Source organism: Arachis hypogaea, chromosome 13 (assembly GCF_003086295.3).
Source record: "Arachis hypogaea cultivar Tifrunner chromosome 13, arahy.Tifrunner.gnm2.J5K5, whole genome shotgun sequence".
NCBI lineage: Eukaryota > Viridiplantae > Streptophyta > Magnoliopsida > Fabales > Fabaceae > Arachis > Arachis hypogaea.
In genome coordinates this window covers 17664953-17737041 of record NC_092048.1, presented here as the reverse complement: position 1 = coordinate 17737041, position 72089 = coordinate 17664953, and the positions used below count along the sequence as shown (strand labels likewise).

Sequence of the window (72089 nt, the reverse complement as noted above, 5' to 3'; positions counted from 1 at the left end):
ATGGAAGGAATGCCTTATAATTACAATAATCCAATCAAAAGTAGATATCTTCAAGAATTATTAGCAAAAAAATTCAAATCTCTATTCATTTTGCTTTAATGAATACAATTATCCCCCATTCTTTTTCAATGGACAGGGTTATGGCACAAAAATTAGGACGTTGAACTCAATACAGAAACCGTTTACAGGCCGAGTAACTAACTAATAAACACTTGAGAAAGGAGTCAAAAATTACATCCCTTAAGAGGGATTTTGTTCCAATTTATTGGAAACTTATTATCACACGTTTTACAACATGAAAAGCGTGCAACAGCAACCGGCTCTGGAATTTTACATTAACAATGACTTCACTGCTTGATGAGATTCCTTATCACGTATGGAAGAATGCCTCCATTGTCGAAGTAAGCTAGTTCCACCTGAAAATAAGACAAATGAAATGCACTAAGCAAAGGAAGAAGGTACTGAAGCAAGTATGAAGCATATTAGTGGCTCATCCTCACCAAGACCTTTCAAATTATCTCTAATATTTTCGCCTATGAAAATTTTGCTTAAGATCTCCCTTTATCCCCAACTATGACATCCCCGACACGTCTTTACTATTTATCTTTAGCATAGGCACTACCACAATTTTCTCTCAAGCATTTTTTCCTCCTAATCTTATCTTTATCTATCATGCCCACTCTTTCATAGCAACATCCTGAACGTTTGCAATATTTAGCTTTATTTTTTTCCTTTTTAAACTATCCAGGCGCTATCTGAGAACATATACTCTCATACATCTTCCGTCTTATAGCTTATAAAGTAAAATTTGCAACTACTAAAAATATCCATAAATCAAAGAAAGGCATCAATTACCTCGGTGTCAAAGCGTACTGTGCAGGTGAATGATTTTCCATTATCGGTTGTAACAGTGACATCTTGGCCAGGCCTAATCTCGCTAATTTTACTTGGAAGGTCAATTGTATACCGTTCATGACCAGTCAATCCCAAAGTTTCCGCATCCTGACCGGATTTGAAGCAAAGAGGAATAATACCCATCCCTACCAAATTGCTGCGATGAATTCTCTCAAAACTTTTAGCTATCACAGCTTTGACACCCTATCAAAATGCAAGTGTCATCAGGAAATACTGAATTCTAAATGTTAAGAATCCATGTACAAAATACAGTTCAGTAAGAAGCCAGAAGATGTAAACTTATTACAAGGAGCTCACCAATAGCATTGGACCCTTGGCTGCCCAATCCCTAGAACTTCCACTACCATATTCAGCTCCAGCCAGCACAATGGTGTCTTGCCCGGCATTTCTGTATCTCTGACATAAAAGAATAAATCCAGAGATTAGAAACCTAACAGGCCTAATCAATATTTGCTTATTTATTGCTGAAAGACACAAGTCATACTGGACTAGACCATAACTCACCATTGCCGCATCAAACACATATAGCTTTTCCCCGGTAGGAATGTGAACTGTCTTGGGGCCAACTTCCCCATTCAAGAGCTTGTTAACAAGACGAATGTTGGCAAAAGTTCCCCTTGCCATTATCTCATCATTCCCTCGGCGACTTCCATAAGAGTTGAAGTCCTTGCGGTCCACCCCACGCTCCATAAGGTATTTAGCAGCAGGACTTTCCTTGTGAATGCTTCCAGCTGGAGAAATGTGATCAGTGGTTATACTGTCCCCAAAATTCAGCAAGCAATAGGCCTCTTTGACACCATGAGCTCCCGGAGATTCCATGGTCATGTTCTTGAAGTATGGAGGTTCATGAATATATGTTGAGCTGGGGTCCCATGAGTAAAGTTTGTCGGTAGAAACTTGTAGTTGATTCCACATAGGATTGCCCTTGGTAATGGACTCATATGTACTTCGGAACATGTCAGGCAACACACTAGATTGCACGGCCTAGGAATAAAGTCCTCCAAAGTTAATTTTGCCACACACAAGGACTATGGTTCAGACAACATGCAAATTAGACATAATTTACCTGAGCAATTTCTTCAGTAGATGGCCAGATATCCCTCAAGTACACATCCTTGCCGTCCTTGCCTTTTCCAATTGGCTCTTTCTCAAAGTCAATGTCTACCTGGAAATTTGATTGAAAGGTATTTGATTAAGGTCTAGAAACATGCCAGATCATCATGATGTTTAAAATAAAACCTCAATGATCGTTTACCAAAAACAAATAAAATGAAAATCCTACCAATGAAGGAATAATCTAAATGAAACTTATATTAAATAGGAAGTAGCATCCACAATAATTTAGTTTGTTACATGGCATTCTCTGCAGAACAATCAAAACTTGTCCCACTAAATTAGGTTAGCTACATAGATCAGGTGACCCAATAGTATCTGCCTATGACATCTTATACAAAAGTAAGTTCCAAAGCCTGAAGCCAGCCCATAATCAAATACTTTTTTAATTACACCAAAACATGGCAAAAAAGTGTATGTTTCATATGCACAATCACATAGTTAATGTTGCATATACGAATCTATAACCACACTGTTGATTATAAGTATCCAGAACATTGGGATTAAAGCAATCTTCTGTAGGACAGAATCAAGAAGAAAAGAAACGAATTTCGCAATGCATTTGTACTCAAATTCAAATACATTAAACATAGTATAACACTGCTGAATTATATTTCTTGCAACCATTTAGACTATGAACCTATAAGCAAATAGATATTGCTTGTGATTAGCCTCTGAGTTTTAACATTTGTAAGTTATATTTCCTTCGGAAGATTTAGTAGGTGCTAATGATATAAATATCAAGATACAACTCAAATATGAAAATGAAAAAACAATATAAAAGAAGAATGAACAAATGTTTATACATATTCAAAATATGATATTAACATACATACCGTGCCAGCAAGAGCATAAGCAACAACCAAAGGAGGTGAGGCAAGGTAGTTAGCCCTAGTCAAGGGATGCACACGGCCCTCAAAATTACGGTTCCCAGACAACACAGCTGCTGCTACAATGTCTACATCAGACAACAAAAAGTATGTAACATAAATATAAAGCAGAATATGGATAGCGATGATATCTAAATTATAAACAAGGACAAGCAATGCAAGAAAAGTGAGAATTGCATAAAAATAAGCTTTGGCAAAGAAATAATATTTGATTAAGAAATATTAACCATTTTCTGAGATGGCAGATGCAACAGATTCATCCAGGTCCCCTGAATTGCCAATACATGTAGTACAGCCAAATCCAACTATATGAAAACCTTGTTCGTTTAGAGGTTTCTGCAGTCCACTGCCAGAGAAGTAGAAACAAATACAAATACAAATTCAAAATGCATATTTGTAAAGTGTGCAGAGTAGAAGTTATTACATTATAATATGCATCACTTAGTGTTCTAAATAGAAGCAAAAAATACCTCTGGAGAAGGTATTTTGTAACAACTCCTGAGCCTGGAGCAAGACTAGTTTTAACCCAAGGCTTGACCTGGCAAATGGAGAAAAACAGTTAGTAGTTAGTAACTATGAGGCAAATAAGAGAATGAAGAAAAGGATGCAAATGCTTCATGCTATGAAGAAAAGAAGTAGCATTTTTAACAGTTTTTAATATTCATATATTAGTGCCTAACTAACCTTCAGACCAAGCTCATGGGCCTTTTTCGCAACAAGACCAGCTCCTAGCATAACACTTGGGTTTGATGTATTAGTACAGCTTGTGATTGCAGCAATCACAACACTGCCATGCCTGAGCTCTGCTGGCTGCCCATGGAAATTAAACTTTGCAACTTTTCCTTGTGCTTCTTTCGGTATAGCAAATCCCTGTATTTAAATATAAAATTCAGAAAATGCAGCCAATTATATCAATATATTCTCGTCTGAGTTTCTCATAAAGCAGCATTCCGAAAATGCAGCAACTTATATTTTCTTCTGGGGTTCTCATAAAGCAACAGTCAATGAAACACAGATGACTTAGCTTCAACAAAACATGGATAACAAGCCAAGTGAGATCCCCTCCAGTTCACTTGCAAGTTGCAAGCACTCTGATGAATTAACTCTTAAGAAATCACACATATAAAACCAAAAAGATGTTTTCACATTGTTTCCACCATTGAGATCCAAAGGACAGTCTTTTACATAAATGGGAAAATGAGTGATAAAGTAAGAATGGCGAAGAATCTTGATTTTCTTAATGGCCAAAGAATGTAGTCGTCACTGATAGCTTAGTGATCATGCTGGTTAGAGTGGCGACCAACTGTTTGATAATTTTGATGAATAGGTGAAGGGAACAGAACACGGAAATTAGTCGATGAAGACTAATTATACCGCTATTGGAACATAGTAATTTTGGCTATGGAGAAAGCCGATGAAACGGGCAAAATACAGTAACTCAACTATAGGAATTGACCTTGAAATACTCCAAAGAGTTCTGTAAATTGAACTGAATCAGCAAATTGAAGTCTAAAATTTCAGACAACCAGAATTAAATATATTGTTAGGTTACCTCCAAACAATGATGAGGGCCAAGCCTATTGCCAATACAAAATGATTTGATTTGATAAACATTACAAATGGGAAGGGGGTGGGTGGGAGGAAATGGTTCAGGTTAAACCAATTTACTCAAAGTATACTTTTGTTAGTTTAGTATAGCAAACAACCAGTAAAACGGATGCTATACTGAACAAAAATAGCATTTTATCACAAAAACGTGTATGGAAAATAGAAGGTTTGCATAAAATTAACAAGTAAGAGATATTAACTATGAAACACAATTTCGGCATACAAGACCAATAAATGAGAAAATGTTTTAGAACACTGCAGTATTACCAACCTTAAACCCAACTTTGTTATCAAGACAAGACTTCCAGTCAGCTTTCATGTCTTTCAAAGGCACCCGATCATGAGGTCTGGGAAAAGTTGATTATTAAAAAAATTATAACAAAGTTAACAGGCAACATGCAAAAATGCAGACGATATTACCTCTTTGGTCCGGAGATACATGGTTCAACATCTGAAAGGTTTAATTCAAGATACGAGGAATAAACTCTGTCTTGTTGTGGCTGCATTTATGGAAAATACATTAGCATTTTGTACCTTAATGATGCACTTCATTCTGTTCAAAATGAGGATTGCATAGGACATTCTATGAACAGTACCTCATTATAGTCAACGAACATGTTGTTTGCCCTGAGATAAGACTCTATCATGGCCACCTATATTCAGATAAAATCCAGGTCAAATACTTCTGGGAGCATTTGACAGCAGCTAACTAGTTAAATTAAATCTCTCTTCTTTTTTTTTTTTTTTTGTTTTTGTGTGTGTGTGTTGGGGGGATAAAATTCTAGTTAATTAAACTACTCACAGTCTCATCACTTCGACCAGTTAACTTGAGATATTGTAGTGTAACATGATCCACAGGGAAGAAACCCATGGTAGCACCATATTCAGGAGACATATTAGCAATAGTGGCCCTATCTGCTAGTGATAATTCACCCATACCATCACCTAGAGAACAAAACCAGGAAAACTATTCATTAGAAGGGATAATTAAACATAAGTTCAACAAAAGCAGAAGAAATAACACTGTACAGAAGGCTGTAAGAAAACTTGATTACCATAAAATTCAACAAATTTTCCAACAACACCATGCTTTCTAAGCATTTGTGTCACAGTTAGAACCAAGTCAGTTGCTGTAACACCATTGCGCAGTTTTCCAGACAACTTGAAGCCAACAACACCAGGCAACACCATACTCATCGGCTGTTAGTATCACATAAGATGCATTAGAATAATCACACTGTAGCTAAACAACACTCCCCCTTATTTCAAGATAAAGCATATAAAGAAGTAATTCTAAAGAGCTCAATATGCGATAACATGCACTATGTCGTGATAAATTGATACTTCTGATGGAAACAGTCATTACTTTACACGTTAATAAATGAAGATCAGAAGACAATGTACCTGGCCAAGCATTGCTGCTTCAGCTTCAATACCTCCAACACCCCATCCAGCAACACCAAGCCCATCTATCATAGTTGTATGTGAATCAGTCCCAACCACACTGTCAGGATAGAGTATGCCTTCATTGTTGAAAACAACCCGTCCAAGATATTCAAGATTGACCTGGATTATAGCCACACATCACTAAGTTGACCCAGCCCAGCATTAAGAAGAAAAAGAAACATTTGATTTCTACAAAGTCATTTTACATGTTTGCTCCCAAACTTACCTGATGTACTATACCAGAACCAGGAGGAACAACGAGCATGTTACGGAATGCAGTTGACCCCCATTTTAGAAAAGCAAATCTCTCCTTGTTTCTCTGGAATTCAAGCTCCATATTGGCCTGCACTGCATTTTCTGACCTTGCAACATCAACTTGAACTGAATGATCAATGACTAGATCAACTGGAACCTGCCAACAATTATTCACAGATATCATTTTATAACAAACACAACATATAAGGAAATATGTCAAAGATGATGTCATTCAAACTCTTAAAAACCAATAACCATGTATGATGGAGTTAGCTCTCAGATTTTGTAATCGGTCGTTACCAAAAACTTCGAACAACAAATTTTACTACAATGGTTTTAAGTCAAAACTAGTTTAAAGGTAATCCCACATGACAATCAGATTTTACTTGAATTAATTATTCTTTCTCAACTTTGTTAAATAAATAAATAATAACCAAACAATTCTTATCATTAAAGCAATCTATCAGATAACTTCAATAACAAAGTAGTCAAACTGAGCAGTTCTGACCTATTCATAACTCCTCAAATCCTAAAATAGTAAGCCAGGCCTATATATTGTCAAAAGACCACTTATCTCAAAAGCTAAAACTGATAAAAAGAGGCATGTAAATAGTTATATATCTGACTCGCCCCCTCACACAAGACCCGCTTTCTTTTTGTTGGGGAGGGGAATAACAAGGATTGAATTCTTGACCTTTTGGTCATATAAGCTCTAATACTGTGTCATAAAACCATTTATCCCAAAAATTTAAGCTGATAGGTGGGGAATAAGAGGTCCCCTGTACAAAAGCAAAAACAAAAAACAAAAGATATATATATCAAGAGTAGCTTTCCAGGACTATATATTAATTGAATACCAATTTCAGAATTTTTTTAGCAAAGTACCTCATATAGAAGCCAAAAATGGTCTCACCAAGATATAAGACAAAATTATAGTAGTAAAGCTACATTTTAGTATAGTAATACATGAGATTCAATTCTTTTTTTTTTTTTTTTTGCTCTTTTGTTGTGCCACAAAAAAAAGGATGATATATCAGAGAAGTAATCCTGAGCTACAAAAAGACTTAAAATTCCATATGTATAGTTAAAGTTACGTAATCACTTTGGTGAATATAATGAATAACTTCATAGAAAGCCAAAGCACATGTACAAGACACCATACCAGAGGATTAATCTTATTAGAATCACTGCCAAGCTTGTTCATTGCATCACGCATGCAAGCTAGGTCAACAACAGCCGGGACTCCAGTAAAATCCTAGGCAAAAAGTATAAAACAAATCACTTATTAGTTACCACTTATATAACCCATCCCCTACTATAACCATTTCACACAATCCACATTCCAAAAGTTAACAAGGTACCTGCAAGAGGACCCGCGCAGGCTTGAAAGGAATTTCAACTTGCTTTGGGGAAGTGTTTTCCCAGTCAATAATCTTCTCAACATCCTCTTTCTTGACTTGGAAATTGTCACAATTACGAATGGCAGATTCAAGGAGAATTCTGATAGAATACGGCAACTTGTCTGTGATCACAAATAATAGTGAACATCTTAGCAAGTGACTAAACCAGAAGACAAATGCACAATTCTGAAGAAGGGGTAACAGTAAGGAAATCACCGATCACCAATATCAAAACAATCTTTAAACCAAAATTCAGCTACAAACATGGCTTAAAACAAGAAAGAAATCAAAACAAGCAAAATTTACCAACTCTTGGATCATTGAGAGAAGGAAGGCTATAGAATTTTCCAAACTCGCCACCTCCAGGCTTGGGGAGACTTGTCAGGTTTCCCTTGAATGGATTTTCACTGGCTGAAACGTCCAATTAGAACAGAAAGAACTCAGCACCAGTTATCAGAAACTTTGAGACTACAGTTGTAATACACATTAATTATAAGGCAAAAATTCCTCGATCCATTCAAGCACAAATGAAATATTCAAATCCTCACTAAAAAAAATAAAAATAAAAAGAACGAGAAACAGAATATAAGAAATGGAAATGAAAATGCACAGTTTAGGACAAGTTTGGATTCTGAAATAGTTTTCAGTTTTCATAAAGATATCGCCTTATTCTTTATTTTATAAGTTTTCTAACTTATTGTTTTTAAAAAGTTGAAAAAATGGAAGGAAATGCGAGTGACAGAGTCTAAAGCGGCTTAGTGATAACTGAAGTTAAATGAAAACAAGAGCGAAAAAGCGAATCTGAGCACAAATTAAATGAAAGATAATAATACTTCAAATAAAAAAGGCAAGAATTCGAGAAAGCAAACAAACACTCCGAAATTGTGGGAGTGAGTACCCATGGAAGCCAAGCTGCGTTGGAAACGTTGGAGAAGAGGAGCGAGGGCTCTGGCGTGAGCGCGGAGGCTGATCGGAGAACTGAAGTCGAGGCGGTGGCTCCAGCGGGTGAAAGCACGCGCGGCGGAGGAGGTAAAAGCGCGTGAAGAAGACGCAGCGTTGGCGGTTACCGAAGGAGAGGTGCGAGAATGAGAATAAGCGAACGTTTTAGAAGAAGAAGAGAGTTTGGACCTTGTAGCCCTGAGAAGGGAAGAGGTGGATTTATACATAGTGACGGATCACGCATTCATAAGAAAAAAACAAAACGGGATGAGACAGACAGAGAGTGGGTGTGCTTTGATTGGTTGGGATAAGAGGCGATGGCGCAGTGGCGTGTTATGCAATTGGAGAGAAATGGAGAGAAGAAGAGAACGAAATGGAGAGAAGAGAGAGTGATGAAATAATTGAATGAGTGATGGGGCGTGTGGAGAGCAGAAGAAAGAAAGTAGTAACTAAAAACTAGGGCTGCGTGCCTTGTTTTTTGTTCACTTGCTGGCTAGCTAAATGGGATGCCCTATTATTGATGCTGACCATTGCCATTATCGTTTCCTTTTTTCAGATGTGAGATGTCACACTCTTTTTTTTATTGAAAATGTTTAGGTGATTGGAATTAAAAATTAATATTTAATTTAAAAATATAAAAATTAAATAAATTTTAAATATTTAAAATTTATTATAAAAAATAAATGTTATAAAATTTAACAGCATTCTATGAATGTTCATTAAAGAATTAAAATAAAACGATTTTTAATTTTTAGATTTAGTCATGTGTCTTAGGATACATAATAAATTTATTATTAATAAAAAAATTTAAAAATATTTTTATTTAATAATAATAAAACAAATACATTAAAAAATAGAAAAAAATTTATATTTTCAATAAAAATTTTTTACTAATAACAAATTTATCATGTATACATATTAGTTAATCCCTTAATTTTTATGCTCAAATCTTTTTAAAAAAAATTTCTCACTATACTTTTGTTACATAGGTTGAAATAATTTTTGTTGTTGGTTACTAATTGATCTAAATTATTCTCTGCACTAATTAATCTAAATATTCTTTTTTTAGAAGACAATACTTCAATGTTGACTAAATCATTATTTCTAATAGAAAATTGAATATTAATAATTCTAGCCATAAAAGATAAGACTAAATTGATATTTATGAAAAAAATTGTATTACTTTGGCAAAAGTATCCAAAATATTCGAGAAAATAATCAAACGAGTTACTCATTTTAATAGTTTAATGAATAATTTTATTAAATTAACTCGATCTTTACTAAATATTAGACTAGTTTATATTTTTTGTTATTACATTTATCAGCATTTAAATTTTTTATAATTATAATTTTCTTTTAAATTTTCTTAAATAAAGTATCAAAGTAAATAAGTATAGTACCATAGACACATTTTTCAATAAATTTGTCATATTATTAATTTATTATTATTATTATTAGAAAAAATATAGGTAGATAATGAAAATATTAAATAATGTGAACAATAAATATATTCGAAGTTTATTTCACTAAATATGTTGATGGTTATTCTAATATTAAAATTTAGGTAAATAATTTACAGGTATAATATATTTTTATTTTATTGATAATTGTTTATGTTGTTCAAAAAAATTATTAGTTACTTAACATAACTCTTATTATTATTATTATTATTATTATTATTATTATTATTATTATTATTATTATTATTATTATTATTATTATTATCTAATAGCTTCATTGATGTAATAATAAGTTATTAAATATCATAAAAATAAACATGATATGAAAGTAAAAATAGTATATAAAATTATGAATTAAAACACTTTTCCGTGAAAATATAGAGTGAAGAAACTGACATCTTAATATATATCTTGATATGATAAAGAAGACAAATTCCAGAAATGGTCCATGGTGTCACAACATTGATGCGGTGGAAGATCAGCAATCTCCAAAGCATAAAATAGAAAGATGACAAATGTGTCCATAATGCAATGCAACGTATCGGAGGATACTAGATGATGATATTTTTATTTTCTAAGTCAGCAAAAACGGACATGGCTATCCTATCATATCATATTATATCATATTTATAGATTTCGATTTAAAAAAACATAGAAGCTAAAATTATTTAATTTTATATGTTTTAATTATTATTTACTTTATTTTGTATGTTTTAATTATTATTATTAGAGTAACTTAATAATACTAAATATAGTAAATATATAATTATATATATTATATTCATAACGTTTTAAATATTAAATTAAATAAGATACTTATCTCTCTAACGTTACAATACACTGTAATGTAAAATATACTTAAAAGAATCTCATTTTATGTAAATAGTTGATTAATAATTTATTATATTATTACTATTTTGAAGTCAGGTCAAGTTTTAGGCTCATTTTTTTGAATATTAGTTAGGATTTGGTGTAATGCTTTCTGGTGGTGTTTTGTTTGTTTCTGGGGCTAACAATTCGCAGAGAGCGAATTGCTTTATCGAAATATTTTTTTGAAAATAAAAAAGACAATACAAGGGGCGTATTGTTTTTCTAAAAATTTTTAAAAGCAATACAAGGTAAGGATTGTATTAGTTTAATATTAAACACACAATATAAGAGAGGCATATTGTATTAGTTTAATATTAAAAACATAATATAAGGGGGCACATTGACAATACAAAAACAGCGTATTGCCAGAACGCAGGGAGCGAAATGACATTACGCAGGGGGTGTACTGTATTTTTTAGATTAAAAAAAATACTTCGAGTATTATAAAAAGAAGAACGAATTTGTTGAATGTGAATGTGGTTTATTTCGTTGAGAGAGTAAGAGAGGGAAAATGGAGGAAAGTGTTAGTTTGAAAATATATTACAATGGTCAAATCTTTCCACAAACATCTAAAGGTGTGAGTTTTGTATGTGAAAATCCATATGATCTTGTTATTCCTTTTGGAATAACATATGAGGAATTTAATAGTATACTTTGTCAATGTGTTGATAATCAAATATTAAAGAGAGTCACAAATATTTTTTATAGACTGCCTGTATTAGTATTTGGTGGTTTTATTCAATTTCAAATAATGTATGTGGTTGACGATGCAAGTATGCAAGGGATGTTTTCGATCTACCAACAAACATGGGCACAAGTGTCAGTTATCGAGTTATATGTTGAGTTTGAAGAATTAGTTGAGGTTAATTTACCCGAACCTAACATCGACTGGACGGTTTATAACACTGAAAGTGAAGAGGAATTCGAGGGCACTTATCATATTGTTGGTCCAGCTGAAGATGTCGATGAAGATGATATCATAGTTGAGCCTGACGTTGCAGATGTGACAAATGCACTAACGAGCCAACATCTATTTAGAGAGCCTTCTTTTATGCATGCTTTGGATCTAGACGCTATGAATGCACCAGAATTTTCTGAATTTGTCAATGCAGGTAAGTAGGTGAGCCCCATATGCTTCTATATTCCATTGCATGTACCGATCAGATGCTTGATAGTGTAGTGCAGAATCACCAACCAGAACGAAACTCAAACGGTTTGTCCATCTCATAATGTATCCAGAATGTTCAACTGTCCAATCTTTGTTCTTTGGTCCAGTGAGAACCACATTGTGAGATTCTGCAAGACGAGTAGCTTCTCCAGAAACTTCCTGCACCAGACCGAATTACCTCATCACCTGATCGGATGCATGCCACTCAATGCATTCAAACGATATTAGTGGTACAACTGCACTCCACATCAATCGATGCTGCAAAATGTCATTTGGAACTACAATATTTTCTATATGATCAGGACTGTACGGATTCCACACAAACTGCAAAAATATTCCAGAACGACTGCATAAATACAAACACAAATATAATGCCAATATTAATAACAACATTGTTAAATACAACAAAACAACTAACCCCATCCGTAGCATCTAGTAAACGCATGATGTGAGAAATGGTCCACTTTTAGTATCCGTGAAACTGCGAGCGCCAAAACATCCAGCTGAAATAAAATAAATCTCTAATGCTCAAAACCAATATATGTTATATAATATAATTAAACAATACATAAGCGATAATATGTTAACATATGAAATAATTTTACCTGCACGCAAGCGGAAAACTAGGATGCGATCGTACAGGTGCTAGGAACGGTAACCGTTCCCAAGCCCATATACAAAGCAGTGCCAATAGGCCATCCACCTCCTTGCAATCGTAACGTGATTCCCGACATAATGCCCTATACAAATGTGCTAGGCAAGTGGATCCCCAGCTAAAGCCTCTAATGTCAGAAACATTTCGGAGCAAAGGCAAGAACTTCCAGTGGATTGTCATTCCTGACTTGTCGCAAAATAAATTTGTGCCAAACAACAATAACAAGTGTATCTTGACGTACATTTGTCTACCAAGTGCGGTGTCCAACTGCATGCGCCGCTTTAGGGTGCGGAGCCATGCAAGCTTGACACCACTTCCTTTATGATCAGCGGCAGTAGGTACAATACCAAATTGTGTCATGAATTCATTTTTGAGGCCATTAGTGTTGCTATCCGTAAATCCTGACACTGGTATACCATCTATCGAGAGTCCAAATATCATTGCAACATCCTCTAAGGTTATCGTGCATTCACCGTGTGGAAGATGAAACGTATGAGTCTCTCAACGTTGTCGCTCGATTAAGGCATTTATAAGTGCATTGTGCAAAACAAGTTTTCCAATTTGAGATATGTGATAGAATCCACTATCTCGTAACTCGATCTCAACTTGGGGATCATATGAATCTTGATGTCTTGATTCTAAACTTCTTGAACTCTGAAACAAATAAAAAATTATAATTAACAATAGCAACAGCAACGAAAAAAAACAAACATAAATAATAATAATAATAATAATAATAATAATAATAATAATAATAATAATAATAATAATAACAACAATATTAACAATAATACTAACTATGATAATAACAACAACAATAATAACAAATATACAAACATAAAAATAATTACATATGGTGGACGTTCAAGGTATTCAATAATGTGATCTTCAGGACGTGTAATGTCACGAACCATCTTCTATTTGTATTCTTTCTGAAACAAAAAAAACTATTATCTTATATAAATTATATCTAACATATATCCAATATTTCTCTAACATTAAATAAATAAATAAAAGTATATTTAAATAATATTATATATAATATTTTTGGTTCTGTTTGAAATAAACAACATACCCCACTTTAATATTTATTCAACAAAAATTTAATAATACAATAAATAAAATATATTCTAAACATACCATGTATGGCATCAAATCTTATATTTTATATTTTTGTAAATAATATATGTAAACAATATATACTAATATATTATATTAAATATGTTTAACTTATTGTTAAATACAAAAAAATGTATATTTAAATTTTAACATATGTTCGTATGTATTGTAGTATATATTTAAGTATTTAAATTCTTCTACAAAAATATATAATATATAAAGTATGTTTAAAGTTTAAAGTATCTTAATAATATATTAAGTACTATTTTTGTAGTTACAAATATATTTTAGTATTATCTTAGTCTAACTAAAATTGTGACCCTAACTGATACTTGTTTTAATACTATTCTTACTAACAATGAATTAATTAACCCAAATTAATTTATGAAAACTAATCTAATTTATTTTTTATTTACAATAATTAAAATAATTTAACTCACTAAAAATATTATTACTAAAAAATGTACTTACTTGGTTATGTTGATGGAGATATAATAAAATAATAAATTTGAATATGAAGCCCTAGTAAGAAGGAAGGGGTTGTTTGAGTTACAAAGGAAAGAAGAAAGAATTGTTAAGTGTGGGGGTGCTCAGGAGAGAGAGGACGAGAATTGAAAATGAGAGGAATAGAGAGAATGTGAGTATGAAAAGGGACCAAGGGGGATTATGAGATTCATAGGTTGAGGGGGCCATAAACACGTGTCATGCATGCAGTCAATACAAGGGGATGGATTGCAGGCACATTACGAACGGGGCGTATTGCAGATCCGTTAGGACGGCGCCCCAGTCTCCTGTATAACTCCGTTTTCTTACATTTTAATGAAAAACACCGTCTCCTCCCCAATTATAAAATAAAAAATCCCAAGTTTTATTGATTGTGGTGGTGGATACTAATTGCTTAATTTAAAACTTAGGGAGTATTTTATACATTATCAATAATATTTGAGAATAATAAACAAATTAATACAAAATCATTTAAATTTATTTTATTTTGTATTTTTAATTATTATTTATTTTATTTTATATCTATTAATTATTATTAAAATAATTAAGTAATATTAGATATAATAAATATATGATTATTGTTACGATAGATAACAGGAGATTAATGGACTGGACTCGTTGGGTTGGCCCAATCATCTGGAGGAGGGAGCCTTTTGACTAGGTTTGTGTCTAAGAGCCTCCATCCGACTTGTGTGTGTGAGAGAATGAGGGGTGGTACCTGCAAAGACACTCCGATGCCTAAGTCAGTAAGGGTCTAAGCAAGTTTAGAGAGTATTGGAACTTAGAGATACCTGAGGGGTGTCAGTGTATTTATAGTGGTGAATCAATAACCACCGTTGGAGTAACTCCACCTTTTAAGGAGGATAACCATCCCTTTATCTTAGGGAAGTTGAAATATGACTTATGGAAGTGGGCGAGAGATTTTGGGGGCAGTTACTTATTTGAATAGGTGTTATCTGCCAGCTAATCTTCATTTCCGACTTCCTTAAAGCAGGTCATGGTTGGAACCGACTTCTTGAGAGGAGGTCAGTGTCGAGTGAGAGTCAATCTTTGGATTGGACCTCTTATTTGGACTTGGGCCTTAGTGTTGAGTCAGAGTATGAACAATTATATATGCTACATACATAAAATTATAAATATTAAAATAAATAAAGTAGCTTTAAGTTATTATCTTCTTAGTATTATCGTTAGATTATTATTATGAAACTTTTTTTTAGTGAAAAATAAAATTGAATACAAGGTAAAAGGTAAAATTATTTACAAAATTTATAGAAAATATATATTATGAAGAATAAAATTTGTGAAAAATGGATATTTTTACTAAATTTATATAGAATATATCTCTTTTTTCTTTATAAATGGAGCAATGTTTATTCTTTAGTGAAAGGTATAACGTATCATAGCATTATCCTATTATCGAACCTAACTCTTATTGGAAATTAAGTCACCCGGTTACCTAGTTAGGTCGAGTCATTGGTCGGATTACACTTGCAATGAAACTTGTGGAACCTGGTGCAATTCGACCAATTTTCATAAAAATGAATGGTCAAGTGGAATTTAAAAAATGGACTGAGTCATGCTTTATTATTACAAAAGCCATTAAAATCCTAAACTAATTTCGACTACTCCCTCACTAAAGTCATTATTCACTTTTTTTAGATTTTTAGTTTCAACTCTCTCATCTCACACAAGCAATACCACATCAGCTTTGCTTGCTCATTCACTATTGTTTAGAGATGTCCCTTTTTTTTTTCTGACGAAACAGGTTTCTACAAAAATCTGCTTGCTCATTCATTATTGTTTAAAGATGTCCTTTTTTTGTTTTACAGAACGAGTATCCACAAAAATATACTTTTCAGGTCTGGAGGCGGATATAAGTACCCGTTTAATAAACAGAGCAGAAGAAATGGGAGTTGATTACCTTATAGATACCCGTATAATACCCATATATATATATATATATATATATATATATATATATATATATATATATTTTTAGTTGGAAAATGAAAACTCCTAGTTTTCACTTCTTAACCTCACTCACTCAGTATTCAACATTCAATCTCACATTCATGCTTCACGCCCTCACTTCCTCCTTCTTCTCACAAACCATCTGGTGCGCCACTGCCCCACCTATGCACTACAACACAACCGACATTTTGCAGCGGTTAAACCAAACGCTGGAAGATAGGTCGCGGGTAAACGGTTAGCGACGGTTTTAGCTAACCGCTGGAATAACCGCCGCTAAAGGTCTATCAATTTTGCGGCGGATACAACTCCGCCACTAAATAGCAAATAAACGAAAACAGCATTTGCTTTGCGGTGATTCTAAACCGCCGCCAAATTTTAGTATTTCTGTTCATAGTTATTAGAATCGGACCGGACCGTCCGGTAGTCCAATCGACTCAATCGTTAAAACCGCGCTTCCACCAATAGACCCACAACGTGTGGATCATAACGAAGAAGGTAGGGCTTGAACCTGGAACCTGGAAGAAGGAAAAGCTTTAACAATGTCATTTTACCACCAAGCCAAATGTCTCTTCGATGTATATAGCGTTAATAATTATATATATCATATAAACGCATTTGATTGCCACACAATTTTTTGTTGTATACTTTATATCTGATCATAGTTATTATAGGCACCTTATATATTGAGTAAAATGCACAATTAAATCAAATGGAGGACCAAATTACACAATTCTACCAAATTGAAAAAAAAAATATTAGGATCTCCTAAAAGCACATTCTTATGTAATTCGAATTAGTTTCATTTGAATTAGACAAACCAACACTAATTCGAATTAGTCCTATTCAAATTAGTAGTAATGGTTGTAATTCGAATTTGTCAAATTTGAATTATGCTTGCATGTAGTTTTAGGGTAGTTCGAATTAGGGTGATTCGAATTATGCACACTAGGATGTCCCTAATAATTTGAATGGGTCTGCTTCAAATTAATTTTGGACCATAGTAGATCGAATTAATTTACAGCTATTTATATATGATCAAAGCGTATATAAAAAGTACAATAAAGAATACATTTAATAATATCCATAATGAATTCAATAAAGAGTACATTCAATCATAAATAAAAAAACAATAATTATAAATATTTTTTATAAATTATTAAAAATAAAATATTTTCTAAAAATATTTATTAAGATTTAGAATTTAGTATTTAATATTTAAAATTAGTGAAATATTTGCCAAAAATATTATATTTTGTTGGTCAGTTAGCATTATTGAATCTATTAACCATAATAATATGCAGATGATAGATTGGTTTTCATATAAAAATATTTTTATTCTATTTAGTATTTAATTTTGATAAAACATTAATTAATTTTGAATTTAGTTATTATGAATTCTTATATATAAGAATACAAGTTAAGATCGTTATTAAAAAATTTTTTAAATTTTTTATTTTAATAAATGCTCAATAAATCATTAAAATAAAAAATTAAAATTTAAAATTACAATTTTGGTAAAATTATAAAGTTTTAAATTTTTAATGACTTGTAGAAATTATTTTTAATTATTATTTTTAATATTTTATAGAAAATATTTATAATTATTATTTTTGGAAAATGTTTGATTTTTAATTAGTTCAGACTACGATTTTATTTTCTTTTTTTACATCCATGTTTGAATGCAAATTTAAATGCTAATACAATAAACAAGAAAATCTTATTGGTAAATTTGTTCACATGAGTTAACATATATAGCTTATTTAACTTGTGAATTTTTTTTTTTACGTAAAACGAATGTAGAAAAAGTGTTACGAGTTTAAGTAACAATGATTTAAACATATGTAGTTTAAGATAGTAACTTACTAGATTATACTTAGATGGTTATTACTAAAGAAAACATTGCAATAACTCGCCCGACGGTATATATAGCGGCGGTTTTTCAAAAGACACCGCTAAATGCAAGCCTGATTGAAATATAGCGGCGGTTCAAGAAAAATTGCCGTTAAATGTAGTCCTGATTGCAGACCCAACTAATAAGTAATAACCACCGCTATATGTGCCGCAGGTTGCCGTTTTACGGCAGTTTTATAAAACTGCCGCAAATTTCCGCCGCTATCTACCAGAATTGTTATAGTGCCACTGCTCTGCCTCCAACGGTCCAACTGCATCTGTGCATCCAGCTGATGCTACTCGTCTCCTGCAACAGCATAGCCACTGCCTCCACCTGCATTGTCGTCCTCATAGTCATAAAACATGAGTTTGTAGGATTTGAATAAGAGTATGGTGTTAGAAATTATTTAATTTCTTAATTTGTTGTGAACAATACATATATTAATTATAATAATAAATTATGTTATTTCAAATTAAATATTTTATATAATAGTAATCTTATTTATTATTATAAATGTTAAATTAAATAAATCATAATTATTTTTAATTTAAATTAAATAAGAATAAAATTAGATATTATTTTTTAGACTTTAGATAATTATCTTTTGGATTTTAGATATATTATCATTTAGACTTTAGATATTATTTTTATTTGGGCTTTATATTTAATGAGTGTCATGCTCAAATATAAATAGTGCGGATTTTGGTCTCCAAGATACCGTCTTTGTCGCTCTTTTCTCATCAGAGGAGTCACAACTTAGTTCTATTAGAAATAAAGAAGACTTTGTTGAGGAAGATTAAAAAAACCACAAAACTGAGACAATATTTCCATCAATTCTTAAGTTCTAATTTCTTATTTTTATGAATAAAGGTACGTTTTTATATTATAATATATTTTTAGTAATTTAATATGAATAATGTGGATTAATAAAATAATTTATTCCAACATTCGAATTCGATAGATATCCTTGTTTCGGATTAGCGTCTTCCTAATGATATAAGTGTGTACGTACAAGGAATTCTAATGATCAAATCAGTAGTAGTTCAAAAGGTAAGAATTAGGAGTAAAAGATATACCTTAAGTATATGTTAAATTCCTTATGGTGTTTGGACAGAAAGTCTTGAGAGAATTCTCATAGATTTCATCAAGATTTAGGTGTGATCTAATTTGAACATGATTCATATTTTCTCTCAGGGGCCAACATGCATAAGCGAGACGTTTCTATGCCAATCACTGTTTTTAAACTCAATCTAAAAGTTAACTCGTAACAAATTATAACTATAATAGTTCATACCAAAAAATATGAGTGGAAGATATAAAGAGAATAAATTGAATAATCTTTAGATTTTTTTTCTAAAGTTAAACATACAAGAATTATGAGAGAAAGATAAATTTACATAAGAATTTAATGATTAATCATATTTGAAGTAAAAATTCATAGTGCATACCAATAATTGGGTCATTAATAAAATAATAGAACTTTACGTTACAGTGAATGGTATATTGAATACAAAGTTTTTAAACACACTATTAAATACAATTTTCATGTGTATTTTACATATTTTCTTTATGAATATTTGAATCTTTTATTCAAAGGTATAAAATATGACAGTAGTAAATTCAGTATTATTGTCTCTTTTTCCATTATTAGTTTGGTATAAAGAAACTATAGTGTCTCTTTTTTTTAAATAGCTATTAACTATTAAGGCCCAGTTTGGGTAAATAACTTAAATAAGTTCTTTTGGAAAAGGAACTTAAAGTATAAAGACTTTTATTAATAGTAGTTTATAAATAAGTTATTTTGTGTTTGGATTTTTAACTATAGAAGTACTTATTTTAAAGTTGTAGTGTTTGGATAAATAACTCAAAAAATACAATTTTTTTAACATAAGAGAATGGATATTAAAATAACGATAATAACAAATACTTTCCATTATTGAAGGTTAATTTTACATAATCAAATCACTAAAATTACAATCAATCAGGCAATTGATTCTTTATTTGTTCTCTAATTAGTTCCATTTTTCTAGTACTTTCAGCATTCGGTTCTTCCCACATAATATCATTAGAAACTGGTTCTTCTACTTCACCTTCACCTTCACCCATAAGATCAAAATTTTCATAGAATTCTTCAAATTGTTCATCACTTGTGCCATTCCGTCGAATAAAATTGTGTAAAGCCATACAAGCACCAATAATTCATTCCAATCAGCTTTAAATTTTCTTCCGGACTTGCCACTTTCATGAATTTGTTGGGGAAGAACATAAAAAAAAAATTATAAAACTAATTATAAAAATAATAGCAAGTTGTATAAAAATAAAATCACATATAAAAAAATAAAATAAAAATCATATATAAAAAAATAAAATTAAAACTGAGATTTCATAGCATACAAAATATTCAATACAAATTTAATAATAAAAATAGAATGATAAAATGATAAAAAAAAATACATGGAAGAAATATATGCTGGTTCAGATGGAACAGAAGATGGTGGTGAAGGGTCAATACTTCCAGCAGATGAATCATTACGTGAAAATGGTGGTGGAAGGCCAACACTTCCAGTAGATGGAACATTGCGTGAGGATGATGGTGGAAGGCCAATGCTTCTAGAAGATAGAACCTTGCGTGAAAATGGTGGTGGATGGCTAGTATTTCCAGCAGAAACAGGAAACATCTTTCCACAGAATCAAGAACGAAAGTAAATTTTTTTGTTTTGAAATCAATTTTTTTTCACGGAAGTAATAAAATGACTTATCAAAAAGGAGAAAGTCATCTATTTTTACTTCTTCCAAAAGCTATAAATTAACTTTTCGGGAAGTTAAAAGCTCTTCTTAAAAATAGTGCCAAATACGCTTATCGTAACTTTTCATAATTCAAAAGTCAAAAAAAGTAACTTTTGTGCGTTCCCAAACGGGCTCTAAGTATCTTTTGTTATTAGCTTGTAGAAAGAAACTATATTGTCTCTATTTTTTTTTAAAAACTATTAACTATTAAGTTTTATTTGTTTTGGACAGGAAGTATGAAGTTTGCATTACAAAGCTCCACTTAAAGATTTTTCATTGGCCAAAACACCCGACAGGTCAAAGACTAATTCGTCATGGATTTGAACTCCATTTAAGAATTTGTTACTGGTCAACGGATTGTTGTATACACAAGGCAAGATTCGAACCCCTCACACTTGCTTAAGTGGACGGATGATCTGACCACTCGACCAACCCAAGTTGGTTTATAAGCGGCCTATATAAACCCCTAACTTTACATATCTTGTGTGGGAGAGCATAAATAAGACCCAGCCCAAGTCCAATTACACTGCTTCTCACTATTATCACAAAAAAAAAAAAAAGGGAAAAACATGTATCTCTTCTCTGTCACCACTTAATCAGAAACCACTGTCAGACGGTTTAACAGAGTGAGACACTCTCACACTGAACAACTCTCTGTTCAGCGTTTTTTATAAGCAAACCAAATTCGAAATACCGAACCAACTTACGAACGCAACAAAATCTATCCCTCCTTCTCTCTCTATAACAATGGCAGAACCCAAAGTTAAGTATGATCGCCAACTCAGGTAACCCTTTCCTCCACTTTTACCCTTTCATTACCAATATTTCCTTACTCTAATCGCTAATTACTAATTGTACGTGTGTGTTTAGTGTTCCGATGGATTATAGAGACTGTTGTATATTTTCGATTCAAGTATCGTGTGCTTTATTGGATGAAAATCTACGAATAATACTGCTTCACTTTTGTTATGGTTTGCTGTGGATTCTTGCTGAGTTCTGTTTATGATACCGTGGAAATAAATTTATGGTGTTAGGATTTTTTTTTATTTTAGTTTTTCGTTCTTTTTATTTACTTTTTTTTAAGCTAGAAAACAACGGTTAGAGAGGTAGTTTTACATGACCTACAATACTAAGGAAACTCAGGAATTGGATACTATGGATTCGATAAACCTTGATTTAGGTTGTGATTAAATCCAAAATCAAACTGGAGTTTGCTGCTAACTGGAATGGGTTGGAGCTGCTCTTTTTGTTTTCGCTTTTTTTTATTGCTGGGTATCTAGTTGTTCTGGTCATTGCTTGATGAGTGGAAAATGTAGTCAGAAGATATTCCCTTCAAGCATGGTCAGTTACTGAAGAAAGTTGATTGATGACTGGTTCGAGGTGTTTGGAGCTTTTGTATTGATTCTTATTCTTCTGCTTTCTCTGCTTCTATTTTGAATGTGTGTTGTAGTGCTCGAGTTGAGTTTAAATGCTTAAGATATTTCATGCTTATTGCAATTTTAATTTGAAAATGCAGGATATGGGGTGAACAAGGACAGGCAGCACTTGAGAAATCTAGTATTTGCTTACTTAACTGTGGCCCTACTGGCTCTGAAACACTTAAGAATCTTGTTCTTGGTGGGATAGGAAGCATCACTGTAGTTGATGGATCTAAAGTTGAAGTGGGTGATCTTGGAAACAATTTTCTGGGTAAGGTCTCTGTGGCATTCTGTTTTCATTTTCTTCTTGTTTCGTGCCTCTTTTGATAATCATTTTATCTCTTATCTTTAGTGGATGAATCAAGTGTCGGGCAGTCAAAGGCAAAATGTGTTAGCTCATTTCTTCAAGAGCTAAACGATTCTGTTAAAGCAAAATTTGTAGAGGAGTATCCAGAGGCATTGATTGAGACAAACCCATCATTCTTTTCTCAGTTTACTTTGGTCATTGCCACACAGGTCTGCTCCTGTAATGCTACCAATGTCTTTATTGGAGAGTTATGCTTAATTCATGATTATCTATCTTTCTGCATGAAACAAAGCTATGAATTGATGATATAGTTTAAAGTAGATTCAGTTTAAATATTATGTTTATTCTTGTGACGTGCAATCTCATTGATGGTAATCCTTATAAACTTTTCAGCTTGTCGAAAGTTCAATGATAAAGCTTGATCGAATCTGCCGGGAGGCAAACGTTATTTTGATCTTTGCTCGTTCCTATGGCCTTACAGGGTTTGTTCGAATTAGTTTGAAGGTAATTTGGTAAAGTGCAACTTTGTTTTTGCTGTGTATTTGGAGCTACCAGTTAAAAGAATGCTTTCATGACTAAAGAAACATAACTTGTCTAAAGATAAAGTTAAACCTTATTATCTGAAATAAGGAAAACAAAGTCTTCAGAATTATAATTTAGATTGATTATTAGATTGGGTAATTTTCTTTTGTGGCATATATATAACTAGTAAGCTGAAAATACCTGTTTCCAGAAGTAATCAAAATGTTATTGAGGACCAGCATGATTTGTATGCTTTGGTTGATTGGTTCTTTTTTGTTGATTTTAACAGGAGCATACTGTCATCGAGTCAAAGCCTGAGCATTTTCTGGATGACCTCCGGTTAAATAATCCTTGGCTTGAACTAAAGAGGTATAGATGTTTATTTATTTTTTTGGGCAGGTTTCCTTTACATAAGATTTAGTTTCCTTTTCAACAGCTCCTTTTATTAATTATGTTTTGTTGTAAAGTGTTTTGAAATTGCGGTTATGGCGGCGCCATAATGGTATGGCGTGGCGGGTTTTGACCCTGCCGCCATATGGTGGTCGCCGCAACGCTGTTTTCACGGCGGGCGAAATGGCGGCCGCAATTGCGATGGCGCCATGGCAGAACGCAATGTGAATGGCGGAAATTGCGGGGTTTTTCGGATTTTTGAAAAAAATCTGAGGGTGTTTCAGGTAATTTAGGAAACCTGAGTGATCCCACTAACCCACAAACCCTATAATAATCAGCCTCTTATTCAAAAACTCCCTCCTCTGCCTCATCTTCACAAAAACTTCCCTCCGTCTCTATTCTCTGCGACGCTACTCTCTGCGACGCTGCTCTCTGCGGCTCCCATCGCCGCCGCTCGTCGCAGCGATCATCGCTGCTGCTCATCACCACAGCCACTGCTAACCACGGTTCCCTCACTGGTTCGTACATCCCGTTTCAACTTCTCTGGTCCTATTTTTTTCTTTTCTCTCTTCCCTGCTGCCCCTTCTTTATAGACGTTATCAATAATCAGTGTTAAACTTCTCTTCTTCCAAATTTTTTTTTCTCCATTCAGTTCACTATGTCTACTTCTAGACAAGCCCTTGATTCTAATGCTCCTACCCCTGCCTCTGCTGCTGGCACTGCCCCTGTTGGATGAAGTTGATGAGACCTAGAATTTAGATGGTTTATAGTTTTTATGTTTTATGTCTTCTGTTTTATGGCTTCCTTATGACTTTTGAGTTATGATTTGAACTTGATGTTATGTTTATTTGCTAAATTTGCTACTATATTTGCTACATTAATTGGATGCTTTATGACTAGAAAGTTGCTTATATAGATAGATTTTATAGTTTATTATATTTGCAATTTTTCTGCATGTTTTTTTGTACATATATATGTATTTTTTAGGTAATCTGCCATTTCCGCCATTTTCCACAACGCCATCCGCTATAATTTTATGGCGGATTTTTGGCTCACCGCCATGAGCCGCCATCCGCAATCAAAAACTATCTTGTAAAGCTTAGACTATAGACATGGTCCTTCAAGTCTTCTAGACATTCTAAAATTGCACTTGTAACTGTAGTTTTGCAGACAGCATTGACTTGACTGTGCAAGATCCTGTTGCTCATAAGCACATACCATATGTTGTCATTCTTGTCAAGATGGCTGATGAGTGGGCCAAAAGCCATGGTGGTAAGCTCCCATCAACAAGAGAACAAAAAAAGGAGTTCAAGGTTTGTTGTGTAATCATTTGGCTGAGTCATTGATCCCCCCTTTGATCTAATGGCATTCAACTTTCATGATAAGCTTTGGTGTTTGAATGTGAACAATGTAGGATCTTTTGAAGGCCAGGATGGTTTCACAAGATGAAGATAATTATAAAGAAGCTATTGAAGCATCATTCAAAGTGTTTGCTCCCCGAGGAATTAGTAAGTAGATAATTTAAGATTCATTGGTATACTTTTACCTTTGGTCCTGCCCCAAAATTCATTTTGGGAGCAACACTATCCTTTGTTTTCCTGGATAAGGGACACAAGAATATACATTTTCTTCTGCAAGCTTATTTTGAATTTTATAAAAGCTTTAATTGGGGTTGGTGGCTGATGAAAATTAAAGAAAGCTGTTCAATCTTATAAATGTCAAGTATATTGAGCTCAATGAAATTACTTTGAACTTTTTCATCAAGAAATTTGTTACTTTGGTTCTGAAAATTAACAAACCCATACTTTGCTCACTATTGAAAAATGTATCGTCACTGGTTAGAGATGGGATCATTATCATTGTTTCTATAATATTAACTTATTTTTGGTTGTCATCAGGAGATTAACCTGACATTAAATTCTTTTACCTATTATTTGAATGTTACATCCCTTGTCCAATCTAAATTACTTTTTTCTGTCTTGTTATGCACTTCCCTAGGTTTGGATTTGCAGAGGATACTAAATGATAGTTCTTCTGAGGTGGACTCTAATTCATCATATTTTTGGGTGTTGGTGGCTGCTCTGAAGGTTTGTCCTTCTGACATTGTGCCACTGATCTTTGCTTTGGATATATCTTGCTTCACTTTGATGTGGAGAAACTTTCCTATTTTAGTTGATGCTAGAATGTGATCTTATTGGGTTTAACTAGTTGGAGCATGTGAAACTTAGCAGCTAGAAATTTGATAGAAAGTTGTTAAGAGTTTGTCTTAATTTGCCACTTTGAACCTTCTACTTCTGTTAGATTAAGTTTCGAAACACTGCACTGTAGAACTATAATTCCAGTCAATCTCCTTGGTATTTATGTGGTACTATTCTGATCATGTTGCAGGAATTCATTGCAAATGAAGGTGGTGGGGAGGCACCACTTGAAGGATCTATACCGGATATGACATCTTCCACCGAGTTAGTAGCCAATTCTTCATATGTTTGGGATATTTTCTTTCCTCCATAGAAAAGAAAGACTATTAATTAATTTACATGACATGCAATCATTATGTATCTTCTGTCCTGCAGGCAATATATTAATTTGCAGAATATCTATCTAGCTAAGGCTGAGGCTGACTTTCTTGTAATGGAACAACTAGTGAGAAGTATCTTGAAGAAGATTGGTCGAGATTCAAATAGCATTCCAAAGGCAACAATTAGAAGTTTCTGTAAAAATGCAAGAAAACTCAGAGTAAGCTTCTGAAGTTACTGATAAAAAATCACTTTAGGTTGCAAGTAATGAATGCAGTCTCCTTTCCTGATTAATGATTTGCTTTAATTGTTTGCTTACTATATTCGGGTTTCTTAAGGCCCTTTATTCTGCAATATAATTTATAGCCTCTATCTCAGGAGGAAAATGTGGAACCATGGAAAAAGAATACCTTGATAGATTTAAAATGAACCTTCAAAAGGATTAATCTGCTTTTACATTCTGGACCAAAAGTATGGGTTGAAAATTCCCCTCAGCTACCTTTAATGGTGTATATTGTTATTAGTGTTGCTTCAGTGGTCCAAATAAAGGTGGAAATGCTTACTTTCCAGCTGACTTTTCTCCAGTTCTTTTCTATTATCAAGGCAATCAGAGTTGTTCGCTTACATGTTCAGCTTGGATACTAAATCCCTATTTTGTAGGTTTGCAGGTACCGGTCAATTGAAGATGAATTTAATTCTCCAAACATACCTGAGTTGCAGAGGTACCTAACTGATGAGGATAGCAGGTTATATCCATTTTATAGTTGATGCTTCTGGAGAATATTCATTTTAAGAGTTTATATGTAGAGATCAAATACTCTTTCTAAAAATTTACTACTGTCTATATACATGACAGCATTGCTGTAGGAATTTATATTTTGCTTCGTGCTGTGGACCGGTTTGCTGCTAATTACAACAGTTTTCCTGGACAGTTTGACAGGTAATGCGTTGTAATGTTCAAGGCCCAAATATATTTGTTTCTTTTATGTGGGACTTGATATGGAGGTTGGTTTTTTACTTGCAGAAATTTTATTTTATCCTTTATTATGATTATTTGCAGTGCAACGGATGAGGATATGCCAAGATTGAAGAGTGCAGCTATTAGCCTCCTAAGTGACCTGGGATGCAATGGAGCCGCTTTGGCTGAGGACCTCATCAATGAGATGTGTCGATTTGGTGCAGCAGAGCTTCATGCTGTGGCTGCTTTGGTTGGTGGAATTGCATCCCAAGAAGTGATCAAGGTTTTCATTCATGCTCATTTTTTATAACTTTATTACATGCTTTAATTCTCTGGTTCTTAGCTTCCAAAGATATATCTTTTTGTATGAAATTAGTCTAGTCATCTCTTGAGTTTTAACAAGTTCAAGCTGTGAAAAGTTAACATAAAAGAAACGCCAAAATATGTGCTTAAAACAAAGTCAATGAAAGATGGCCGTTTGTTACACCTTTTTTGCCTTTTGCACAGGTCCTGCTTCTTGCCTCGTAAGGCTTTAGAGAGGATAAGCTCCTATTTTCCTTTCCTTTCCTTCCCTTATTTATGCTTCAGCTCGAAACCTTTTTACATCGATTCTCTTCGTAGCTCCTTCCAAACACCCTTCTTTCTGTATATGGTTTACAACAACAACTTCGTCTAATCCAGTTCACAATACCACAAATTCCACGGCAGGACTTCTTCCCGCACATCAATCCATTATCAGTCCTGAATTTATTGGATAAATAATTCTTTAATCCCTCTTCTGTCTGTCTTTATTGGATATTCTTCTTTTATGGATAAAAAATATAATCTCTAGAAGACAATCTTCGGTAAGAATTTCCGGTAGATGATCAGTTCTGCTAACAATTTTGGGTATATACAACTGTGTTATGTGTAGGGCAATTCAAAGCCAAATTCATATTCTGTTTTTGTATTGCCCGCCAAGCTGTTTCTTTATGGAACAATTTCTTTAGCATCTTTGATGAATGCTTTGTGTGCCCTGCAACTCTAGATCAATTTCTATTGACTAGATTTGTTGTATTTGGTTGTAGAAAGAGGCAAATTTTTTTTGGGACTATTTGGTTGGATTGTAACACACACACCTTTCCGACAAGTGTATCTTATGGGATGCCATTAGACGCCTAGTATTTATTTGATATAAAGTTCATGATCTTTATAGGGGACTTTTTCTCTTACACATGTTGAGAGACTGGAAAGCTATGCTCTATTATATAAATCTTTTGTTTTGCTTTTATATAGGGGGAACCTTTATTTCCAATTTGTATTATCCTCCTCCTCATCTTAATTCTTTATTTTTTAATCAAAAAACATAAATAAGGGAAGGTTATACACTAGTGATGTTCATTCTTTGTTTCCATAGTTTTGATGCTCTCAACTCTTTTCGTAGAAACATTGAACAATGGGTATGAACGCTAAATTATCACGAATGGATACAAAAAGAAAGAAACAGCATTATGTTATTGTTATTTATATTTTTAATAATGTTTCATTGAGTTGGGAATCACATACTTTTGTTCCATGCAGCTCATAACAAGGCAGTTTGTACCGATGTCCGGAACCTACATCTTCAATGGCATTGACCACAAGTCACAGCTGTTGTCCCTGTAATTTGATTTCCCAATGATTAACTTGCTGGTATGGTATGGCTTCATGGCCTTCTGCGCAGTGGTGTTGAATGTAGATTCTCATTGCAAGATTCTTGCTTGGCTTTGCCCTTTATAGCACCCCATTTTTGAAGCATTTTTTACTCTACCTGCCACAAGTGGAGTCTTGTTATGTAACGGGAATTTTTGTAACTTAGTGCTGATATTTATGTCCAAGAAATGATAGATTGTAGATTGCATAGTTTAAGAGACATTTGATTACAAAAATGGTTTGCTAACCTTATAAAATGCATGCTATTTGATTACGTTGTAAATTAAAATCCCTTCAAGGCTGCATCGATCAATGTAATGTAAGCTAGGGAATACGTTATCATGCCTATGAACACTATTGCACACACTATGGTTCGATTGGTGAAGGTGAAAAGAACGAAGGGAAAAGAATAAAAGTAAATGCTGCCGAGCATTAAAAAATAAATTGTTGCTTATACATCTTTTATAGTAGATACTATTTTCATAATAGTATATTTTAATAATAATCTGTGTTTTTTTATTTTATTAACAAAAAAATAATTTGAATGTACAAGTAATTAATAACTATAAGGTGAATGCTATCCTATCATCTTTAAAGTAATATGTAAGTTACCAAAAGTAACGTGTAAGTTGTCTTTTCTGATGTGTCATATCAATCTGATGTGTCATGTTCTAATTTTATGTTTATTTATTTTAATACATTTGTTATATATTTATTAAAATATAAATTTAAAAATTTTCTTATATTAACTAAATTCTAAACTAAAATATTGATGTGACAAATTAAAAATAGAAACACGAAATAGCCGAGAACCTGAAAAAAATGATTTTGCCATTTTTTTTTTTTAGTTTTTAGTTTCGTTAAAATGGGATGAAAGAAGGCAAATGGATTTCGGGTAACGCGAGAAAAGGGCAATTCCACTTCCGTTCCCAAAATTGTTAAAAAGCTAAAGTCCCTTTTCTTTTTTTTCATTGGATCCTTTTTAGTGGATCGTAGCTTAGATCTGTGCCAAGGTTTCAGATGAAAAGGAAATCTAATTTGTCACCGTGAAAATTTTTAATTTGAAAAGTTTATCGTGTCAAGTAGATTTTTAAATTTGAAAATTTATTCTATACAATTTGATTTAGAATTATATGAAAAAAAAAAAGAAATTGAAACACTTTATATTTTGTTTTTTAAAAATTAATGTAGCTAATTTGCAATTATTTTTTATGAAGGTCTAGATTTTTATTTAATTTTTGTTAGAATTCAGAGATTGTGTAAAAAATAAAAGAGTAATATATAATATTATTTTTCAAATATTTTGTTAAATTTTCAACAAATTTTAATGACCTGAAATCAATTTCTTATTTTTTATTTTATTAGATAAATTAGTCATCTAACAAATTCTACTAAAAATTTAAAATAAATAAATACCCATTAAAATATGACACATCAGAAAAGGTAACTTACATATTATTTTATAAAAGACAAGATAACATTCACCTAATTATAATTGTATTAAAAGAGTTTGGTATACGAATAGTAATATTATTTTTATTTTACTTTCAACCTCGTCCAAGAATATCAAATGGAAGTGTCGTTTTTTAGGTTGAAATTGTGGGTTTAGGTTAAAAAATTTGCCACTTATATCCAAAAAAGAAAATTTTTAAAAATACAAAAAATTTTATACAAACATCGTTTCTCATTATCAATGTATGAATATGAAGTGTTAAATTGTGTTTAAGGTATGGAATGATCTCTTAGGCGGAATGGTGCTAACTGCTAAGAATTATAATGTCGTTTTAGTTACAATCAATCTAAACGCAATCCGAAACGTGATACTTGGAAAAAAAAAAAAAAAAAATCTCCAAAGATTACCAAGTTTGTACATCAAACAGAAATGCTTGCTTTTTCCCCAAGTTGAAATGATAACCACCATCAGACCAAAAGGGAAGAATATAAACGAAGGCAACTATGTCTTTATAATGCACTTATGCTTGCTATAAAACAAAATATTCTCACCAAAATAACAAACTGACCAACTGAGATGAACATATCATCAAACCTATGTTCTCTGAACAGTACAGGATGTACTATACGAGGATGTGGAGTAACACCGTAAATTTGATAGAGCAGCATTGCAGCAACGACGAAAGCATGCCACAGCTCCGCAGAGTCATTACTAAGTAGTAGCGCCAACTCTTCTGCCAGGATTGTATACACTGAACTCACCGAAGTCCCTTCTTCCGCTGGCAAAAGTGTCCAGAGTCAGAGCCTTAGAGAAAGAAATGGATAATTTAGTTTCTACACACAAACAATATCATAAGACACTCCCTATATAAATTTTTGGTACATTCTTGAACCCAAAGTATCTGAATATGTATCCACATCCATAACCAGATGCATGAATACAAATATGTAACAGAATGTGACAATAACAAATAAATGGAACAGGAGGTGAATACAAATCTGATGACAACTTTAAGCAAATATTAATTGCCTTAACAGCATCATATTATATTCCTGTAAGATAACTTTAAGGATGACCATTTGTGTTTGCACAGTGAACAAGTCGAAAATTAAATAATCATACCTGTGTTTTACATCCCAACCAGCAGGAAGAAAACGTGGATTTACAGCTTCAACAAATACTTGTCTCCACCGTTGACAGAACTGTCCAATGCCTTCTTCCCCATATTCCTTCATTAAATGTTCTACAACTTCTTGTCCATGCGGTCCATGTCCTAAGAGTGATTGTTTTGAATTATGTTTAGTTTGAGTCGATTCTTCATCGTTGGGAGGATAAGATAAGTCATCACTTCCATTTGGTTGCTTTTTACTCAGACTAGTGCCATCAACATTTGTAACAGAGTCACTAATTTCACTATAATCCACAATTTCAAATGAGCTTGTGTACCCATTTGAAGTATCAGGAGAGACAGATGCATCAACTGCAAGATCAGAAGCTAAAGAAGGGTTTCCTGAATCATCGTTTACCATCAAATGTTCTCTATCTACATCATTACTTGTTTCTTCATTTGCACATGAACCATCATCAAGGGAACCAACCTTTGATGCATCCCCATTACTAATTCTGGTTGTGGAATCAGCAGGGTTTTCCTCTTCAGACACTGCTGTTATTTTACCCACATGTCTGAAAGAGAAACCCCTCTTCTTCTCAAACCGTCTTCTCTCATGAGGACTCATGCCAACTATCAGGGCTCTTTCTAGATCTTCCTCAGATATTTCTCTTCCTCCATAATATCTCTTCACAACCTGCAAAACAAATTAACAGATAACCTCAAACAAAAGCCCCTACAATTGATGAAGATCTTAAATAACATTCATGAACAACGCCAAATTGAAGACCACTGATTAAGTACAATTTGGAAGCCTTATTAAAAATGCATCAAATCTATACTCGCAGTCATTTATATAATCACATTTAAGTTGTGCTCAATCTATCAAATTAAATTGCAAATCATTCCGACATTCATCATCAAGAGGGGCTTCGCTACAGTAACCAAGGCTCACATTAGAGAAATATGATCAAACCTCAGTCAGTTCTTCACGGCGATTTTGAGGCATTCTTGGTCCATGGCGTATAAGAGCCATAGCTGCTGTACGTAACTGTAATGGAGATACACCCTCCTCAATCTGTATATTAGGCTCTTGTTCAGGATGAACGACCCTTTGAACGTACAGAGGAATTCCAAATTCAGCAGCTATTTTTCTCTTATACTTCTCTGCAGCCGCATGGGCAATTTCGTGGCAGTCCACGCAGAGTAGAACAATATCATGAGAACGATGGCTTTTTAAATGCTCAGGAAAATGCATTCTGTAACAGGATGGGATTATTCGGTACCGTAAGTAGTGACTTCCTTCACCACATCCAACACATATATTTCTCTTGCTCTGAATGTAGAAATCATTGTCTTCATCCTCTGGGCGACCTTTGGGTTCAAATAGAAGCATTATAGCTGGTGGGTCCTTATCAACAAGTTTTGCGAGATCCCGACTTAGGTACCTGCAAAATTGATCATTATTCAGTATTCACAGAGAAACAGCACCTTTAAGAAAAGTGTAAAACAAATTAAAAGGTGCACCAACCACTCAAGCTTCTTCTTATCACAGTAACAAAGCAGCCTCCCATCATTAGCAAATATCCGGCAGTTATGATAAACAGGAGCCTTACAGGAGAATTTTTGAACAAACAAATCTCGAGAAGCTTTCCGGGATATCTGTCTATGATTTTTTAGACCAGAGGGTTTATAAGCTAAGCTAGGTTTTAAGTTACTGTTAAACAGCAAAGCATAATTAAATATAGAAAGTGGACAAGTCCCATTTGGACCCAGGCACTTTTGAATAATCCATGAATAAATGTGAGCATGGTCAATCAACTTGTCTGCAAGAATATGATGGATATCACTCAAGTGGCTGCAAACAACAGGAGATGGGGAATGGATGAAAAAATTGAGACCCATTTCCACATTATTATCAACCAGAGCTATGAGATTGTATATTTCGGATTCACTTGACAAAGGTTGACTTGCCAAAGCAACAATTGCCTGGTCTGACAGTACATATTTTAAGCTCTCATCATGAATGCGAGCCTGAAATGCCACAGAATATTCTCATGTAACTAATGTTGTCATAAAAAAGATTCACCATCGTCAAAAGTTATACAGTAAGCAACTTAGTCACTATAACAATGGAGGATAGTGAATAAAAGTTTCAGTGTTGTGTCCTGTGTCTAGATTAACATAGTTTTGTACATTTTTTCCGATGGTTCAGGAAGAATTTCGTCCTAATTGTTCTCATTACTATGAATAATAATCTTGACTTGAACATTTAGCAATAATTAATATCAGAAAATATAATAACAATTTTCAAAAAATACAAACAAATACTAAAATATATCTCATCTTAGTTCTGTATTACTCCTAGCTTTTATCAATTTATGGCACGAAAAGATGGTGCCATAAGGTCAAGAATCATGTTGAGTTCTCTCTCATATGTCCTTGATAATAGATAGGGCTAGATTGCTGTTCCATCTCACAGTTTGCAAACTACATGGTCGATCAGGGAAATTGGAAAAACACTGGTATCTACATTTTACAGTAATAAATCAATGTTAAATGATAGCTTAACTGAAGGAGATTATAACTGACCATCAGGTCTCTCCATCCACACAGTTGCTTCACAATAGTCTGAAACTGAAAGCAGAGAAGCGCATCAGAATTTTATATCCAACGAGACATCTCACAAGATTAATCTGTGCAGGAAGCAACAAACCTGGGATTCATTGGAAACTGAAGTGAAGCCTTGACCACTCACATGACGAGAAAATAATGATGATGCAGCAGAATCACCAGGAGAAGCTTCAACTTCTTTTGTAAAAAGTTGCAAACAGATTATGTTTGAACGCCGACTAGCCTCGTGAACAAAATGGAATTTGTCATCGTCACAAGAGTTTTCTGACACAATAGTAAATTCAGAATTTTGACACATTATTATCAAAGGAAACCCCTAAAAAGTTACTGTGTTATGCTGTCTCAGTTAGCTCAACACAGGGAAAATGTCTTATGATGCTGTTTTATCAAAGCCATCAAGATGACAAAATACCATAATCATCCCAGGTATAAAATAACCTTCTTATTTCTCTGGCCACTTCTTTTGGGGAATGGGAAGAGATATAAGGGAAAGGGGCTCACTGATGCAAGTTTTTAAATATCCAATCTACTTAAACTGATTATTTATGACAAGAAAAAAAAATTGTTTCTAACTTTTACTTTAAAGTATCAGACAAGAAGACATACCATTGTCAAGTTGTTTGAGCTCAGCAATCAAACAGTTTGCAATATACAACAAATAGTGTGCATCTGTTCGTGCATAATGCACCATTTCTGCTGAGAGGGGGCGCTGTCTCCAGTCTTCACGCTACAATTAAGCATATAAAAGAAATGGTCATTCTAGTCAAACTATGTGAAAGATAAAAGGTTTACATGTTCTATTGCAACTATGGATGCCAAATACTTAAACTGAAAACTATATTGATGATGATAAATGACCCCATTTAATTAACAAGCAGATCAATAAGGTCAAACCTGTAATAATTTATTTGTTGTCACACTGCAGTAAGTTTCAAGTAGATAAGCAAGTGATTTCTGTGGCTTTGACAGCACCTCGCATGCCTGTAGTACATAAACACAAATTCATAAAACAAAAACTGCTAATCAATCCTTAAAAGCCAAGAAGCATGATCTATCATGAATAGCTCACCTTTGAAGTATCAAATAGATTAACAACATATATATGGAAGTCCCTTTGTAGCCAGACAACATCATTGTCAGCCCCATGGAACACCTATCCACAAATTTTCCATTCAGAAAAAAGAAAAAACTGTAATTAATCCACTTGGACAACAGAATTTTGGGGGGAGGGAGAGGAGGGGGGGGGGGGGAGGGCAATGAAGAATACAAAAATTAATGATAATATTTTCCATTAAAATATGCTTTAATCCTGAATAGTAGTGCAGGCTCTCTCTCTCTCTCTCTCTCTCTATATATATATATATATATATATATATAGAGAGAGAGAGAGAGAGAGAGAGAGAAAATTCTAATATATAAAAATCACTAAACATTAATCCACTAAAAGGGGGTCGGCTACATGGAATCAATGCCATTGTACTCTATTGTGGGTCAAACCAAAGTTCAAAGCATTTATACTTAAAACCTCTTCAAATAATTTCCCATATACTTTATAAGGTCTCCATTTGTTCTAGTGATAGAACTTCTCTCCAACTACTCCATTCTTCTAACTATAGTCTCTAAGTACCTTCTTCAAACATGTCCATACCATCTGGAAAAAAATTCTAACATCTTTACAATTGGCACTACCCCAACTCTCTCCCTAATGCACTCATTTCCAATTCTATATAGTCTACTGTGCCCACTCATCCATCTTATTATTTTCGTTTCTTTTTCCGAGCCAACATTCAATTCCATACAATATTGCAGGTCTAATAGTTGTGCAGTAAAATTTACCCTTAAAATTTATTTATTTAAATCATGGGTTCTGCCCTAAGCACTCTATTTAACCCAACTTGAATGTTATGGTTTATATTTTCACCCATCTCTTTATTACCTTGGACGATAGAACCAAGATACTCAATTTAAATCTCATAATTTGTGATATGGTGTTGTCTCCAACTATAAATAACTTTAGGTATAAGAAAACTAATTTGTTGCGGTGTTAGGTGAATGCATAATCATTTTCTCCAATCCCCTGCCCACTTTTTCCAAAAAATAAAAAGAGGAAGATAAAACATTTTCAACTTCTACTAAACTGTCTAGAAGTATGATAGTAATAACTTACATACTTTACAAATAGAAGGATCCGCAAAAACTGGGCAAAGAATTGGCATTAGATCATGTAGCGCGATTGTGTCAACCAAATAATCTTTCTTCTGGGTAGAAATCTGCATGATAGCATAAAAACACACACTATCATAAAATTTATCAGTAAAAAATGACTGCATAAAGCAATTAGAGATGACAACATACCTGAACCAATGCTGTAAAGCCTAGAAAAGATCGTAAGCTATGTTGTTCTGTGTCCACAGCAAAGAATCTCTCTTTGCTTAACACATTGGCCAATTCCTTTACTTGCAGCTCTGTATTGACCCAAACATAAGAATCATTCATTTCCATGTCCACAATCTCAGTAGTAAGTTCAATTTCAGGCCAAGAATTTTTCAACAATGCTGTGATCACTGCCTCAAATGGATGCAAATTTGAAGCTTTATCTGCAGGAAAACCACTCATTTAGCTTGATCTTAATAATCTTACATAGAGAACTCAATGATTAGGTAACATGCATTAAAAAAAACTTAGACAGTGAAAATTATAGATTCAGTATATCTTCATGACTTTTTCTTTGGGTATTAAGAAATATAGTAAATCAAAAACTTGTTGCTTCAAAGTTCAAAGTTCAAAGTTCAAATATAACCTTCTATCAGCCTCACTTGGATTTTGACATTCAGAATGTCCAAAAAGATGCATCAAACTCCAGCATGTTAGTACCAACAGCTAGATGAAACTCATTAAGATACTCAAACGTTCTATCTTGATTTAATAATCAGACAAATCTTCCAAGAACTGGACAAAAATAAAGACACAAAAACAACTACTCTTAGTAGGTATAGCTTGATGTAACTTGTAGTCCAAGTTAAGTGCTAAATTAAGAAAATCAGTTATGAGCACCAGCTGAATTAGTTAGTTGTTACTGCAAATGGTAAGTTAGTTATAGTAGCTACTAGCTAACTTGTTCATAAGCTGAAACTAAACTAGGTGTAATGTGAGGTTCACCACTATAGTTGATTGCTTCTTCTTTCTCTCTTCTTTCATCTCATTCTCTCTTCTTCTTCCAAACTAACTCTCTTCTCTCAATAATCTGAGTTCCTTCAACCACAAATCCTCGGTTTCAACAACTATTATGCCTCTCCCAAGGTTATTACGGACGAGCCATTGTTAGATTAAACACACCTTTCAATTTGATTCATTTTCTTATGCTAAACTGAACTGAACTAAGCTAGGTCAATTAGTCAAACACCTCAAAAATCTTCACACGATTACTTCTTTTTTTTCGCGTTCTTCGAAACCAGACACCGAAAACGATAAAAAAATATATTTAAAATGTACCATTGTTAGAAGAGTCGTTGAGATTCTTCAAGTGCTTGAAAGGAGTGTAAGAATTATCCGCCAAGACGCGCTTAAAGGAACTCTGCGGCTTCGGTTCGGAATGTAAATAACACGAACTCGAAGGTGATTTCTTGTTACGGTTACGGATTCTTCTGCGGTTCATTGCGGTTAAGAAGATGGAGATTGCTGTTACAGTCGCAATTATGAATGCCGCTCGCATCTTGTTTCCGTTGTTCATTTCGTTTCGTTGCTCTCTAAACTCTTCTTCTTTCTCTTTTTTGTTTTGCTTCTTCTTCTTCTTCTTCTTCTTCCTAGCGGCTTTGAATTTGAAGAGTTTGGGCCTTGTTGTGGAGAGCACGGTGTATGACGGCGACTGATCGCGGCGGCGGTGTCTAGCAGCTTATGAAAACTGAAGTGGGGTTGTGTGCTTACGTGGCATGTTCTGATCTTGACAACTATTTCACATATTGGGCCTTATTGGGCTAAGCCCATTTAATTAAAACTCAGTCTATGTAATGTCTTTCTTTTTTGTCATAATCTGCGTGATGTCAAGACCAAAAACATCCTTCAAAAGGTGAATGTATTATGCTGATGCTAGCCCAAAAACACAGATATAGAAGTCAATGAATCTTAACTCAGATGGCATATCTCTTCCTCTCTATTTTAAAGGTCTAGGGTTCAAATTCTAGAAATTGAAATTGAGAAAAAAATATGATAAAATATGTGAAGAGTGTGTGAATATGTATTGTGTACTTAGGATCGGAGGTTATCTAATTTATTGAGATACCTAAAATTGGGAATTGTCTAATTTACTGACAAAACAAAAAAAGATGAAACGTTTAGGGTTACTGTCCAAATATATAACATTAAAGGTTGTAAAGATAAAACGTTTAAGGTTACTGTCCAAATATATAACGTTTAAGGTTGTTGAATGACCAAAAAACAAAGTTTAGGGTTTCATTTTGTTATTTTCCACCTTAAATTGGGTCTTTTTTTTCTCAAATCTCAACTCTTTTATCCAGAAACTTCTACAATTTCAGCATATGAAGTTACAATCTACAAGGTAGAGTTAAAACATTGTAGCCCCTAGCTTGATGTTGGCTTGGTTTGGTACAGTTGTTCTAAGAGATGCTTGTGTTTTTTAAAAGTTCAAACTCTTTATTTTGTATTTAGTAAATAAAGATTAGGGTATTTTTAAAAATTCTTAAGATAAAAAATTATGGTATTTTTGAAAGCACCTAAAATAAAGCTTTTAAAAGTTAGTTTGTACTTTTCAAAATTTAAAAATTTAATATAACTTCATATGTTAACTAATTTTTAAATTTAATACTTATATTTATGTCTATTATAGTATTTTAAAATTTTAAAAACTATTTTATTAAATGTAATTGATATTGTTTATATTTATTGAAAATTATTTTTTATTTGTTTTATCAAATATAAATATTACAATTTTAAAAAAATTATCTTTTAAAAATTAATTTTTATAAACTACTTTTAAAAATAAAAATTTTACGTCTGATGCTAACAAAGTTAACCAATTCGATGTTAGTATTTGTTCTAGGAGAACGTCTATATTTTGAAAACCTGTAGTATCTAATGAAGTGATTAATTATTATTATTATTATTATTATTATTATTATTATTATTATTATTATTATTATTCAGTAATGAGCATGGGAATGGAATAAATGGAACACGTGTGTTAATTTTTTTATCAAGATATAATGAAAAATAGAGAACCAATGGCAATAGCCACTGTATATGTCCGTACAGAAAATGAAAGCAAGGGAAGTTTTCATTTTCAGACATATATTTCATGTTGTTGGGGAAGATGTTACTCCTTTTTCAGGGACCTCTGTTTTCAATTGTAGTGCCGTAAACAAATTTTGTTGTAAAGTAAGAAGTTTCTACATTTCTGAGAACTAATTATAATTATTTTGAGTTTTCATACAAATTGACCATTTACCCGAAATTTTCTGAAGTTACCTTGAAGCATTGATTGTCTTATTGTCATTAATTAACAATTGTGTTGCCTTTATTCAAAGAACCATGGTTAAAATTCTAGTTAGTTTCTGAATTGAAGTATACAACACTGCTGAAGGATCTAGATAGTGGCGGTGGCACTTTGTGAAGTTAATGTGACTTTTTATTCGTAGCAAAAATTAGGATATATCTCATGAGAATAAGATTTTTATGTTAGAATGTGAGAATATATTTATAATTATTAGATTAATTTAAATAATTAAAATTAAATATATTTAGTAAATAATATACAAAAACACATTTATTATAGACATTAAATTTATGTGCGAATGTAATTATAGTTATTTTTTAATTTTTATTAAAATATATCTAATAAATTAAAATAATTAAATTTCACATCACCAAATCAACTAGTAATTAATCAATGAAAAATTTATATATTTCTAACTTTTTTTTCACACACAAACAATTGATAAATGAGGACACTTGATAAATTTGTATATAAAACTTTATTACCTAAAATTAGATATAGATTACTCAAAATCCGTATATATAAAAATTTAACGATTTTAGACTAAGTAAATTTTTTATTAATAGTTAGGAATATTTTTGAAAATAAAAATAATTATATATTCTAAAAATTAAATTTTTATTTAATTTTTTTATATATTTTTTAAAGAGTAAATAGTCATTTCTGATCATCAAAGATTTAAGCGCCGACAAAACTAACCACGAAAAAATTAAATTAACATTGTACCCATGAAAAATGAGTATCGTTTGACAAAAATATACCCAATCATTAAATTTAAAATTAATTCCATTAAAAATTTTATGAAATTTCCAAAATACCATTTTTTCATCTTTTCCATCCCAATCTTTTACCCTACCAAAATGAACCAGCCCCACTTCACCTCCCTTGTTCTTTTTCACCCACCACTCTCAAATCATCGCTGGTAGTTTTTCAGATCATTGCCCCCTTCTCTCGCTTTTACTGAGAGTGCTTCATCCTCATCAATTCAAACTTAGCCACATGTTTTAGAAATATGTATATGTATACTAAATCAAAACAAGAGGAAATAATCAAAGCCATATCCAACTACTCCAGTCAACTTCACTTTCCTGGGAATTTCATACCCTAAACCAAACCCCCCTCTTTATTAGTTAACATTTCTTCATTTCTTTATCATTTTCCTCCTTCCTATCGTCCATTCCAATTCCGATCTCAAGAGTTTCTTTTACTCACCCACCAATCTTTATATGTTGTTATTATTCTTCTTCTTTTGGTGGTGATTCGAATTCATATTACTAAATCTATAAGCATTTGGTGGTCATGGAGAACAACAATTAATAATATTTTTGGCAATTTAGTGACCAACTTAGGTTTCAAGCATCTAGTTTGTCCAATCTTTCTCTTAAAGGTTCAATTTGCATCAACATGAAGGGTCTTGTGCCGTTACAGCCAGTTTGTGCTCTTGCACGTCACCACGTTGCAAATTGCCTCCTGAGGTACAGTTCTGACATCAATAAATCTTCACCAGCGGTGGCACTGCCATCTCCATCGCCACCGATCCCTCCAGCGAGTCAAACAAGCTTGATCGCGAGTAATAATGCAACGACTCTCACAAAAATCGGACTGTTATGGTTGGCTTCCTGCTACACTATCGTGAAGATCTTCGGCTTGATTTTCTTAACCGTGGCAAGAACTTTCTTAATGGAACCGGGAGCAGGCCAGCATGCGATGCAACTCGAAAATGGAATTAACCTTAACGACTTTTTCGGGTTAGATCTCGAGCATTTTCAGGTCAAGATCCGAAAGATTAGAGCAGAAGAAGCTGTGAAACTCGAATTGAACGCCTATGGTTTGTCAGAGCGAGAGAAGGGGGCGACAATCTGGGAAAACTGCCGGCGATAATTTGAGAGTGGTGAGTGAAGAAGAACGAGAGAGGTGAAGTGGGGCTGGTTCATTCTGTTAGGATAAAAGATTGGGATGGAAAAAATGAAAGAAAATGGTATTTTAGAAATTTCATTAAATTTTTAATAAAATTAATTTTAAATTTAATAATTGGATATTTTTGTCAAATAATACTCATCTTTCATAGATATAATATATTTTAATTTTTTTGTGGTTAATTTGTCAGCGCTTAAATTTTTTATGGTCAAAAATAGTTATTTACTCTTTTTTAAATAGTTATATATGTATCTATCTTTGCGGTTAATTATACCAATATTTATAGTGTTGGGTCAGGACTAGGGGTGGCAAAGCGGGCCAGTCCGCCCCAACCCGCCCCGTCCCGCCTAGGCCCGCCACATAAACGGGGCGGACCGGCCCGCCCCGCCAACTAAAATGGGTTCAAAATGCTAGCTCGCCCCGCTTTATGGCGGATTTGCGGGTTGGCGGGCTAGCCCGCTTGACTCTTTTTTTTTTTTTGAAAAATAAAATTCATTAAAATTAACCAAAAAATAATAATTAAAAAATCAAATACAAATAAAAAATAGTCAAATTATATTATAATTTTTTACTATTTTTTTTTATTTTTAACTTCAATAAAATTGTTCAAAATAATATTTGTCAATAGAATCATCTTTATTTTAAAAAATAAGTTACATAATTTGAGCATATATACGAAATTGTAAAATAAAATAAATAAAGTTAATAACTCAAAAAAGAATAAAAACAAAAAATGAAAAAAAAAAGTGTTTAAAAATTCTATAATTATTAATTTTATAATAGTAATCACTCTTTTATTTAATTAAAAAAATAAAAAATAAAAATTTTCGGCCCGGCGGACCGGCCCGCCCCGCTCTGCCAATTTGGCGGTGCGGGTTTGGCGGGTTTTTTTAATTTGACGGGCTCCAATTCCTAGCCCGACCCGCCTTTTTTAGCGGGTTTAGCGGATCGGCCCGACGGGCTCGACCCGTTTTGCCACCCCTAGTCAGGACTTCAATGGGTTACGAACGACAATTTGGTTAGTTGTATTGTAATAGACTAATAGAAAAAGATAAAATATTTGAGGAAGGCAAAATTAGATATGTATGTCCAAAGTAATAATTTTTGCTAAAAATTTGAATACCTAAATGAGATTTTTTTTAAAATACAATCTAAGATATTATTTTATAGGCTATAAATATAAAAATAAAAATATTTTTAATATTATTTGATCATATTTTAAATTGGACAAAAATAAAAAATGTGCTATTCAAATATTAAAAAATATGATAATAATCTATTGTATAATCATCATAGTTATTGTAGATTCTACTTATAATAATAATAAAAGAAAATTTTATTCTCTTCTCATAAGAGATGTTAAAATAATATTCTCTTTTCTTCTATTTATAAAATGTATACTTTTTTTCTTTATAACTTTTAAAAAACTTATCTTTTAATCTATTTTAAATTTTTTGTGTTAACTAATGTTAATTTTATCCATTTTTCAAGAAATAAATTATTTTTTACAAAAATACCGTTTAACAAAAAATTTATTTTTTATCATTAAATTTTACTTACCAAAATATTCTTTAATAAATTATTTTTTATTGATTAAATTATATTTTTATTAAAATATTTTTTTAAAAATTAATAATTAAATAATTTTTTCTGAGATACCCTTCAATAATTTTTTAATTATAAAATTGTGATTATACCAAAATTTTTCTTAACAATTACTTTTATATTTTACTGTTAATTTTTTATATCAATATATATTATTTTAACATTAAATATAAAAATCTTGGTAAGTTTATTTTTTGATATCAATATAAATTAATTATTATACATATTAACAGTGGTAAAATTTTTATTTAATGTTAAAATAATATATATTGATATAGAAAAATTATTAATAAAATATAAAAATAATTGTTAACAAAAATTTTGGTAAAATAATAATTTAATAATTAAAAAATTATTGAAGGGTAATTTAGAGAAAAATAATTTAATTATTAATTTTTTAAAAAATATTTTGATAAAAATATAAATCAATAAAAAAATAATTTATTAAGATATTTTGATAAATAAAATTTAATAACAACAAAAAATTTGCTAAAGGGTATTTTTGTAAAAAATAATTTATTTTTTTTGAAAAATAGATAAAGTTAATATTAGTTAACAAAAAAAATTTAAAATAAATTAAAAAAATTTTTTAAAAAAATTATAAGAGAGGAGAATATATATTTTACAAATAAAAAAAGAATGTCATTTTAATATTTTAAAAAAAAATAAAATTTTTTATAATAATAATAATAATAATAATAATAATAATAATAATAATATAATAATAATAATTCAAAAGAACTAACAGTCGGAGAGACGAGTTAATTTCTCACAAAGACATAAAAGTTATTATTTATAATGATTTTTGTATCAACCGCAATTGGTCTTAAGAAACTTTGGAAGATAAATGTGTCATCAATGAAAGTCCTGTAAACTGTAGTTTGTCAATGTAACACTCTACCACACAGAACTTTACACCTAGGATATAAATATTCTCCGGTTAGTCTTAACTCCGCAAGCTGAGTTAGGAGCTTGTTATATCGTTTTCTTGTCTCTCTATTCCTATTACCTAGTGAAGGTTGTAGTAGGCTTAGAGAAGGGGGTTGAATCTATGCCTTTCTTTAAGTTACTGAAATAACCCCTTTTTAATAAGCTTGCAATTCTGATTCTGTTTGAACTCAGCAGCAGAAATTTATGAGACAATTTATTTTTGTCTCATGAATATCAGAAAACATAACAGAGCAGAAAGGAAAAGAGCTAACACTATCATGTATCCTGATTCGGTTGCCTTGTGCTATGCAACCTACGTCCAGTCTCCACCACAACAGTGGTAGAATTTTCACTATAGTTAAAGTATTGCATACACCAATTCCATAAGATTGACACAATCCTCTCACACTCAAGTTCTAACCTAACTTGACATTGGCTATGCTAATACCTAACTCTTCACTCTTAGTGCTAACCCAACTAAGAAAGGGATACCTCACAGGTACAAGATACAAGACACAGACTTATCTAAAGAAATATGAAAATAGCTCTAGGCTTTTCTCTCAAGTGTATCACTCAGCCTCTTTCCACTCATTTGGCTTTTACTTGAGCTCTCACAATATGCCTTTTTCACTCAAGAAATTACAGAAAGATAAACATTGAAAAGTAAAATACAATCTGCAAAACATGAAGGAGATTGACTCTTCAACAGCTTTTTTGCTATGTGATAAACTAGATTTGCATGTCTCTGATTCAGTTCTTCATTTTTGGCGGAATGCTTCTTTGAAAGAAAGCACTGTCCAAGTAGAGGAACTTCTTTAGGGAACTCTTCTCAGAACACAACTCACCAAATTCTGGTTATCTCTCCTTTGCTTCTGAATGATGAGAAATCTTCTTTTTGTATCTCCTTACATGTTGCTGAATTTCTCTCTTCGAGATCAACTCCTTGAGCTGTGTGCTTCCAGCTTACCATATCACTTTTCCAGTTAATCACCAAATTAGAAATTTGAGTCTGACTTTTTCTTGCTTGACCGAAAGCCTCAGGGAAGCAAAAAAAATTATTTTTAATGGTGAACCCAGATTTAAACCCTTGAGATACTTCTTGGTCCCCAAGAAACAATCTTGACCATTGATGTACAGCAATTGTGAACAGAGATTACTTTCTTCATTTATCCCAAATTAGGGATTTTCAAGCTGTCTCCTTTTTGCTTGACCGAAGACATTTGAGTAGCAAAGAGAAAGTTGTTCAGTGATAAACCCAAATCCGAACCATTAATCATGTGCTTTGGCTCCAAAAAACTTTGTGAACCATTGATTTATAGCAGCAGAGATCAAATACTTCTTTCTTCATTTAACCAAAAATGGTATCGCAGAAAGTTGGAGAAGGAGTGAAGAAATTAACATGCATGCAAATGGAAATAAATCACCTTTAATTTTTGACTCAACTTGTTGGGTTTGTTTTAGGTGATTTGACCTTTGCTTTCTTTGATTAAGCTTTCTCTTTATTTATTCTTTGATGAAATGGGCAAGAAGAATAACAAAGCTTTCTCTTTCTTTCTCTATGAGGTTCTGACCTAAGCAAACTAGTGAGGTGCATTGGAAGGCTTCAACTTGAATGGAGTAATCTTGGGCTTGTGTTGGATTTCATTCATTTAGCCCAGCTGTTTTCTTTGCATTGTTTTCTATGGGCTTCGTTGGTTAGAAAGACCCACTAGCAATATTTTTGTTTCCTTGCATTTGGGCTGCTGTATCTTTATATTTTGGCCTGCATCATTTTATCAAACATAATTAAAAACTAATTGGTTGATTAACCCAATAAAATAATATTTGTCATCATCAAATTAATTTAGTTAATTTCTTAACTCAACACCTAGCTATTTAGTTATGCTTTTAAACCTTAGTTTTCTTCACACGCAAGTAATCACGTTTCTTAAGCGTTGCGCTTTTATTTTCGCGATTTTTGTTTCACCTATTTTTCAAGACTCATAGTTTATTACATTCTTTGCTATTATATGTATATATTTTATTTTTAGAGGTCGTAGCGTCTCGCCACCTCTGTTTTACATCTTAAGTACAAAATTTTGTGTGGTAGGGTGTTACAGTCCGTAGTCGATACATGCAAATTCTCTCCAAGATGAGATGTGAAAAAAGGTTAATCATTGATTGACCTGTGAAAATATGCTAACTAATCGCATGAATTCATGGTTAGAATGGCAATGGATATTTATGAGGTGAATTTTTTTTTGTCTTTGTTTAAAAAATTGTCTTCTGTTTTTTTTTTTCATTTCTGTTATAGATTTCTATTATTTTTTTTGTTGGGAAAATAAATACTTACAGATATTTGTTGATATTAAATTTTAAAAGTAAAAAAATTGTAACCATGATAAAATTTTATATTTTATCATTTAACTAAAATTGTATCAAATCAAACTGAATTTAAACACATTTAATATTATTAAACCTAATTTAATATTATTCAATTAAATCTCCAACAAACAAACTAAAATATTTTTTTTTTTAACATAACAACATAACAAATCTTAGTTGACAATTATAATTCAATGATAATATTCTTTTTTTGTAATGATACATATTTAAATAATTAGTTAGTGCAAATTTAGATATTATGCACATCATTAATTTATTTTTAAATAAAACTGAAAAAGGAAATTAAATATATACCTACATCATATATATATAACGGATATTTAAGTAATTTCAGTCTAGTGAGACATTAACAAATCTTTATGAGATGGATATCTCAGTTTCTAATCTCATTCCCATTTATTCGTGGAAAGGGGTTTCCGTCCCAAAATTTAGTGGGTCTCCATTTTCTTCTCCGCCGTTATGAGTTCAAATTTTTTTTTGCCATCCTTATTCATGGCTATAATTGATTTAATGTTAAAAAACTTTAACTTTGATCCGTTACTTAGTTTTTATTTTGTTCAATTATTAGAGGGCATCTAAAACTAAATACAATCATATTAAGGATATCAAAATTAGTCACCAAAATCAGTTATTATATTTTTATACGTATATAAATTCTGAAATAATCTAAATCAAAATCTAATCTTGTGGTAAAATTAAATTATAATTAAACACATTTTAAAATTATATTACAAACTCTATTCATAATCAAATATTCTCAAGATAATAATCAAACTTAAAAATTTAAATCTAAATTTAAACTTATGTTATAATCAAATTAAAAATCCATCAAAGAAAGACATTTCATACATAATTTCCACATGAAGAACAAAATCAGAATCAACATACAACCCTATTTTTTCATCCAAAGTATGTTCTGGTTCAAATGGAATCTATAGCACGTGAATCCAATATTCGATGAGTTGGGATTTGAGTTTTCAGTGAAGCAACTAAATGTAATATGGTAGATTGGAAAAGAAGATTACATTTTCAATGAAAAATATTCAATTTTAAATTTACCGTCAAAGCTATTGCAACTAAAAAATAAATAAAACAAAAGAGAATGAATAAAAAAAATGTATGTGAAGGTAACAAATGATCAAAACAGTGGTAAGATTATTTTCCGATATCAACATATATTAATTATTATACATATTAATAGTGGTAAGATTTTTTTTTAATGTTAAAATAATATATATTGATATCAAAAAATTAATAGTAAAATATAAAAATAATTGTTAACAAAAATTTTGGTAAAATTATAATTTAATAATTAAAAAATTATTGAAAGTATCTTAAAAAAAATAATTTAATTATTAAATTTTTTAAAAAATATTTTGGTAAAAATATAATTTAATCAATAAAAAAATAATTTATTAAGATATTTTAATAAATAAAATTTAATGACAAAAAATAAAATTTTTGTTAAAGAGTATTTTTGTAAAAAATAATTTATTTTTTTGAAAAATAGATAAAGTTAACATTAGTTAACATAAAAAATTTAAAATGGATTAAAGAAAAAGTTTTTTAAAAGTTATAAGGAAGGAGAACATATATTTTACAAATAGAAAGAAGAGGAGTGTTATTTTAATATCTTTTAAAAAAAGAAAGTGAAATTTTTTATAGTAATAAAAATAAAAAAAATTCAAAAGAACTAACAATCGGAGAGACTAGTTAATTTCCCACAAAGACATAAAAATTATTAGGCTTTTTTTTATCTAAATACACATGAAAAAATGATTTATTCCCTAAATGCGTATGTTTAAAACTGATCTTAAAATGCGCTGCTCCATTTCATGCATGGCGACCACGAAATGAAATTTAACACTATTTCACATGAGGCTTCCACGAAATGGCTCTGTGCGTGTCAAATCTCCACTTCAAGGCTGCCTACCACGAAATGGCCAACCCGTCCCTGGCACCAGCGAATTGGAGACATCAGTTGAGCCAGCCACGAAGTGGCCCAATTAGTGACCGACGCACACGAATTGGGGCCTAAAGGTTGCAGACCCCGTACGAGGTAGGAGTGGCTGGTCTTGGAGGCAAGTTTTGGAAGCTTGTGGATTAAATGAATATAAAAGGGGTGATGGGGAGGGACCAAAACCGTGTGGTAGGAAAATAGGAAACAAGGAGTGTGGTTTTGTTGGTGGGGTTCATATTTTGGGGGAAAAAAATTTATTATTTATTAAAATGAGTGGAAGTAGAATTAATGTCAAAGAAAATCTTAATAGGTTGGATAAGTTTCACATTTCTGCCCACTTACATCTGAAGGTTAATTTTTTTTTTATTAGTAAAAAAAAAACTGTGAAAAATAATACATTTATTAATTTAATAATTTTGTTTTTTCCCATTCTCTATTTCAGCCGGCACGTGTGCTAACTCTGCATGGCACACTAGTAGACATCTTTACTTTTGATCAATATGATCCAGCCATGGAGATTAGGCGACAAATACTTGAACCATATTTAAGAAGGGCTGGATTCTATTATGCGTCCTTAATAAAGCATTTTGAATACGACAATCCATTGATTAGTGCGCTTGTGAAAAGATAGCGTCCTAAAACCCACATATTCCACCTCCCATGGGGCGAGTGTACTGTTACTCTGGAAGATGTTGCCATGCAGTTGAGGTTACCAATTGATGGTGAGCCGATGAGTGGCGCTCTGAGAAGCTGGAGTAAGTTCCATCAGAGGGATATTTGACAATGGTGTGAGGAGTTCCTAGGGGAAGTTCCTGATGGTCATGTCGGGACCATGAAGTTTAACATAAAATTGAAGTGGCTCAGGAGTAGACTCCAACAGATGCCTCTTGACTCTCCCGAGGACGTCGTCGTACGGTATGCACGTTGTTACATTATGTATTTATTAGGTGGCGTTTTACTTCCTGACAAGGCGAATAACACAGTTCACGTGCGTTATCTTCCTCTTTTGGCCAACTATGACACCATTAGTACCTATAGTTGGGGCAGCGCCGTGCTCTGTTGGTTATATAGAGCCATGTGCCTAGCTACTGATTATAACGTCGAGAGAATGGCTGGCTGTCATACGTTGCTGATGTCATGGATATACTTCAAGCTTCCCTTCTGGGCACCAAAAGTTACGAGCCCATATATGTTTCCTTTAGCTACAAGGTAATACATTATATTATATAACATGTGTAGTTTTGAGTTTGTGCTATTTCATCTGCGTTGAAATTCCAATAAGGTTAATACTAACATGTTTCTTTATAGGTGGGCGGGTAAGAGAGGAAAGAATGACTACGCTAAGCAACGCTTGCTTAGGCACCACCTGAGGTTAGACGGTCTGAAGGTGGATGAGGTACTTATTCTCGTCGTTTGTTAGAGCATGATTTTGTTTTTTCCAAGTATATTGTTTAACAATTTTCGTGATGTTCGGTATTTGTAGTTTACGTGGATGCCGTACAGCGATGCACGTATTCTGTCAAGAGTGCTTGCAAAATTTCTTAGAGCCCCACATGGTGACTTCTTCACCGCGGTCGTGTCGTTGATATTGTTCAAGTGGATCGAGATTGTTAACATTGACAGCGTCATGCGGCAATTTGGCGGCAAACAAGGTCCATCGAACCCTCCGCTAAACATCAACACCTTTCATCGCCAATCGGCGCGCATATTGCCTTTTGCTTCGCTAGCCAAACTTTCTTGTAAGACACCTTGTATCCGTACGTTGACTCCACAGAACCCTGCAACACCTTTATGCAAATGGTCGCGTCTGCTTGAACCATGGGAAATATGTGCTGGCATATGACATTTGAATCAAGTTGAGCATGATCTTACAACGTCGCAAATGCCAAACAACTGTGAGGCCCTTGGTATTTTTGGATTTTCCAAAATCTGGAAGCCCTCATCTTCGCAACCCTTACCATCCAGCGACACTGCTCACCAAAAAGTTTGCATCGACATACATACCGAGTATGATCTGACTCTACCATTTTGAATTCTACACTTCTACGAATATTGTAGTTCTTAACCGCAAGCATTGCTGTTTCTTTATTCAGGAATTTCAGTCCGATCTCCAGCTCCATTTCACTGGTCAAAGCATAGTTGCTCGATATGTCTTCCGCGGTTGTCGAGTTCATTGGACCAAGACTCAGTTGAAGATAGTGGTCGGGAGTGCTGCTGGAAAAACTGCCTACCCCCATCACATTTATCGGTTCGACTAGAGTTAGGATAAACGTTTCTTTTTGAACCGGTTGGGTTTCCGGAATAACTTCTGCTTCGTCTACACTATCATCCTCAATCTCGTCTTCGTCAGACGAGTCAGCCAACCCGTCTGCAATACCTTCCGGAGATGCAGCATGAGTTGTGAGCGAGGGACGTCCGTGCGGATTTTCTGCATTCCGGCTGGGCACAACGAAGGCGTTAAACGACGGACTGTGAGCTCTGCTAATCTCCGGAAATGGAACGGCTTCACCAGCACCGAAATTCCGCAGTTCCTCCACGTTATTCAAACTAGATGAGCTACCCCCCACATCTTGAAGCTTCACACAAAGTTCCATCGAATAGATACTTTCAATGCTACGATGATACGAAAACATCATCGAAACGTGCTGGTCAGATTTAATATGCATTTTCTGATATGCAAACGAACTAGCTACAGTAACTGGCATCCTGTAAAACAAGGTACTGATCTCCTTTTTCCCAACCAACCGAGTGTTCATCAGAATAAGATTTTTTAGTTGTTGCAAAGATGATTGTGGGAGAATCATTATCCAAAGTGGGTCATCACACATAAATTCCTTAGGTAGTATGAGAAATTTCTCCATTCGGGTATACGACCACGTAAATGTGTTCAGAGGCCATTTTCACACAAAAAATTTATGATACCAAGCTATATGGAAATGAAACTCATGGAGAGGAAGAGAGAGTAGAAGAAGTGAGAATTGGAATTGTGGCATTACTTCTGCAGGAGAAGGGTTTATATAGCCCAGCTTTCGTTGCAATTCGTGCGGGGTACACACTAAGTTGTCTTATTTCGTGTGCAGTATACTTGAAATAGGGTGTCCATTTTGTGAGAGCCCAACCTGACATGCTCTCCATTTCACGTCTGGCGTGCCACCATTTTGCGTCTGCCGTCCCTGGGTTTGCTTGTCCATTTCGCGGCTGCCATACATGATATGGGACCTCCATTTCGTGACCGGTGAGGCAGAAATGGTGTCTCCATTTCGCGGGCACCAACATGAAATGGTGTTAAATTCCATTTCATGGTCGCCATGCATGAAATGGAGCTGTGTATTTTGAGAACAGTTTTAAACCATGCGCATTTAGGGAATAAATCATTCTTCCATGCGTATTTAGATAAAAAAAAAAAAGCCAAAGTTATTATATATAATGATTTTTGTATCAACCGCAATTGGTCTTAAGAAACTTTGGAAGATAAATGTGTCATCAATGAAAAGTCCTGTCAACTGTAATTTGTCGGCAGTCGATACATTCAAATTCTTTCCAAGATAAGACGTGAAGAAAGGTTAACCATTGATTGACCTCTGAAAATATGCTAACTAATCGCATGAATTCATGATTAGAATGTCAATGGATATTTATGGGGTGAAATTTTTTTTGTTTTTTGTCTTTGTTTAAAAAATTGTCTTCTATTTTTTTTTCATTTCTGTTATAGATTTCTATTTTTTCTTTTTTGTCGGGAAAACAAATACTTACAGATATTTGTTGATATTAAATTTTAAAAAATAAGAAAATTTTAACCATGATAAAATTTTATACCATTTAACTAAAATTGTATCAAATCAAACTAAATTTAAACATATTTAACATTATTAAACTCAATTCAAATTATTCAATTAAATTTCTAACAAACAAACTGAAATAAAATGAAGTAAAAATTTTTTTAATATAACAACATAACAAATCTTGGTCGACAATTATAATTCAGTGATAGTACTCTTTTTTTGTAATGATACATGTTTAAATAATTAGTTAGTGCAAATTTAAATATTATTAATATCATTAATTTATTTTTAAATAAAACTAAAAAAGAGAATTAAACATTTTTTTTTACTAAAAATATGAGATTCGAACCCGCAACCTCTTAATTGAGTATGGAGAGACTATGTCATTTGAGATATTACTCATTAACCTGAAAAATTTGAAAAGATAAGAGATTCGAACCCGCAACCTCATATATATAAAGAATATTTAAGTAATTTCATTCTAGTGAAACTTTAACAAGTCTCTATCAGATATGTAGGGGTGTGCATGGCCCGGCCCGGCCCGAAGACCCGGCCCGGTCCCGAGCACTTTAGGGGCTAATTTGATGTGATTTCATCGGGTCTAGGGCCGGGTATGGGTCTCAAAAGTAGACCCGGTCATTATTTCGGGTCGGGTCCGGGCCATAGCTCGGGTCACCCGAAATTGGCCCGGTGGCCCGGTCATCATACACAATTAATATTTTGTGTTATTAGTGATGGATGATGGCTATTATTATGTGAAATTTAAGTATTGTAAACCTTAATATTTTGTGTTATTAGTCATTATATATAAGACTATAAGTTAATGTTTTATATTTAAAATGCATAAGACTTTAGACTAATGCATAATTTTGTGTTATTTGTATTGATTTAAATATTTGGTGTTATTAGGCAATATTAGTATTGATTATGGTTATACTTTAATTTTAGAGAAGAGTTATTTCTTATTATATTTTTCTAAGTGAATTTTACCATGTCAAATAATGGTTGGAGTCTTGGAAATTTGGATATTTTTACATGCTAACTTACAAGAAGGTATCAAGGTAATATAATGTTAACGGCCCGGTTTTCACCCGGTATAATCGTGGCCCGAAAGTGTATAGGTTTCATCGGGTCTAGGGTCGGGTTCGAGTCTAACAAATAGACCCGATATATATTTCGGACCGGGTCTGAGTCACATCAAACCCGGTTTCACCCGGCCCATGCACACCCCTACAGATATGTACCTCAGTCTCTAATCTCATCCCCGTTTATCCGTGGAAAGGGGTTTTGGTTCCCATAAAAGTTGTGTATTTCCATTTTCTTCTCTGCCGTTACGGGTTCGAATTTTTTTTGCCATCCTTATTCATGGCTATAATTGATTTAATGTTAAAAAACTTTAACTTTGATCCGTTACCTAGTTTTTATTTTGTTCAATTATTAGAGGGCATCTAAAACTAAATACAATCATATTAATATCAAAATCAATCACCAAAATTAATTATTATATTTTTATACGTATATAAATTTTGAAATAATCTAAATAAAAAATCTAATCTTGTGGTATAATTAAATTATAATTAAACACATTTTAAAATTATATTACAAACTCTATTTATAATCAAATATTTTTAAGATAATAATCAAACTTAAAAATTTAAATCTAAATTTAAACTATGCTATAATCAAGTAGAAAATCCATATAAAAAAAGACATTTCATACATAATTTCCACATAAAGAATAAAATCAGAATCAACATACAACTAGGGGTGCATAAACCCGGCCCGGCCCGGTCCTGAACACTTTAGGGACTAATTTGGTGTGATTTCATCGGGTTTAGGGCCGGGTAAGGGTCTCAAAAATAGACCCGGTCATTATTTCGGGTCGGGTCCGGGCCATAGCTCGGGTCACCCGAAGTCGGCCCGGTGGCCCGGTCATCATACATAATTAATATTTTGTGTTATTAGTGATGGATCATGACTATTCTTATGTGGAATTTAAGTATTGTAAACCTTAATATTTTGTGTTATTAGTCGTTATAAGACTATAAGTTAATGTTTTATGTTTAGAATGCATAAGACTTTAGACTAATGCATAATATTGTGTTATTTGTATTGATTTAAATATTTGGTATTATTAGACAATATTAGTATTGATTGTGGTTTTGCTTTAGTATTGATTGTGGTTATGCTTTAATTTTAAAGAAGGGTTGGTTCTTGTTATATTTTTCTAAGTGAATTTTACCATGTTAAATAATGGTTGGAGTCTTGGAAATTTGGATATTTATACATGTTAGCTTACAAGAAGGTATCAACGTAATGTAATGTTAACGGCCCGGTTTTTACCCGGTATAATTGTGGCCCGAAAGTGTATTGGTTTCATCGGGTTCGAGTCTAATAAATAAACTCGATGTATATTTCGGGTCGGGTCTGGATCACATCAAACCCGGTTTCACCCGGCCCATGTGCACCCCTACATACAACCCTATTTTTTCATCCAAAGGGTAGTTCTGGTTCAAATGGAATCTAATTTTATTTATTTATTTTTCGATAGTTTGTATAGCACGTGAATCCAATATTCGATGAGTTGGGATTTGAGTTTTCGGTGAAGCAACTAAATGTAATATGGTAGATTGGAAAAAAAGATTACACTTTCAATGAAAAATATTCAATTGTAAATTTATATTACTGCGTTTAAATTTACCGCCAAAGCTATTGCAACTAAAAAATAAAATAAAACAAAAGAGAATGAGTAAAAAATTGTATGTGAAGGTAACAAATGATCAAGACAAGTGAATTAAAATGCAGATCTTCGAATTTGTTGTACAAGAGAAAAACAGAAAATTATACAAAAGAGACAATAATGTGATGATGATGGAAGAAAAAGAGAGTAAAAAAAAAAAAAAAGAGATTTTACGAAAATAGTAAAAAAATGGATAAAGTATTAAATTGGTTATTTATGAATGAGTTTAATTCTATTTTGGTCTCTAAAATCTAAAGTGTTATATTTAAATTCAAAAAAAATTTATTTATTTTCAATGTAATGTAAAGTCAATGTCAAATAATCAAGGAAATTCAATTTTTAGATATGAAAAATTTATATAACTAAACTCTTCGATTGCCAAGGAGAGTTTCTTATGGTAGAGGTGACGATGGCCTTGTACTCGTCGCCACTGGTGAACTTTTCTCCAGAAAATAAGTTCTCGATGATGTTCTCTATGTACTTGAACCAAGATTAATAGCTCACGATGATGTATCTGTTGCTGATCTTATGCCTCTTAAATTTGTACCTCTTCTCCAAAAAAGATATTAAAGTTTGGTGGAATGACGACGTTAGTTATTTAACAATAATTTTATGGTAGAACTACATTAAAATTAAATAAAATATTTTTAGATTTAAATAAAACATTTTAAATTTTAAAAATTAAAACAAAATTAAATCTAAATATATAGACTAATTTAATATTTTACTCTATAAAATTTGATGGAGGTAGGGCAAAGAAATTGAATTGAAGGGACTAGAGAAAAAATTAAAGGGTAGAGGCGCAATGTAGTGATGGTTGAGTGGGTTACATGCGTAAAAAATCTAATATATAACTGATTTGGCATATAAAAATATAATAGTTGATTCTGATAACAGATTTTAGTGTATATTTATTATTTTTTATCTAAATAATACTATGATTTAGACTTGAGACATGCACATCATTAACAAGGTATAACAAATTTGTGTGCCTACTGCCAGTTTACTCTGATTATTTTTTCAGCTCTACACAATTACTATTAAGCCAATTAAAGTTGTCAAAGAAAATAACAATAATACATTTGGCTTAATAGAGATGAATATTAGCACGGTGGTAGATTAAAATTTATAAGAATACATTAACTTAATATATATATAGTAAAGTATTATTTTTGTCTCCAACATTTGGGATAAGTTTTAAAGTTATCCCTAACATTTCAATCGTCCTATTTAAGTCCCTAACGTTTCAAAATTGACTCAATGTTGTCCTGTCGTTAGAGATTCGTTAACAGAATTAACTCAATTAAAGTGTAAAATTTATTTATTTACAAAAAAATTACATTACTTTAAGAGTAAAATTATAAAAAAATTAATTTATTTAGAATGAAAGTAATGTGACTAACTGTAATTTACTTAGATGTGACTATTAAAAAATGATTGAATACTATATACAGTAAAAAATTGATATTATTGAAGGATAAAATTAAAATTTATTTCTATGTATCGTTTTGTCTCCAATGTTTTCGTCCTATTTAAGTCTCTAACGTTTCAAAATCGTCTCAATTTTGTTCCGCCGCCAATTCTGTAAACGGATCCTAACAACAGGATAATATTGAGTCAATTTTGAAACGTTAGGGACTTAAATAGGACGATTGAAATGTTAGAGATAACTTTGGGACTTAACCCAAATATTAGGGATAAAAAACGATACTTTACTCTATATATAAATCATGAATATATATATATATATTGAATTGACTTTTGAAAAAAATATTAAAAAATATTTTTCAATAAACAAAAATTATTTAATATTTAATATTTTTTAAATTTTTAAGTAGTAAAGACATTTTTTTTAAATAAGATATTGTTAACTTTTAAAATAGCAAATCATTTATCTAAACTAACACATTTATTTTTATTTTTATTTATTTGTACTAAAAGAAATGAAGAAATTAAATGAGAGTCAGATGTACAATATCAAATTTGAATGAAATATAAGGGATTTAACTATCAAACTGCTTTATGTAATAATTTAAAGAATTTAATTTTAATACATTGTCACTACTGTAATTTAATTACGTAATATTGTGTCAACAAAAATAATTATTTTTTATATTAATCGTATGAATAGTCATTCAAATAATAAATATGATTATAGGACTATATAAAATATTTTATACCATCACAAACAAAAAACAAAAAAAATGCTATATTTTTTATATTTTCAATACTATCCTTAGTTATATTATTATTAATAAGGGTAAAAAATACAAATAAACTAATAGAGGATAGTTATTACATGAATAAGCTAAATTGAAGATTGATTCACGAATGAGCCAAAGCATACTTATATGTAATTCGAACCTATTTGGTTCGAACTCCAATTGCATATAAATCGAACCTATTTGGTTCGAACTAGACACACATAATTCGAACCTAATTGGTTCGAATTACTAAGGAATAAGTGTGAATATGTTATGTGCATGGAATTGTAATTTTTTTTTTCCAAAAGACAAATTTTATTGGTGTAATAAAATAAAAGGCCCATTTTGGGCTTACAGCAACAGAGAAATGGGAATTCCCCAACTAAGTAAAAGTATTAGATGTTATCTCCTCATTAAGACATAGAACGTAAAAAAGGGTAAAATGAAAAAGGAAGAGTTTTTGGAGAAGGAGTGTCGTTCTTGGATCTTCATCAATGGAGGTGAGTCACTGCTTCCAAAGTTCCGGATCTTGCAATAGCTACTACTTCTTGAGCAGAAATGACTTTGGCTTCAAAAATTCTCAAGTTCCTCATCTTCCAAATCTGCCAGGTTAGTATTGTTGCCAAATGAGTTTCTTTTTGCATCTGCCTATGCTCTTTGAGTTGTTCTTGGAGCCATAACCACTATCTCCATGTTTCTGTTTCTTGGTTTGTCCAGGGAAGGCTTGCTATTTTCCAAGCATTGTCTGATTCCGGACACTGGGTGAGACAGTGGAGAATTGATTCTACTGTAGCATCACAACGATTACAGATTGGGTTCACCATTTGGATTCTAGAGTGCAATCTTTCTTTAACTGGTAAGCCTTCATGCATTACTTTCCATAGAAAAATTTTAATTTTGGGCTGGCATTTTAACTTCCAAATTGAACTCCAGACTTCTCTTCTTCTGCATTGTTCCGGCAAAAATTCAACTGGTGCATGGTAGAACTGAAAGGCCAACGTATATCCAGAGGCAACCGAGTAGCATTCATTCTTCTCTTTACTCCAGGTAACGATATCTTCTGCTGTTCTGATGCCTGTGTTCATGATTGTCTGTGCTATTTTTTGTGTGAATGTTGAGGTGATTAGCTCTTGATTCCAATTTTGATCTGGTAGGAGTAGTTCAAAAACCCAAATCGGGTGATTGTGTGAATGGTTGAGAATTTGAATTTTATTTGGTTGAATTTGCTTTATCCAGTTGTCCTCTAAGATTTTAACTGAATGTCCCCGTCCAATCTTCCAAAAAATGCCTTTCTCCAAAACTTTTCTACCTTCCAGAACACTTTTCCAGCCCCAAGATGGATTATTACCTGTTTCTGCGCGTAGAAAGGTTGAAAATTTAAAATATCTTGTAAATTAGAGAGTGAGGTCGAGAGATCAGCCTCCAGCCCTGTTTTCCTAACATTGCCAAGTTAAAAGCCCTAAGATCCTTAAAATTCAGATCACCTTGGTTCTTTGGTCTACAAGCAATCCGCCAATTAATCCACTGTATCTTCCTCTCTGCGTTCTTTTGGCCCCAGAAAAACTGCATTATTGACTTTTGGATGTCCTCTAATAGTGTCTCGGGGAGTTTAAAGCAGCTCAGTGTGTATAGAGGCACTGCAATTGCCACTGCTTTTATTAAAACCTCTCTGCCACTAGCTGACAACAAAGCTCGCTTCCAATGCTGTAGTTTTTGCAAAATCTTGTCTTTGACAAAGTTAAATGTCTCTTTTTTTGATCTATTGACCACTGCTGGAAGGCCTAAATACTTGTTCTGGTAGCCAACATGTGGTATAGACAACAGGGCAGCTAGCTGATCACGGACTGATAGGGGAGTGTTCTTGCTAAAGAAAACAGAAGACTTATCTAAATTTATCACCTGACCACTCACTTCTTCATAGTCTCTAAACAACTTTAGTAAACTTTCGCAATCTTTCATTGTCGCCTTACTGAACAAAATAGAATCATCTGCAAAGAATAAATGACTGACCTTAGGGCATCTGGGGTTCAGTCTCAAACCAGAAAATTCTAGCCTCCGTTCTCCTCTGTGGAGCAGACGGGAAAAACCCTCTGCACAGAACAAAAATAGATAGGGGGAGAGAGGATCACCCTGACGTAATCCTCTACATGGTTTAAAAAAACCATGAGGTTGACCTTCCACAGTAACAGAGTAAGAAACCGTTGTCACACACTCTTTGATCCAGTCCATCCACTTTTTGCAAAATCCCATCTTGCTCATAATCTCCCACACAAAAGTCCACTCAACCCTGTCATAAGCCTTGCTCATATCAAGTTTTAGAGCCAATTCATAGTCTCCATAACTCTTATTCTTCAGAAAATGCATAAACTCATGCGCAATTAAAATATTATCGCTACTCAATCTTCCTCTAATAAAAGCGCTCTGAGTATCACTTATCACCTGATTCATTACATGTTGTAGTCTGTGTACCAAAATCTTAGAAATGATTTTATAGAAAACACTACTAAGGCTGATTGGTCTAATGTGCTTCATAGTGTTAGCATTTCTAATTTTCGAAATAAGGCAGATATTTGTATGATTGAAAGCTTTCAACAATTTACCTCCTAAAAAGAAACTCTTGACTGCACTAATTACATCCTTCTGAATTAGCTCCCAATAAAATTGAAAAAACTTTCTTGTAAACCCATCATCTCCCGGAGCTGAAAATGGATTAATAGAAAACACTGCTGCTTTAATCTCACTGTCTGTTACTGTTCTAGTGAGCATTCGGTTTGTGCGAGCATCTACCTTCGTAGGAATTTCTTCTAAAACTTCCGTAGGTTCCCTTGGATTGTCAGAAGTAAATAGATTAACAAAATATTCCTGAGCTACAGCCGCAATACCTTGTTGATCAGAGGCCACATTACCACTGTCATCTACGAGTTCTTGGATTTTATTCCTCCGGCACCTTGACTGAAATTTAGAGTGAAAGAACTTTGTGTTTTTGTCACCCCAATTTAGCCATTGCACCCGAGATTTTTCCTTCCAAAATCGTTCCTCCTGCTCCAAGTTCTCTACTAACTCAGCCTCCAATATCCTTATTACTGTGCCATCTGCAGCTGCTCCTTTTTCTTTTTCTTCTTCCAATTTCCCCTGCACTCTTCGGATCTGCTGTTTTGAATTTGAATCTGCTGATTTTTGTCATTCAAACAATTTATGCTTGCAATGTTTTAGTTTTGTAGCCAATTTGAACATGGGTGAGCCCACTACTTCCAAGTCCCAAGCATGTTTAACAATATTTGATACCTCTTCTTTATCGCACCAACGCTCTTGGAACCTGAATCTTCTTCTTGACATTCTTTCTTCCTTTTCTGAATTAAGGAGCAAGGGGCAGTGATCAGATCCTGTACCATCCAAATGAGATACGAAACCGTTTGGATATTCTGCTCTCCATTCCGTCGACACAAGTGCTCTGTCTAGTCTTTCTTGAATAAAATTGCCTCCGAACTGCCTATTACTCCATGTGAACTTCTTGCCTTCATATCCCATATCCACCAATTCAGCTTTATTAATAAAATCATTGAATTTCTGAATGGATGATGCTGATTTCATCCTCCCTCCCTCCTTCTCATGGTGGGCCTTTATAGCATTGAAGTCTCCTACCACCAATCGATGCTCTCCCGAAGTATCCATAATCTGAAGTAGATGTCCGAACTGCGCTTCTCTAATTGTTTCATCTGTGTGGAGATGCACAGCAAAAACTTCCCATGTCTTTGCATTTCGACTATCCTCCCATGCAAAGTGCACTAGAAAAGATTCAAAAGCTTTGATTTGCACCTTCGTTTCCTCCTTCCAAGCAACCATTAACCCTCTTGCATGTCCAATCGGGTCCAAGCAAAACAAATTCGAGAAACCAACATCCTTAATCACCCTCTCCACATGCGAGGTATTGTTTTTTATTTCACAGAGAAACAATACCTCGGGGGAATGGGATTTAACAATCCCTTTAATGTTGTGAACTGTAAGGGGTTTCCCCAAACCCCTACAATTCCACATTGTCATCTTCATGGATCCTTGGGTGCCAATTGTTGGGCGGCACCCTCCCCCTTCTCAGTTTGACTTGTTTCTATCGAACAATGCTTCTTACTTGCTGCCATATCCTCCTTTTCCCTTGTTCTCCTTTTAACCCCTGTTACCTTGTTACCCATTTTACCTCTCCTTGCCATCTGCTTCCAACTCAACTTGAGTTTTCCTTTGATCTCAGGTGAATTGGCCGAAGCACTAAAAGAGAGTATGCCATCTGAGGTATAATTCTGTTCTGAATTTTCTTCTCTATTCTCCATCTGTGCTACTTTTTCACTATTATATTGCTTTTCCTGAACTGGCTGATCAGCAAGGCCCAAAATACTTCTCTTCTCTTTCTGTGTTCCACTTTTCACCTCATCATCCTCAACTCCTTTTCGCGTGTTAGCCTCATTAACTGAAAGACTTGCAAAGCTTTTAATTAGGTTTAACGGAGTTGGTTTTCTATCTCTTTGGTTTTTCTTCTCTGACTGTTGGTCAGAATGTGGGTTCTGGTTCTCTTTTTGGGAGCTAACCCTCCTTCCAAATTGTTCAGCTCTGACCCAAGGCCCCCATTTCTCTTCCTCAACCTTCCCTGCCGCTGATTTCTCTTCCTCAACCTTCCCTGCCGCTGAATCCTCAAAGAATTTGCTGCATCTGCGAGCCTCGTGTCCCAAGAATCCACAATAGTAACAAAAGTTTCCTATTTTTTCATATTTGACTTGCAGTTCAATCACCTTTTTATCTCCCCCTGCAATCTTAATCGATCTTCGCAATGGTTTTGTGAGATCCAACCCAATCTGCACTTTAACTATTTGCTCCTCTTTTCCTCTTAAAATAAATAAGTCAACATCCATCACTTCCCCCATCACTCTCCCTAGCTTCCTACCTAATTCTTTCGTTTTACAATATTCCGGTAAACCCCACAACTGAATCCATATAGGCACTTTTAGGAATTTAGTTTCCACTATTGAATCTTCTCCTTTCCATCTCTTTAGGTTGAGAATATAATTTTTAAATAGCCAAGGGGCTCCATTCTCAATCCTAATCATCTCAATCTCCTTTTCAAAGAAAAATTGAAACACGTTGCCACCATGATCCAAAACTTTGAAGCCCACCGGCTGTCTCCAGATTGCAAGTAGAGCAGCCTCTAACGTACCAGCACTAAACTTACGATCAGCCATTAATCTCCCAACTAGACTTCTTGTACATTTCTCCAAACCTTCCTTTATATCCTCCTCCCCAAATTGAATAATTTGGTCTTCCTCCAGTACCTCCAATGCTCCTTCTAACCCCTGAAATACAGCAGATGCTGCCATGATCAAATCGTATGAGACTTACTCACAGAAATTTAATAAGGATTAACCTCAAAACCCTACCAGAGTACTTTTTGAAAAACCCTAGTAGCAGGGCACTTAAGAGAGATAGATTCTTGCATGGGATTGTAATTGAAATGAAACAAATTTAAAATATTATAATTTAAAATGTTGTATAACTGAAAATTGAAATTAAATTAAAAATACACTTTATATATGCAACTTGAGGATTATTTAATTTTATTCTTAAATTTTATTTTATTTAACTTTATTTAATTTTAATTTTATTTTATTAGGATTTAATTTTCTTTAATTAAATTGAAATAAGGATAAAATTAACACAAAATAAAATGTTGAAAGTAAATCTAAACGAAATGAAATTTAATATTAAAAAATTAAGACAATTAAAGATATAAAGTATATTTTTCTCTTACAAAATTTGTAAACCAATTATTAAAAAAAAGTTAAAAAGGATTTGATTTTAGAAACATTTTTTAACAACACAGAAAATTAAAACTAAATAGAGACTAATATATTTAAAAAAAAGCCTAATTTTTTATTACAATAAGTGATAAGTAAAGTACAAGTTATATTAGAAATCAGAAGAGTACATTAACTATAATTTAGAGAAGTTTAGAATTGATCTTAAAGATATTTTTTATAAACTTTATATAATAAATAATTTTTTCGTATATATTACACCATTTTAAATTTGTTCTATTTCAATGAATATATAATTTATTACAAACATTTTTTAATGTCAATAAAAAAATTTGATTTTTATCTTTTACGTGTATATTTCTTTAGCTCATCACTGTTTCTAGAGATTATACAGTTAAATATTGGAATTAAATTAAAAATACACTTTATATATGCAATTTGAAGATTATTTTAATTTTATTCTTAAATTTTATTTTATTTAACTTTATTTAATTTTAATTTTATTTTATTAAGATTTAATGTTCTTTAATTAAATTGAAGTAAGGATAAAATTAACACAAAATAAATGTAAAAGTAAATTGAAACGAAATGAAATTTAAGATTAAAAAACTAAGACAATTAAAGATATAAAGTATATTTTTTTTCTTAAAAAATTTGTAATCAAATTATTAAAAAAAATAAAAAAAATTTGATTTTAAAAGCATTTTTTAAGGAGGCATACAATTAAACCCAAGCAGATACTAATATATTAAAAAAAAACTTATTTTTTTACAATAAATAATAAGTAAAATATAAGTAATCTTAGAAATTAAAAGAGTACATTAATTATAATTTAAAAAAGTTTAGAATTAATTTTAAAGATATTTTTTATAAACTTTATATAATAAATAATTTTTCTGTATATGTTACAACATTTTAAATTTGTTTCATTTCAATTACAATCCCATGCACGTAACATATTCACACTTATTCCTTAGTAATTCGAACCAATTAGGTTCGAATTATGTGATAGCCCAATTCGTATGTAGTTCGAACCAATTAGGTTCGAATTATGTGTGTCTAGTTCGAACCAAATAAGTTCGATTTATATGCAATTGGAGTTCGAACCAAATAGGTTCGAATTACATATAAGTATGCTTTGGCTCATTCGTGAATCAATCTTCAATTTTGCTTATTCATGTAATAACTATTTTCCATTGGTTTATTTGTGTTTTTTACCCTATTAATAATTATTAATATAAATTTAATTATAATATATTATTATAATAAAGATTCATATTTAAACATTATATGTATTGGATAAATAATTTAAATTAAATATATAAAATTATAATATTTTATAATATTTATAAAATATAATAAAATATAAATAAATAAAAATATTTATATTTTATTTTATAATAAAGATATTAATATAATTTATATTATTATGATTTTTTTATTTTTTTATTCAAATAAAAAAATTATTTACTTTTTATTCATTCAAATAACACATACATAATTTTATTTTATTTTTTATTTTCTTCCCTACGTTCAAACAAATCGTAAAGTACAAACTAGGAAGTGCACTTTAGACCGAACACAAATCCAAATATCATTCTTTTCTTTTTCCCTTTTTTCTACCTCTCTTTTTTTCATAGCTCTTTTCCACGGAAGATGTTAAAAAAAAGACAATTTTGCAGCAGCTGAAATCATTACTGAAAATTACTCGACACTTTCACGGGTAGGGATTGATAATGACATTACTCTGTACTTACCTTATTATATTCTCACTACAATAGTACAGTTAAACCCCATTGAAATGTCCTTGCTCCCCTAATAATAAATATATTAACTTTAGCTAAGAACATACAGAATCCGAATTGGTCCCAAGAAATTAGAATAAAATATAGTGGGGCTTCTTCTGTCGCTCAAAATTATTGGAGTGATAATTGTGTAACAATGCTTTAAAAAGGTCAAATAAGGTGAATTTTAATTTCTTAATATCATAGGATAAATAATCTGGCTATGCGTATAATTTTTATATTAAATATTTTTTTTAAAAGAAAAGCTCATACATAAAAGAAAAGCTCATACATAAAATTATAAAAATGCTGACAAATATAAATTAAACTTGTTGGCCGTTAAGTTTTTTCAAATGATAAATTGCATGAGCGATTTTATTTAAAATCACAATTACCATTTACACATGCATTTCACCAAATTCTTCTTTATTAACAATTAAATACCGACCAAAAAGAAAGGTAAAGACTAAAGAACTAATATAGATGCATGAGAAGTACACCCCTTTCCATGTGAAGTTGTTAAAGAGAAGCTAAGTGCAATTTAGGTTTCTTTATTTTGTCTTCAGAATGATTAACATATCTGAAAAAAGGTTGGGTGTTATGTAATTTATGTGGGTCTTATATATAGAGCCTTGCTCATCACCCTTTTTAATTATATGTTTGTGGCATAGTTCCTTTTATAAATTGAATCATGGCACAATAATATAAGTTTCTGGCATGATCATCACCAAGTTAAGATGGTATTTAAGAAAGTAAATTTTGGTTTCAATCATGGTCTTATCATTGTATGTATCTTAAATCCTATCATTTGCTGCTGCGATGGTGCCGTCACCCTAAAGTTATTGCAAATTGAACTGTGTTGGATCTTGGAACCTTTAGGAATAGTAGTTAATTAACACTTACTTCATTCGACTGCAGAAACTTTTTCAAAAATAAATGATAAGTTAGCGAGCTCCTTTTTATTTTGTGTTTTATGTTGTCGGTAATTTTTGTCTCTAAACGAGCCAACAAAACGGTTTTTGACAAAGAGGTTTAGTGTTGTAGTGTTTGAACAATTAAAAGTGAAAATATTTTCATTGATACTCAATGAAATATATCAAATGATAATAAAAATTGGTGAAAATTCAGGTGCAGTCGACTTCACGTAAAGTTGATAGTTGAGAGCCGTTAGATAAAAATTTAGTCAAATCAGTTAAATTATTTAACGATCATCAGTTATCAACTTCACGTGAAGTCGACTGCACCTGAGTTTACACTATAAAAATTTACACAAACATGTTAATTAATTACGGTTAGAAAACAAAGCGTGCGAGCAAAAACGCAAAATTTACAATTGATACAAAAAAATATTAAATATTTTATTAAAAAAATATGATATAACAGAATTATAAAATCGAGTAATCATTCTACCTTAACTAAATTATCTCTAACGAGATACAAAGTGGTAATTTGTGACATTTTATCCAAAACTAATTAAGTCCTAATTACACTTAAAATATCAAATCAAATAGTGTAACACTCAATTTAAATACAACAAAAAATACCAAAAGAACAAAACTAATATTCTCTAATCAAAATAGTGACTAATGACTTGGTACACAAAATAAATGTGGATACATAATACACAAAAGAAAATTTAATAATTTTCTCTCTAACACTCATTAATTATGACTCATAACTCTTAACAAAATAATATGTATAAATTTAAGGCCAAACTACCTATTTATACAACAGTTATACTACATAAACAAATCTTTTTGTCTTACAAGTGATACAAATTGGACAAAATCCAACAAAAAGCATGCTCACTCATAAGAGCGTGTTAACACGCGTGCTACTCAACAGTTTTCATATCGCACTCAAGGGTCACTCACCATTATGAAAAACGCTTCTTCTTCTTCCTCGATCAAAACCACAAACATCAAGATTCAAACCACGTTCAAAAACTCTAAAGAAACCGTCAAAATTGTCGCCAACACTCAAGGAAATCAATAAGAAAACTTCAAAATCTCCATCAAAAAACACCAAAAGATTATTCAAGGTACTATTTCACTAATCTTCGAGGTTTTTCACTTTTCTCTTTCTCATTTTAAACGCGAAACACTATATTGTCGTATTTCGGTTTATTAAGTAGATTCATTATGTGTTATTGGTTCAAAGTAGATATTACTGTTCTTGTAAAACTGTTCAAGTCGGTGATAACTATTTTACATACTCTTTCGTGAATGGTTTAACGTATTTTTTCATCTGTTTTTGTAAATGTTTGCATGTTAGAAAGTGAGTTTGTATACATATAAACTTTCGACTGTATTTCAAGTGAACTCATATTTGGGTGTATATGACTGGTATTTGGGTGTATATCAATCGAATTCGAGTGTGACTGGTGCTGTTGTGCTTGCGCTTGTAGTATCATTTTGAACTCATATAATACAGCAGTATGTGACTGGTATTTGAATATATATCACGCGTGTTCGAGTGTAACTGGTGCTGTTGTGCTTGTGCTTGCGCTTGTAGTATCATTGTATGTATGTTTGGTTGACTTGTATATGATTTTGAACTCATATAATCTCGTGTAATCCAAAAAATAATAAATATGTATGTGACTGGTACTTGGGTGTATGTGGTTGATATTTGGGTATATTTAACTAGTATTTGGGTGTATATCCATCGGATTTGAGTGTAACTGATGATGTTTTTATTTATTAACAATATTTTTTATTCCTTACAATAAAAATGGCAAGCAATAACCCAGCTGGAAAAAAAATACAATGTAAGCACATATATCTTAGAGACATTCGAGAAAGTAAAGCAATAAGATTGTCTAAGCCTTCTGCAGCATTGTTGAGTCTATATTGTCAAATAGATTCAAATGATATTGACAGTGATTAGTTTGAATGTTGTGTAATTTGTGAATAGTTTGAACACTTTTTGTATAGTTTGTGAATATTTAATTCAATCTTATTATAATTTTGTTTTCATAAATAAACTTCTATGAAGCTGTCTCTGCTGTATTCAAAAATTGTTAATCACAGGTTCAAAAAAATAAAGAGAAACAAGACAGAACATACTAATATGACGAATTACTTTTATAATACATTAAAAAATAATCGGAATACACCCAAATTACGTGCTTACATATTTCCATGAAAAATATAACCAGAAGTTATGGGAGTTCAGAAATTTGAATTGTTACCCTCCTTAGAAATTGAATTGTATATGTATTGTAAATTTAAAACAAATCCCTTCAAGACACTAATTTCCAACACAAACAGCAGCATCTCAAAAATATATATATAAAAAAAGAGAATGTAAAAAATAAGAGCATGCAAAATACACCAAAAAATATTCATCGGTATACCCAAATAGTGTCACTCTACACCCCAAAACCTGTCCTGTGCTACTAAATCTCTGAACTAATAATTCATAACATGTCCATGATATTGGCTGGAATTTGATTGCACCACTGATCCGCCATGAAAAAGGTTCAACTGCGAAAAAATAAACTCACATATTAGCAAAACTATTAACAATAATAAACTCAATTACCCCACCTTGATTAAAGAACATCACTTTTACCTCGCTTAGAGCTTTCATTTTCTTTTTCTTTGAAGCAACTATAGAATGCAACTACAACTATAGAATTATCATAAAAAATAACAAAAATTAGATTTATGACTCATCATCAAACAAAAACTAAAATAATTCAACTAAAACAATAAGATAATTCACCATTGGTCAATTGAAAAGAGTCAGAACATGTAAATACACCTAAACTTTCCCACTTTACACCCAAATATTCCTGATTTACACCTGAAAGTCTGATATAAATAGATTCATCGGAACTATTACATTACATATAATTCAAACAATCAACAATGAACAGCAAATTTCACAGGCAAGAATCACAACATTATTCACCTCCAGAAATCATAAACTACTAAAAATATTAACTGGAATTGAACCACATTAGAGACTTCATTGGATTCAAATTCAAAATCCACTTCGCTCTAGTTGAGTTGACAATCTGAACTTGAATCATTTGTTATCCACAAAACGATTTCAGAGCTTGATTTCAAAAACAATAGAAATTGAGAAGAACGAAGAAAGAGAACGCAGAGAGAAACACACGAAAATTCCGAAAGAGAATGCAGAGAGAAACGCACGAAAGAGAACGCAGAAAGAAGGCACGAAAAATGCAGAGAAAATTCGAAAAAGAAAATAAAATCCTTTCGAAAAAGGATTTCATATATTCGCGCGTTTATTGAAAAATCTGTTAAATTAGGAAGACGTGTGGAATAGACGTGAAAGAAGATACGCGTTTGAGGTAAGATAGAGTATGTGGACTTGTATAACTTGTATAGCTAAAACGCTTGTACGTGGAGAATAATTGTTTATACTATTCTTGTAAAAACAAAAATTAAAAGACATCCAACCAAGCAACTTGTAAACAACTTGCAAACAAGTAGCCATAATTAATAGTCATAATATAAAGATTCGAAAATGTTTAGTAACTAAAGAAAATTAGTCAAAAACAATCATAATTTGCCTTATTTAGTATTAATTAATTATTGTGATAATTAATAAATACTAAATAAAATAAGTTCTAACTGTTTTTTTTTTGTCCCTCTAATATTACCAATAAAGATTAGTCAATATTTTCAACTATATTATAATATGACACTTGTAACCAGACACTTGCAACTTAGTTCATGATGATTCTATTATGTTTATCAATTTGATATTTGTGTAACTTGATATTTGTGCAATTTGTGCACATTCATTTCTAACACATTGATAAATCAAAATTAATTTTGACTTCTTCACAATTTTTACCTCAAAATCAATTTTAATAACATCTTCGAAAATTCCACCAATGAGTTAGATATCTAGAGAGCATCTCCACCATCTTCAATAATATTTGTTGAAACATTTAAATAATTTCGTTTCTTTTTAAGTATAGAACAATTTTTATTCTAATGACCTTGTTCACAATATCTACTTCTCGTCATATATCATCTGTAATGCATAAATGAATCATGGAGAGGACTTTTTGATCAATGCTTTTTCATTTAGCATCATCTTTTATAGTATTAGGTTTTTTTTTCTTTGCCATCAAGTGCTGCTCTAACACCTTGTTGTGTAAGCATTGCCATCCTATGAATTTTTCAGATTTTAAAGTTGATGCAACCAAGCAATGAATTGTTGAATCTCGAACTTCATGCAATACATCTTTGAACAATTGGTTCAGAACTCAACCTAGAACTAGAAACGACAAACGAGTTGAAACCCGCTGGACTGGCTCGCATAACTAACCAAAAAAGGCAAGTTAGGATATAAATTTAAAATTTCTATAATAAAGAAGCTTGACTAATCCACACCACCTAATCCCATTGGTTTTGGTGGGTTTCAGCCGGGGCGGGATGGGCTTGCCCGGCAGGTCGACCATTTTTTTTAGTTATAATAAAAAATTACCCAAACCCATATTAATACTATAAACCCGACCCAACATAATAAACCCTACGTTAAAAATTATAATTTGAACTATCTTTGATTAATTAGAGACTTGGACAATATTTAATTATATGTTTTGGATAATATTTGTTCTACTTTAGATAATTTTGATTTCATTATTTTGTTTCAAAATACTTGATTAATGATTATATTTATTAGATATTTAGAATTAAAAAGATTTTATTGTTCGTGAATTTAGAAATTATAATTTTTTATATCTTTAAAAATTATAATTTTATTAAAATATTTGTAAAATTATATATTTTTTAATATTTAATAGTTTAATAATTTCCAAAAAAAATTGATAGACTTAGTTTGCCAATCCGCCGATGGGACGGGATAGAAATTTGGGACCACCTCACTAAGCGGGGCGGGGTGGGCTATCCTGCCAAATGGCAGGCTTTTGGTGGGGCGTGTCAGAGAGGGCTAGTCTGCCTGCCACCCTTACCTAGAGCTCTGATACTAAAGTTAGAAAACGGAACGTGCGAACGAAAGCGCAACATTTACAATTGACACAAAAAGAACACCAAATATTTTACTAAAGAAATATGATATAACAAAATTACAAAATCGAATAACCACTCTATCCTAATAAATCTTTAACGAAATAAAAAGTGGTAATTTATGATACTCTATCTAAAACCAAGTCTCACTTATGCACAAAATGTACCAAACCAAATGATGTACACACTTAATCAAGAGAAGATACCAAACACAACCTAAAAGAACAAAATCAATCTCCTCTAACTAAAAGAGTGACTAATAATGTAGTACACAAAATATATGTGGAGACGCAATATACAAAAAAAAAATTCAATAATTTTCTCTCTAGCACTCACTAATTATGACTCATAACTCTTAACAAAATAATATACATAAACTTAAAGTCAAACTACCTATTTATACTATTCTTATGGAGACAAAAAGACATCCAACCAAATAACTTGTAAACAAGTTGTCATAACTAATTGTCTTAATATAAAAATTAGTCAATATTTTTAACTATATTATAATATGACACTTGTAACTTGGTTCATGGTTATTCTAGGGTAAATATATCTTTTATCATTTAAGTTTGTTAAAAATTTTAAAAATATCTTTAAATTTTATTTTATTTTAATTTTGTCCCAAAAAATTTCGATTTGTATCAAATATACTATCAACAGTTAAATTTTCAAAAAACTTTAAGACAAATCTAATAATAATGCATGAAAATTATATTTGATTTGTTTGTGTTGAGAATTGATCTTATGAAATTGTTGTTGAATTGGTCTTAAATTTTTTTAAAAATTAGTTGTCAATGGTATATTTGATGCAAATAAAAAACTTAGGATAAAATTAAAATAAAATAAAACTTAGGGATATTTTTAAAACTTTTACCAAACTTTAGGGACAAAAAGTATACTTTATTCTATTATGTTCTTCAACTTAATATCTGTGCGACTTGGCAAAGAATTTGACGGTCCCATAAGGTTTGGACTATTATAGCTCAAATGACATAGTCTCCCCATACTCACCTAAGAAGTCGCGGGTTTGAGTCTCTCTATCTTTGGTAAATAGTTCTTATTTACTTTTAATTACAAATTAATCTTTTATGTATTATTCAATTATAAAATTTATTCTCTATTTTATAAATTATTATTTTATTATTCGTTATTTATGTTTATTAACAATTAGAAACAACAACGAAATAGATCTTCTATTAATCGTTACCTCCATAAATATTTTGGTAATGTGAATCAACGAATTTTTTTTCTTACATCCCTAAAATTTAGGAAAATTGTGTTTGCTGTTAATTCAATCGATTGATTTGACACCAATCGATTGATATATAAGAAATGAGTGGTGTCAAAAAATTGATTAAAAGTATAACACAATCGATTGAATTACGCACTAGAATATAGATTTTTTCATATTCAATCGATTGGAAGTACAACACAATTGATTGAATTTCACACAGGAATATGAGTTTTTTCTTATTCAATCGATTGGAAGT

The 72089-nt window shown here is 32.2% G+C and overlaps 4 protein-coding genes across 7 annotated transcripts; 1 reads left to right on the top strand and 3 right to left on the bottom strand.

Moving 5' to 3' along the window:
• Nucleotides 1-57: 57 nt before the first annotated feature.
• LOC112737529 (aconitate hydratase, cytoplasmic) lies at nucleotides 58-9120 on the bottom strand. Its single transcript, XM_025787469.3, has 20 exons — nucleotides 8526-9120; nucleotides 7934-8038; nucleotides 7589-7749; nucleotides 7390-7482; nucleotides 6199-6384; nucleotides 5931-6092; nucleotides 5582-5726; nucleotides 5329-5471; nucleotides 5123-5179; nucleotides 4947-5026; nucleotides 4798-4873; nucleotides 3603-3788; nucleotides 3389-3456; nucleotides 3146-3264; nucleotides 2865-2986; nucleotides 1982-2080; nucleotides 1420-1899; nucleotides 1213-1311; nucleotides 856-1098; nucleotides 58-416 (listed from the first exon to the last, which is right to left on the bottom strand). Exons 1-20 carry the CDS (start codon nucleotides 8791-8793, stop codon nucleotides 348-350), a joined length of 2961 nt encoding a protein of 986 aa, XP_025643254.1. The 5' UTR covers nucleotides 8794-9120; the 3' UTR covers nucleotides 58-347.
• A 3118-nt stretch (nucleotides 9121-12238) lies between these two features.
• Nucleotides 12239-13160, bottom strand: LOC112732832 (serine/threonine-protein phosphatase 7 long form homolog). Its single transcript, XM_025781639.1, has 2 exons — nucleotides 12670-13160; nucleotides 12239-12410 (listed from the first exon to the last, which is right to left on the bottom strand). The coding sequence occupies exons 1-2, from the start codon at nucleotides 13158-13160 to the stop codon at nucleotides 12239-12241; spliced, it is 663 nt and encodes a 220-aa protein (XP_025637424.1).
• An 8316-nt stretch (nucleotides 13161-21476) lies between these two features.
• LOC112737528 (NEDD8-activating enzyme E1 regulatory subunit AXR1) lies at nucleotides 21477-29062 on the top strand. 2 transcript variants are annotated; one of them, XM_025787468.3, is made up of 14 exons: nucleotides 21477-21776; nucleotides 22508-22680; nucleotides 22762-22925; nucleotides 23110-23220; nucleotides 23528-23607; nucleotides 24791-24941; nucleotides 25043-25136; nucleotides 25627-25715; nucleotides 26017-26090; nucleotides 26202-26364; nucleotides 26805-26866; nucleotides 27001-27084; nucleotides 27205-27385; nucleotides 28663-29062. In XM_025787468.3, the coding sequence occupies exons 1-14, from the start codon at nucleotides 21739-21741 to the stop codon at nucleotides 28744-28746; spliced, it is 1548 nt and encodes a 515-aa protein (XP_025643253.1). In that variant the 5' UTR covers nucleotides 21477-21738; the 3' UTR covers nucleotides 28747-29062. The 2 variants fall into 2 exon arrangements, with proteins under 2 accessions (XP_025643253.1, XP_025643252.1); XM_025787467.3 differs by having other exon boundaries at nucleotides 26805-26890.
• A 1575-nt stretch (nucleotides 29063-30637) lies between these two features.
• On the bottom strand, nucleotides 30638-37890 carry LOC112737527 (protein RRP6-like 3). Of its 3 annotated transcripts, none has more exons than XM_025787465.3 (12): nucleotides 37461-37890; nucleotides 36324-36565; nucleotides 36140-36238; nucleotides 35038-35121; nucleotides 34863-34949; nucleotides 34575-34695; nucleotides 34051-34232; nucleotides 33927-33971; nucleotides 32866-33368; nucleotides 32311-32782; nucleotides 31349-32031; nucleotides 30638-31030 (listed from the first exon to the last, which is right to left on the bottom strand). In XM_025787465.3, exons 1-12 carry the CDS (start codon nucleotides 37696-37698, stop codon nucleotides 31024-31026), a joined length of 2763 nt encoding a protein of 920 aa, XP_025643250.1. In that variant the 5' UTR covers nucleotides 37699-37890; the 3' UTR covers nucleotides 30638-31023. The 3 variants fall into 3 exon arrangements, with proteins under 3 accessions (XP_025643250.1, XP_025643249.1, XP_072067445.1); XM_025787464.3 differs by having other exon boundaries at nucleotides 30638-31004; XM_072211344.1 differs by lacking the exon at nucleotides 37461-37890 and adding an exon at nucleotides 36769-36917 and having other exon boundaries at nucleotides 30638-31004.
• Between the last annotated feature and the right edge of the window lie 34199 nt (nucleotides 37891-72089).

Coding starts and splice junctions, on each gene's coding strand:
- LOC112737528 (XM_025787467.3), top strand. CDS start 21,739: ATGGCAGAACCCAAAGTTAAGTATGATCGCCAACTCAG. Junction 24,942..25,042: donor AACAAAAAAAGGAGTTCAAG/GTTTGTTGTGTA, acceptor TGAACAATGTAG/GATCTTTTGAAGGCCAGGAT. Junction 27,386..28,662: donor CATCCCAAGAAGTGATCAAG/GTTTTCATTCAT, acceptor TGTTCCATGCAG/CTCATAACAAGGCAGTTTGT.
- LOC112732832 (XM_025781639.1), bottom strand. CDS start 13,160: ATGATATTTGGACTCTCGATAGATGGTATACCAGTGTCAGGATTTACG. Junction 12,411..12,669: donor AGTTTTCCGCTTGCGTGCAG/GTAAAATTATTT, acceptor GTATTTATGCAG/TCGTTCTGGAATATTTTTGC.
- LOC112737527 (XM_025787464.3), bottom strand. CDS start 37,698: ATGAACAACGGAAACAAGATGCGAGCGGCATTCATAATTGCGACTGTA. Junction 35,122..36,139: donor CGGATCCTTCTATTTGTAAA/GTATGTAAGTTA, acceptor ATTTGTGGATAG/GTGTTCCATGGGGCTGACAA. Junction 33,369..33,926: donor GTGGATGGAGAGACCTGATG/GTCAGTTATAAT, acceptor GTGGCATTTCAG/GCTCGCATTCATGATGAGAG.
- LOC112737529 (XM_025787469.3), bottom strand. CDS start 8,793: ATGTATAAATCCACCTCTTCCCTTCTCAGGGCTACAAGGTCCAAACTC. Junction 8,039..8,525: donor ACGCAGCTTGGCTTCCATGG/GTACTCACTCCC, acceptor TGGACGTTTCAG/CCAGTGAAAATCCATTCAAG. Junction 6,093..6,198: donor GTTCTGGTATAGTACATCAG/GTAAGTTTGGGA, acceptor GCTATAATCCAG/GTCAATCTTGAATATCTTGG.